This window comes from Cheilinus undulatus, linkage group 22, assembly GCF_018320785.1.
Source record: "Cheilinus undulatus linkage group 22, ASM1832078v1, whole genome shotgun sequence".
Classification (NCBI taxonomy): domain Eukaryota; kingdom Metazoa; phylum Chordata; class Actinopteri; order Labriformes; family Labridae; genus Cheilinus; species Cheilinus undulatus.
Window position 1 is genome coordinate 23,070,263 of NC_054886.1, and position 72,089 is coordinate 23,142,351.

The following is a 72,089-nucleotide window of genomic DNA, read 5'->3' on the forward strand; positions in this document are numbered from 1 at the left end:
AAAAATGATGTGGAAGCATTTGTGTGACTGCCAGACTCTTATCTCAATTTTTCGTTGTTTAAATGTTACTAATTTCCCAATTTTTAACCACATTTTATTTAATTACAATTGATTTGAGCAATAATTTCCTCCCCTTTATTCCCCTCTTTTTAAATTTCCTCATAAGTTGCAAACACTTATTCAGTGTGTTCATCAACTCTTTTTAAATTCATCATTTTTTTTTTACCAGAAGTCAAAGTGGAAAAGCCCCATACTGTCCTCTAACCTAACCTAACCCTAACCCTATGTACAACTTTACAACATGACTTGGAAGTATCACTTAACTCCAGATGGACTGAAACTCCTAAACATGCTCTGAAGACAAGATTTTAGTGACAAATATATATGTTTTTTTCACATTCCAAGGGTTCTTGAGTTGTCCCAATTTTAAATGAATGGGTCGGGGGAATTCCCCCGACCCATTCATTTAAAATTGGGACAACTCAAGAACCCTTGGTCATAGAGACTCGCAAGTTGGTGGCATCTGGCTGCAGCCCTCGGGCAAACCTCTACACTGGGGAGTTCGGTTGGAGACCTCTCTGCTGGGGCGGAACCTCTCTGCTGGGGCGTGACGTGTATTACCCGCGACGAAATTTCAGCTCTATCCGCTTGCCGACAGGCTGACCCTAAATCTAACCAGTTGGATTTTAATGGCTAAACCTAACCAGTCGGATAGCTCATGGCCTTCATCTGGTTCATCAAGAAACTGATTTCAAATATATTCTAATGATGTGGATTTAAAAATTTGATACAAGGTAAATATGGCTCTGTATTTATCATTTTCCTGTCTAGATGGACAGGTAACTGCTCATGGTGCAAATATAAAATAGAAGAGGCATCAATTTTAGAATCCTCTGTGTATGACGTGCTGCTTTTCTGAGCTGCTGCCCTAACACTGGCTGCCAGTCTGAAACAGGTTACTGCATAGGAACTGTGAGCAGAGCTGCAGAACTGTGATGTCACCGCGCCAGCGCCAACCATAACATGGCAGCCTCCTGGTGAGTTTATAAACTCAAGTTACTCAAAATGCAGATATCTAATGAGTTTTTAGTTCAATATACATACTAGAAATACAAAAACCTCTCCAACAAGATGAACTTGTCTGATCATGCAGGGTTTATTTCAAGACAGTACAGGAATTGTATTTATTTTTTTTATCACAAGCTTTGTATTATCTTTATTAACCTAAGACAGGACTCCTTGGTCATCCGTGGTCAATTTCCTTATACCTTAACCCTAACTGGCATTTATAGGGTTAAAACAGAGAAACCATAAGGTTTAGGCTTAAAAAATACAAACAAATACAGGGGACAAGACAAGCAGTACTAACTCTTGTTCTGGCTACTAAAAAGAGCAACACTTTATCCCTGAGAAAACCTTTTCAACAACAAGACTTGAAAGAAGACATCAATCAACCCCAAAGAGCCTGAACTGTGCTCCTAAACCCTCCTTAGGGGAACTTATTCACATCCACGCTGTCACTTTTTGCCACTCGTGTTTCCCATTTGTTTTAAAGGGGTGGACTTTTCAGCCTATAACTCTGAAATAGAATATCCTAGAAACTTGGGCCCCTGATCCATCATACATTATTGGACCCTTCTGATACTTGGTCCCATGTCTCTACAACCATCCATTCCCAAGATAAAAACAATTTAAAGCTTTTTTTTTTGCCGGTTTTGCCCACTTCCTGATGTCATAGAGGGAAGGGGCTTGGTCTAATTGAAAACCCAACCATAACAATGGTAGGGTAGGTTATTGTCCCATCACTCCAGTACTTACAGTTAAAAGGTTAAACCCAACCCTAAGGATTGCCAAGGTGATCATGGTCAGTTTCCTTATACCTAACCCTAACTCTAACCTCTGACCCTCTTCTCCAAACTGAATGAGAGGAAGATGGGCAAGGACTGGTTTTAATTAGCTCTTGATCTTAACTGATGACATGGTTTATTTTTCTTGGTTTTAAGACGATACAGGAATTTTATGTTTTTCATCACAAGCTTTGTATCATCTTTATTAACCTAAGACGGGACTTCAGATTTTATTTATTCTATTATTTAAAAACAGGATTAACTACACTTGTTTTTAGATTTCTGGTTGTTTTTATTAGTATGATTATCTTAGCAGTTTTAAGAAATCTTACACGGTAGTCTTTTTCATTGGGTCTTGGATTTTTAGATTTTTTTTAATTCTTTCAAACAAGAGGAACATTATTTATAGAAATAATATAAGCACCAAAAAAAATCTATAAAATAATGAAAATATTCAAAAAAGGGGAGAAAAAAAGGAAAAAGCATATAAAAAGTAGAAAATCAATAATGAATAAAAGGTGAAATTATTTGGTGATTGTGAACTTTAACTCGATTAGCCAGGCTACCTTCGTTGCCACTCCTTCTCCCTGAACCGCTGCTAGTCCTGAGTGGTCCCTACAGGAACCACGTCACTGCTGCCGCTGCTGGTCAAGGACGGTCATTGAAAGAAGGCTAGTAAAGCAATGGGGGAAAACCTGGTTAAATAATAGTAATAATAATAATAATAATAATATAAAAATTGTAATTTGGGTTACTTTTATGAAGGATGTGTTTGTACGTTTGTTTATGTAATTCCTTAGAGGAAAGCATGTTGCTGTCTTCTTGTAGTTCTTTAAAATGTCCTCAAGTTCTACATGTTGCAGATATCAAGTTTTAAACAGTCTTTGAATACATTTTAAATGTAATATAAACACTTTGTTTTCATAAATGCAGAGATTCTGTTAATAGACTGACTAATTGCTCCTTGTCATGTTTTCTGAGACAGAATCTTATAGTCAGTGCTTTCTGCCTACTCTCTGTTCATTTCATCTGTAATTCATTCATTCTCTCGAGTGATCAAACATTGCAATATCTTAATCAGAACTTCCACTGATCTTCCTGATGAAATTTTGCCGTATCTTGTATGAGTTATTAGAAATAACAGAGACGGACGACTACAACAGATCAGCTCAGCTGTAGACCAAAGAGCTGAGGTCCTTGTGAGACAGCGACATCTACTGGATTTATTTTTAATGTTTACATATTCAGAACAAGTGTGTGTAAGAATGCGGGCAGAGAATGAGTCATTGTCCTGTTTGTTTTTAAATTATGACTGAAATTGGAAAAAAAAAAAATGGGAAAATGAGCCGTCTTCCCGCTTTGTTTTCCATTCCGGTTACAAAAACGGAAAAAGAAAAAAACAGAATTATTAAAGGGGATCATTTTTAAAAAAATTCAATTTCTTCACATACTTGAGGAAAGGAAAATCATGTGACCCATTGGGAAAAGTAAACATTTCAAAATAAAAGTCCTAATATAAAAATTTAAGCCCATATAGCCATCCACTGTGTTCTTCAGTGTAATAATCGGTCTATTTTCTCTACAGCAGGAGTCAGATTTTCAATTTATGATCGTATTGTTTGCAGGAAATGTTTATTTATTAGTGTGTGAAATTGGACTCCTGTTATATACATGGATAAACACCTCAAGCAGCCAGTCTGATTTATTCATATTGATTTATTTTCCTCCTAATATTAATAGAGTCCAGTAAATCAACCGTACGTTTATTGTTTAGAGCAAAGGTTTCTCTGAAGAGGCCAAACCAAAACTTTGTAAGGCTGAGAAATGTGTCGTCTTTTAACAGATCGGTTCCACCAGCCAGGGCGGCACGGCGGCACAGCAAGAAGGTTGCTGGTTCGCTTCCCGAACAGGGCCTTTCTGTGCAGAGTTTGCATGTTCTCCCTGTGCACGCGTGGGTTCTCTCCGGGTACAGCAGCTTCCTCCCACCACCAAAAACATGCTCATTAGGTTAATTGATCACTCTAAATTGGCCGTAGGTGTGAATGTGAGCGTGCCTGGTTGTCTGTCTCTATATGTCAGCCCTGCGCTTGACTGGCGACCAGTCCAGGGTGTACCCCGCCTCACGCCCAATGACAGCTGGGATAGGCTCCAGCCCACCCCCAACCCGGAATGGAATAAGGGGTATAGAAAATGGATGGATGGTTCCACCAGCCAGATTAATGTGATATTCTCTGCAGTGATTCTGAGCCTGTGTCCAGTTCATCTGGTCATCGATCACAATGGGTCGCTTTGTTCCTGTGGTTGATGATAAGTACTCATTATTACAAGTTAAACAATACTTTGGGAAAAAGGCATTTTTCCAGCGCTGTTTAGGTTTTTACGAAAGTAAAGTGTTTGATTGCAGTCAGATACCAATCATATAGGAGTGAGACCTGCCAATGTAGATCAGATTTTTGTTTCAAAATAGAAGCTGGTTTAGAGGTTTGTTTGTCTATTCTAACCAGATAGACCGTTTCATAGATAAATGGCACGGATATATTTCACATTCATCTGGGAAACCTCCCATACAAAGCATTTGGGAAGGTCAGGAGTTTTTAAAAAACATTCTTGGAGGGTGGTTGGACAGTGTCGTCTGTCACATTTATTACGAGCCAACCAGAGTGACAAGACAAATGGAGTTAGTCGGTGTGTACAGCTCTAGTAAGTAATGTGCGCTCAGCAGCAAGGCTCTGTGGAGCTTAATGCTGGATAAAACTCATGTTGAGACACAGGACCTGTCGCCAAATCAGGGCAAAAAATCAACAATTTTTTAAGATGTCTCAAACTTTGGACCAAAAAGTAATGACTGTGGTGTTGCCAAATCTGAGAGAAAAATAAACCAAAAAAACTGTAATATCTGCCATTTTTCCCTTTTTGGTTTTTGAATTAAAACAGTAGAAGGAGGAAATGAACCTTGAAAAAACAACTGACTCTTGTTAAATTTTATTAAATATCTTTTCCTTTTTATATTTTATGATAAGGCAGTAAAGAAGTGAAAGGGGACAGCTGTGAGACCTGGAAGCAATCGTAAACTTTTTCAAATAAAAGTCTGAGTAAGAGGACAGACAGACTTTAATTTAAGTCATTTTAACATTAAGTTGTGATTAAAAAAATGCTTGAAAAACAGTTATAAAAATGTCTTATACATTCCATAAATCACACTTTTATGTTGACTTTATTTTTACTTTTCTGGATGTGGTTTAGAGAGGTGCTGATACAACTTTGCAGCCCTGTTAAAGAATGTAGATCGTAGATTTATTGATTTCAAGAAGAGTTACATTAATTATTTACAGTTTCAGAACTCACATCAGTTATCCACACTTACAGAACATTTTTAATTAATTGGTTTCAAAAGACGAAGTCCAGCCAATGGACGCTTTAAACCACCAGCAGATGCCACCATCCGTCTTTGTCAGAGTTATCATGTTTGCATAGTAGAGGACGGCTGAAAGAACAGAGATGATAATGGTCATACTTTTATATTTTAGATTGAAAGTAAATTGCCTCATCATACCACCATTTAATGTAAAATAAATTACATGGAATCTATCTATCTATCCTCTTTTTACTCAGGCTTTTATTTTGAAAAGTTATGAGTTAGTTTTTCTCAGTTGCTTTGCTACATTTCTTGAATCATCCTCGACATTTGCAAAACAGTAAGTGCAGTTTGCAAAACAATTCGGAAAAATAGCAAAACACCATGGATTACCTGCAGAAGTCAATCTCTTGCCCAAAATCCTTAGTTCATCTCTCAGAAGTAAATATCTGTGCCAATGAACATGTCAGAGCCATTACAATGACAAGTCCTTTGTCACTGTGTAGGGATAAGACAGTCAAACTGCTTAGTCATGTTGTCAATATAACAGTGTACACTGAAGGGATGTTCTGATGTAAACTATGGCTAAAGTTTTGATGACAGTTATTGTAAATTGTAAGTTACACCTTAGTGTGTGTAGGAGATTGATTGCAAGAGACTGAATAAGATTCACATTTATGCTTTTGTTGTTTGTAGTGTAATTTATTGACAGACCATGTCATTGTGAAACAGAAAGTAAAAGACAGCATTGCATAGCACAAAGAAAAATTAAAAAAGAAGAACAAAAGAAATGTGAACATAGGACAATCTCTTTAGAGGAAACTGTACATGCGGTGCTGTAGGAACTACAGAGCAGTCTTCCTACATCTCCTGACGTTTCTGTCTGTTGGGCCACAGATTCTCATCCACATCACAGCGAATATCTCTGCTTGCAATGCAGTGTGGAAAGAATCTTTTAGAGTGTCTTATCCAGCCTCTGCTTCACTCATTTCCCTTTGTTAGAGAAAGTCAAGATTCACTACAATTTACCAATTCAGGACAGATTTAGAAAAAAGTCTAATGGAAATGTATAGAAATATGCTTGACATATTATGGCAACTTGTCCAACCATTTTGCATGTAAAGACTCATGTGATGAACTAATGCCTAAATGTTGTGGGGGGTGAGACTATTCAGCAGAGACCCATTATAATACATTTTGAGCAACATGACATAAGCAATTGATGATGTAGGAAACAGCAGAGAATTGTACAGAATCATTTGCATGGATGTACCAAAGCATTTGCAACTCATTAAAAGAAATGAGAAACTGCTTTTTTGATGTGCACAAGTGACACAATGATGTGAAGATTGAACATCATATGGTCAAACACCCTTTCAAAATAAATCAAACTTTGCTACCCTGATCTATTCTCTCAGATTTTGGTGCTACTGTAATGGTGAGGGTTGTTTCAGAGGAATCAAATGTACCAACAGTTTACTCCCTGTACCTCATGAAGGGTTAAAATCTCAGGGTAGATTTGAGGCATAAGATATAAAGAAATTCAAATCTTGAAAATGAGCAAAATTAACAATTCAGTTGTCTACATTTTCACAATGTTACTGACAAGGTATTTGCCCACTGGCAACAGTAGCTGCTTGAACAAATTACTCTATACTGGTGATACTCAACCCGCAGCTCACGAGCCACATGTGGTTCTTTAATGACTCGTTGCAGCTCTTTTAAGTCCTACTGCCTCTTAAAAAATATATAATATTAAAATTAAAAAGGGGGAAAAAGTCAGCAGAAATGTTTTTCTGCAAGTTATGTCCATCCATTACATTCCCACACTCACCTGCATCAACCAACCAATCGCAATTCATTCTGGTTCTCGTACTGTATTCACTGTGCAGGGTCCGGCATGAACGGTTGCCCAAAACTTCAAAAAGCCGACCAAAAATTGTAAGGACTTGCCCAATCAGGCAGGCACGACTCTGAGCTTTTCTGTTCATTAATTTTATTATTTTTCCTCTTTTATTTCTGTTACTACGGAGCCCCTGAGTAGCCAGATGCAGTGTGCCGCTGCCTTCATTGGCTGAGCGTGTCTGTTGACAGACTTGAACTAAAAACCTTTATGAAGGTAAACACTGTAATCAGTAAAGATTCATGGTAGGTCACACCAATAAATCTGCTACCCACATAAAGAAGAAAGGCTTTAACTTCCAAATTTATTATTTTAAATGAGTATTTTATTACAGTCAGATGCGCTCGACGGAGGAGTGTATGTAAGAGAAGAGAGCAGAGGAAGTCCGCCGGTGCTGCGTCTCTTCAGTTTGCTCATTCATTGAGGTGTGCTGTCATGTTTAATCTGTAGCTTCCCATTTCCTCGTTTTAACTTTTTCTCCAGCCACTTCCTGCTGATGCTCTCTCACACCTATACCTTATGACAATTGTGCTGACGCGTCATCAATGAGAATAACACATGGATCACACATGGAGGTAACGTCATATCTTGTGAAAGCTGTTCAAAGGTTTGTGTTATAGTTGATCTTTAATGCACCAATGATCATAAATTCTGTCAAAAGAGCAGAAATATAAAACCAAAGCTCCAAAATGAGGATGTGCCTAGGCGAGCTGCAGGTGTGAGGCAGGGCTGGTTTTTGTCATTTGGAGGCCCAGGGCAAAGACCAATATGAGGCCCCTCCCCCTTTAACTAAAGAATTAATAAAGCATCTCTTTTATGTTAATAAAGCCACAGAACTCCAGTAAATGGCCCAATGCCTTCATAAATACTAGGGGTGCAACGATACACAAAATTCATGGTTCGGTTTGGTTCGATACGTTTTTGTTACGGTTCGATACTTTCTCGATACAAAACTAGAGAAATTTCCATGCCTTTTTTTACTTGTTTATTTAAAATGAAAGGTATCTGGTGCAGCTATACCTGACACATGTTCTGCTGTGCATACTTAGCATCATATAAAACAAAAACAGCACCATGTAAAAATAAGAATAATATCAAAAAAATAAATTTATCTGATGACAAATTACCAATCTTATGTGGTGCATTCTTAGCAGTGGAGTATATATCATAAATAAATTGCTCCCTAAATATTTTTTGAAACATTCTAACAACACAGTATAAACCAAATACAGTACTGTATCATTTGGGGTTCCCTGATGGTGTATTTTCTATTTTTGGCAGAATATAAAACAAACACACCCAATCCCTGACATGAAAACAATTTTAGAACCACTGTTCTATGGTGTACAGTTCTATAAGAATATTTAAAAAAACATCAAATGAAAAATTAAATGTATCTGGTGCAGCTATACCTGACACATGTTCTGCTGTGCAGAACATATCCACCGAGCTTTCAGCACAGAGCACCTCATCAGAAGTTGATAAAATAAATATAAAATTGCATATTGTTCGATTCAGTGGTCTCGGTTCGGTCCACCACTGTATTGAATGGTTAAATACAGATACATGTATTGTTGCATCCCTAATGAATACCCAAATAGCCAACCATCATTCATCATTTTCTTTGAAAAGCATCTCAGAGCTCAAACTCAGCACATTCTAATGTCTTAAAAAATCTGTAGGCCAGGTGGAACTTTGATAATGCTGGTGTTGGGCCAAAGATTAGTATCTCCAAAATGACCACTTTTCAGGGAATAAAAAGTTTATAATTTATAAAAATGATATAAATATGATTTATAAAAAATTAAAATCAAGAAAAATTGAGATACAAGGTTTTAGCCTGATGTCAGTGATAAATAAAATACATATATGCTCATTATCAGTGACTTACTGGTTACTTCTGACATTATCAAGACATTTTTATCCTATTTAACCTCATAATTATCCACCAATTCACTGTTTTTTTCACTTCTACTACAAATTATCTGATCTATTATCTACCTGACATTCCCGGTTTGTATTGTGGCTCTCGCTAAAGTATTTTTTTGACAATGTGGCTCTTTAGTAAAATAAGGTTGAGTACCACTGCTCTATAATGCAAATAAATCAGTACATCTGATGTAATATTTGTTTTATTTGGGTTATTCTACAGACTTTCATGATTAAGCTAAAATAAATTATCCACCACAAAAATTTTATATTTATATGAAAATGACATTTTGTTGTGGGGAACTGTCAGCAACGTCATGTGCATGGAGACTTTATTTTTGTTCTTAAGACTGTGTCCAAGGTGTCTGCTCACATGTTAATGGTAGAAAAAGCTAACCTGACACGCCAGATAGACTGTTTCATACGTTCATGCATGGATATATGAAAAAGTCATCTGGGAAAGCTCCCATAGAAAGTGTTTGGGAAGGGCAGGACTTCACAAACAATCCTTGGAAGGTGATTGGAGGAACGTTCTGTCTTTCACATTTATCATGAGCCAATCAGTGCGACAAGACAAAAATGTCATGCACATGTACCACTCTTAAGCTGTGTGTGTGTGTGTATGTGTGGGGGGGGTTCGAAAGAAAAAAAAAGTATTTTTCTACTGGCCTTTCATCTATAGCTGTGACACTGAGCCTTCAAGCCTATTCTCACCTGATGGTTTCTGAGTTTGTGGTGCGTAGTTTGTGAGGACACAACGGCCAAACTCAGCTTTATTAGCTACTCATGACGTGGATGAATTCCTCACTTAAAACACTCACAGAGCCACGAGAAGATCCTGAACATCAGGGCATTTTTCCTGTATAAACTCCTCTGAGCTGATCATCAGATGATCTATTAGGGGCAGAGAGAGAGAGCTACATGAGGAGAAACTCAAATCTCAAAGGGCAAAAGTCCAAAAACTTTTCAAAGTTTTATCAACTGATTTCCTTCATTAATCTCTTTCACAGTCACTGATGTTGCACCTGCTGAGACACAATTTCTCTACTTGGTTCATGTTTTCTTATGACATGACAAAAACAGACAAAACAAAGAAGGAAAGACAGTAGATAAAGCTGAATATTCCTGTCTGATCTGATTGTTTTTATGTCTTAAAGCAAAAATCAAACTGATCTAAAATCAGACTGATAGCAGAGCGCTGCTCTTGTCACACTGACTCTCCCTCTCTCTGTGATCAATGAACAAACAATAATTCATGCTTATCATCAAAAAGAGACAACTTTCCTACAATGACGTCAAAGATCAGTCTCCTGATAATTTATCTATGGGTCTTTGGATCATATTTTTGGATTGAGCAGTAAGAACTGTGTGCTTTACTAGCACCAATAAATGAATATAAAAAAGGCCCAGACAAAGTTGTAATCCTTGCGCTGTTCCTGGTCCGTCCTAATTTCACTCATCAGTGTGAGAACTGAGGGTGTGTGCGCGATAACAGGATCATAGTATGAAAACATCAATCTTTAATTTTGGTTGTGTGTCATCAGTGTTTCAATCACACAGTGAACGCTGAGATTAGACCAGAGAGTAGAGGAAATTCAGTCTGAGCAGAGGCAGGGAGACACTGTGATCACTGCCCATACACACAATTTAGTAGTCACATTCTGCCAAACTTGTGCTGATTTTGTAATATCTCTGGGTTTGGTTGGTGTCTGTAGAGTGACCTTTAACCCTTATAAAGTTCTTTTGTGCACCACAATCTATAAATCTTTATACACCGTACCTCAATGTTATGTTATCTGCCCCAGCTTGGCAACACAAAATAAGATATTGTTAATCATTAGCAAATCACCTGTTTTTTATTATTATAAAACTTTTAAAAGAGGTATTCAGAAAAAGTATGTAATTGTGGAGAACATTTAAATAGTTTAAAATATCATAATTCAAACATTTAAAACATGTCAAAGAGCAAACAATAAAACTCCTGGTTTTTAAGACTTTTCCAACAATCTTATGATTATTGATCAAGCTGATCTACAGTCTGCCTGTCTTTATTTCATGTTTCAGTAAGTGTCAGCAGTCTACCTTTAACACAGTGACTGATGATATCACCACATCTTCTGATTGGCTGATCTACTTTTTAGTGTTCAGGCCTCTCACTGGTTCAGATCCTCATACAGGCTCAGATCTATGAATGATCAGGTCTACAGCTGGTTTTGGTTGGTGACAATGGTTCTGGTTCTGGTAGTAATCCTGTCCTGTGTCTTGGCCATCTCAGCTAATGGTAAGTTTGTCTCATGATTCAGCTTCTGATCGAGAGTTTGTACGCTGAGGTATTTGACTAAACAAACTGTCATTGCTTCATCTTTGCTTTTTCTCTTTAGGTCTTCATCAGGAAATTCAGTTCAGTGGATGTACAGAGAATTATATGGAGGATATGATTGGTCTGGATGGTGAAGAAATAATGTTTGCTGATTTTGAAAAAGGAACAGTAGTCAATTGTCAGCCAGAGTTTGCGGGAAAGGTAGTGAGCGAAGGATTTTATGAACGTGCATTGAATCGTATGAGCAGTTGCAAACAGCTCGTGGAACTCTTTCCTGAAATCTTCAAAGACTACGAAGAACAGAGAGGTAAAGACATCTCACACTTCAGACTGAATTATTTGAATACATCATTTAACTCTACTTGACTCGGGATCTCTTTGTAAAATGTATATAATATTAAAGATAAATGATAATTTCTTGTCATTGGTCCCTGACACATCATAAATTGCTGCCATCTGCTTCAAAAAAATGTAGGACTGTTGTTTGATAATAATTTCACATTTAAAAAACATACTACCAATCTTCAAAAATACAATCTATTTTCATTTTCAAAGGCCCAGAAACACTTCTGCATGCTTTTATATCCTCACGCCTAGATTAGTGTAACAGTCTTTTTACCTTCCTGAGCCAAATCTAGAGCGGGGGTAAAGGGGTGGGGGGCTTGTTGTGGTACAGAGAACAACCAGTTTGCACTAGTTTGAGGCCTGACATAGTGATATGGTCTGCCAATCAGTGTATAGTTTATTTTATAGAGCTGGAAATACAATAGGAGGGATCTTTGGAAGACACTTATGAAAAGGAAAAAGCTTAGATATGCAGATGAAAAGTGAGGATGGAAAGTTGGGACTTGTCCAATAGAAGTGAGGTGTAGAGGGTTAACAAGGTCAGCTGTTTCATTAGAGAGCTGAGGGTGCAGGAACAGAATTTGCAAAAGACAGTTAAGGAGATGTCAGCAATGCTATCATTATTCATTATTTAACAGACACACCATTTATTCATTCACCATTCATTCAGACATTCACACATTATAGTTTATGTGGCTTAACTCTTCCGAAGGGTTTTATTGTTTTAATGCTATTTTTAAGATTTTCTAATAATTTTCATAAACAATTGTAACTTCATCTTGCTTTTTTTTACGTTTCCAGAAGAATTTCAAGCAAGCTGTATAAGTGTTCCTGCATGATATAAAGGCTTGTCTCCTGACATGACTTCCTCTATCACCAATAAAATACTGATTGTTAGGTTATTACTACTTTTGTTAGCATTAGAAGTGGATATCCCTGTGAGGTTCCAGTGAATGAGTGGAAAATCCATTAGAACATGGATGTTTAGAGGATGCTTTACCTTTTTACTAATAATATAAATCATCAGCATCAATCATGCTCAATTTAATTTAATTTAAAAAAATTATATATATAATTAGAATATCATGAAAAAGTTCAATATTTTTTGTCACTCAAATCAGCTAATTAAGTCCAAACACCTGCAAAGGTTTCCTGAGCCTTTAAATCAGGCAGGGTCCAACATTAACGGTTGCCCGAATGCCCGGGCAACTTCAAAAAGCCGACAGGCAAGCAAAACGTGTAAGGACTTGCCCGATTGGGCAAGCACGTCTCTGAGCTTTTCTATTTGTTAATTTTATTATTTTCCTCTCTCCTTTCTGTTACTACGGAGCAAGGTTATAATCGTAAATGAAAACGAACGAAATAACGGAAACTAAATCCTCTAAAATATTTTCGTTAACTAAAACTAAAATAAAAACGGCAATTTTTGAAAACACTATAACGAACTAAAACTGTGTTTCAAGTTTGCGAAACTAACTAAAACGAAATAAATTCATATGTGAAATAGCCTTCGTTTTTGTTTTTTTCATGTATTATAAACATATGCCAGGAGAAAATTGAATCATCATCCTGTTATTTCAACCTGTCAGCAGCGTGTGGCAACACGTGACACCACGCGCTAGGACGTAATTTGGGGGGGGGGGGGGCACGTCCCCTGCACTTTTTAAAAAGGCAGTTTTGATCCCCTGCAGTTTTTTACCATCCAAAAACAATGTTACGCTATATTAAATGGAGACAGGTTGAGCACTAGGACCAAGCGGAAAACGGCTGCTCAAGCTGAACCCTGTTTCCCTTTAGACCGCCCACTGGCCCACAAGCTCATCGATTGGCTCTGCCGTTTCTTGCTAACGTGTGATTGGCCGTCCCCGCTGTCACTCCATCTGGTTGTAAACAGCGCCTGGACTATAGCACATGAGCACACCGATGTTTAGCTAGTTGGCCATGAGTCCACGTTCATGTGTCACTGCTAGTTGTTAACATGTTGGGCATTTTTTCTGCCTGGGTCACGTCAGCTAGACGGATTTTAATATCAGAGGTTTCATTTACATTAACAATGAATGTGTGTCTGTGTGTGTGCATGCGTGCGTGTCTATGTGTTTGGTAATCAGGCGCAGCCAGAGCCATTGAGAGAGAGAGTTACAACACGCTCTGATCGCGCCGCCGCGCGGTCACGTGGTTCATGTAGCTCGAAATAGTTCCAAACATATCAGAGCTGTCAGTCTGTTTGAATAATTTCGAGCGGGAGAGACCGCAGCAACGAGAGATTTCAGTAAATATTAGCTTTCAATCCAAAGAGATTGTTGTTTTGATTATCATATACTCATATTTATTGTATAAAATTACAACTTTAAGTAATAGATGCCATTTTAGTGATCAAAATACAGGATTGTTGAGTTTGTCAGTGATAAATTTGGGGGTAAATAGGGATTACAATGACAGTAGCAACTATTTTTTTGCTGCTAATATATAAGGGGCAATTTTCAGTGACTATATATGCACAATTTGTACTTATTATGAATTTGACCACATGTATAATAGTATTTTTTATGTGATATAGAGACAAGATTAAACATTTTGTCTGTTAACTTTTTGAGGGAACAGCAAATACATTCGTTGTCATAACTATATTGTTGCTGCTAATACAGTATATAAGAAGAAATTTTCTGTTATATGAACAGTTTATAATGTGCATTAATCATAATTATGCCTTCGTGTATACTATTGGGGTTTGCTATAAGACAGGATTATTCATTTAGCTGCTTTTAAATTTTGGAGGTAAAATGGGATTCCTACTTCAATGTTGAAAATAATGAAAGCACACACAAAAAACATCAACCTTTAATGAAACTTGGATAACATTTATTGCCTATTTATCACCTATCTAAAGTTTAAACCTCACTAAAACCATAACTAAGCCACATACATGCACAGTCCCACCTGAGCATTGCCTCTGTGTCCACCTGTTTTTTTTTTGTTTTTTTTTTACCTTAGCTTCACCCTTTTCTTTCATCTTTTTGAAATCCAATGGTAGTAAGCATTTATTTACTTTAATTTTACAATTACTTTTTTATGTTATTATCACACTGTAAATATATGGCTGTTGAATTTACAGTACGTCCCTGGCAAAAAGCTGCCAATAATGTCCTGGTAAACTGCTGTTTGTTACTGTAAGGCAAGTTTATTTGTATAGCACATTTCAGCAACAAGGTAATTTAAAGTGCTTCACACAGGATACTAAAATACAATGACAAAGGGATAAAGAAACACAAAATAAATCACAGTAATTTACAGCAATTTATTTTACAGTTTAATACTGTATTTATATTACAATGGTTTACTGTAGTTTTTTTTACAGGCAAAACATTGAACTATAATTCAGTTTACAGTATGTTCTTGTATCAAATTTAAATTACAGAATTTACCTTTCAACTCAAGTTGCCTGGTAAGCACTGTTAAATGTTCCCTTGACAGAATGTTGTTGTAAGAAATTTTGCAATGAAGTTTTAATATTAGCTTTACAAAGTTTACCTGTACATAGAGAGAATAGTACAAAGACAACTTTAAATCCTACATGCATCAACACTGCATTCTAAAGTCACTTTACCAGTAAAATAAAAACAGAGTCAAAGCTGCAGTAAACACATTTATTAGTGCGTCATAGTTTTTCATTACATGTTAAATTTTTTCAAACATGAGCTGTAACAGCTATAAAAATAGGATCTATTTTTTAAAAACTTGTTTTGATATTAAAGATAACATCCACCTGCAGACTGGAGAAAAAAAAACTACTGGCTGTGTAGTCAGGTGATAGGAACCCAGGTGTAGGAAGGCAGGTAGCCTGCTGGAAACCCCAGAGAAGAAGTAGTACTGGTCATGTGACACCATCCCATCCAGTCCGCTAAAACTCGAACACTAGGGCGACTGTAAAAGAGAGAAGCAAAGTTAGTTTATACTTTTCATACAACAGTATTTATTTATTTTTTTTACCAAGAAATATAATTTGTTTGTTTTATACTTTTCTTGAATATTTTACCTCTTACAAAACATTTCCATTTCAGCGGATGTGTGTTTTGATTTTATTTGTTTCAATAAATAACCATATATTTTTTTATCTGTACACATTCTTCTCAATTATTTGTTCTAAAATTATCCAAATATTTACAGAACAAACAGAGTCAGAGGTTGGGCTGGAATGATCATTCATTAATTGTAACTGAGGTAAAAAGTTAAATTAATCATGATTTTGATTTTTGCCATAATAACCCGGCCCTTACATAGAACCTCTGCTACATCTCCAAAACCACTCATTGACCTAACAATGAACTTAGTAAGTGAATATACTTTAAAAACTGCCTGTATTACAGCCTTTCATTTATAGCAACAACACAGTAAAACACCCTTTCTGTCACTGGATCTGCCATTTTTCAGGACCAGAATGACTCTGCAGCAGAGAGGGGAGACACTAACAGATCATCAGCATTCAGTCAAAGAATCAGAGCAAACTGCAGGAAGCTGTCCAACTTTGTAGGAGTGCTGGTGATGAAGATAATTGAGCAATATGTTTTGTTAAGTGGACGATAAGGTGGAGCTGGTAGTTGAGCAAATAAGTGCCATTCAGGCTGCTTTTGCTGCTGTTGTCTTTTTATCTCAGTATTGGCTACAGTAAGTTTGTAATTATCAGCATATCCTACATCCCTAGTCAAAACTAAGAGCATAATTATAATATAGAGTATAATTATAATATAGATTAGGCTTCATGTTCTAATGTGAGCCTTATTTCATTTTATTTCATTATTTTACCATCAGGTAATTAAATCTGGACCACGGGCCACAGTTTGGACACCCCTGGTAAAATTTAATTATACCCAGGTTAAACGGGGAAATATTTCTAAAACTGTAAGATATCTGATATAATCTATAACAGAGAACATGTATTCAGTATAATAAAACTGGGTCTATACTGTCACAATTGTTCCTCAGTTAAACAAAAAATCTAATAACTAAAGATAAACTTTGTATGCTAAAGAGAACAGACGTCTGAAATTATTTTGAGGTTAATGTGGACAAACTGACATCTGGTTGTGCTAATTACGAACTAACTTATGTGCTGCTCATATTAGCTTACTGCATTTGGAAGTTAACTACGTATTATTTTTAGATTAACAGTAACTAAAGCTATCTATATATATAATATCTATAATGCCTAGGCAAACAAGATGTCAGCTCATGAGACAAAATGTAAAAATAAACCATAATTTTGTGTACTTAATCGGTGAGTTGGCCTGGGGTACGTTGAAAACACGGGCTCTCGGCTGGAACTATTCGCTGTTTGGAACTATCAAGGTCCCCATGAGCCACATGACTTCTGCATTCCTCAATTTCTATTGGAGTATATGGGAGTGTCATAACTCTCTCTCTCAATGGCTCTGGCCTCTGGCCTCCTCCATCTCTTCCAGTCTCTCCTCCTCTACCTCCTCTACCTCCTCCAGTCTATCCTCCTCTACCGCCCCCATCTCCTCCAGCCTCTCTTGCTCTACCTCCTCCTGTATCTTCTTCTGGATTTCTATTATCTGTCACCTGACAAAAATATATTGATGGATGACATGAACAGTGGGACAATTTGGGATGCAACAATCATTGATTTTGATGGTATAGTCTGAAGAAAAAACTCAGTTTCTCAGTTATTATGTCTAATTTATTCACAAACAATATGGATGTATAAAATCACATTTGTAATCCAAGGTTTTATTTATTTTTCCCACAAACTTTCATTGTAAGTGTTTTTAAACAGTTGCTGCCTTTCAAAACACAAATAATACATGAAAAAAAAATCAAAAAGTGTATCTCTTTTGCTTCAAATATACGCTTTTTAAAAACCTCTGTGTTGTTGAGGCTCTACAGTATTAATGATAATAATAATAATAATAATATCTTATTTGCCAGCTCTTTCAATAAAACTCAAAGACACTTTACAAGAATAAAACAATTACATAATATGAACATATAAATTGCGAAACATAAGTTTATCATAAAGTTAAATAATAGAATATAAAAAAAATAAAAGTAATACTATTACTACTACTACTACTACTAATAATAATGATAATAATAGGAGAGGAGAGAGTCTGAGTTTCTGATGGATGAGGGGAAGGAGTTTGTGGTGTAATGTGTTCCTCTGAGTAACTTACACTTTGACTTCTAAAGAAGTCTCTTATATCCAGTTTTCTTTTTTCAACATCTTGCCACCTGGCTGCGCCTAAGTGTCTATAACACATAGACACGCACGCACGCACGCACACACACAGACACACATTCATTGTTAATGTAAATGAAACCTCTGATATTAAAATCCGTCTAGCTGACGTGACCCAGGCAGAAAAAATGCCCAACATGTTAACAACTAACAGTGACACATGAACGTGGACTCATGGCCAACTAGCTAAACACCGGTGTGCTCATGTGCTATAGTCCAGGCGCTGTTTACAACCAGATGGAGTGACAGCGGGGACGGCCAATCACACGTTAGCAAGAAATGGCAGAGCCAATCGATGAGCTTGTGGGCCAGTGGGCGGTCTAAAGGGAAACAGGGTTCAGCTTGAGCAGCCGTTTTCCGCTTGGTCCTAGTGCTCAACCTGTCTCCATTTAATATAGCGTAACATTGTTTTTGGATGGTAAAAAACTGCAGGGGATCAAAACTGCCTTTTTAAAAAGTGCTGGGGCCGGGCCCCCCCCCCCCCCCCCCCAAAAAATTACGTCCTTTGACCAGACGCTGGAGGCCTAGGGTATAGGAGAAGACAAGGTACTGCTCGTTGTAATTGACAACGGTGCTAACATTGTCAAAGCCGTGCGGCTTCTGCAGGATAGACGGCAAGCAGAAGGTGGCCCCGTTTCTCAGGCCCAGCCAATAGGTGCGGGAGACGGACAGCATGATCTGTGGATAGAGTCAGAGGACTCAGACTCAGAGATGGAGGAGAGCGGTGGCCTCGGTAAATGTTATGATCAATGTGTTTTTTCAATAATAAATCATGTCTTTTGGTACTATGGAAGTTAACGCCATAGTATTAAAAACAACATTGCTTGCTGTAACTAAAAATTTCTTTATAGAATTAAAAAAATAACAACACAATAATAATAAGGTAACTGTGACTATGTGATTTAAATACTTCACATATGAAGGTTTAAGCATGTTAAGTTCGTAAAGGTATACTATAAGCATCCTGGAACGTGGAGAACCCCATAATGAAAAATATACCCCTTCCCTTTCTTTAAAAATACTACAGTCATATTTAGAAATCATACCTCAAACAGTGTTAGACCTTAAGCTGATAGCTGCATCTGTACTTAAATTAGCTTACATGAGTGGCCAATTGTGTTAAATATGAATATAAATATTTTTATCTGATCAATACAATTTTTCAACCTGATAGGATGCAGCTGTAAAAAAATTGAGTGTAGCCTAAATTTAAAGGTTTGAAGTAAACAGTCATTTTTTTCATCAAAGTTTTAGTATTACATGTAGAATAATAGCAGTTACATATTCAAAATAAAGATTTCATTTTCAACAATTTATCTGACTATGGAAAAACATTTACAGATCCTGAGTCCTAGATTCATTAATCTATTTGTATGACATTAATTAGCAGCTTAAAGGAAAATCATCAATTGCAAATGAAGAAATTATCAAAAAGTGTGGCAAAACTCTTGTCTGGGATTGTAGTACACGCTGGAACAGTTCTTTTGATATGATGAAAAGACTGTTGGAGACATGAGCTGAACTAAACCAAGTGCTAGAAGAGCTGGGTATGGACACACTTCTTACAAGTGATTGGACTAAGCTGGAGAACATCATCAAGCTGTTTGAGCCCTTTGCCATTCATACAGATCAACTTCAGAGTGACAGCCAGTCACTCTCACAGGTAGTGCCATGCCTTCTCAACCTCAAGGCACACTTGCTGACTAGTCCTGCTTGCATTCAGTTAGCTCAAGTGCTGCTCAAGTCCTTACAAGAACATTTTTCTGGCATCCTTAACCCTGATTCCACACAGTTTGATGCTACACCAGCAGGAGCCTGCCTTATGGATCCCTGTGTTTCACTGGTTCTTCAGTCACCAGACACAGTACTATTGAGGGGGGCAGCACAGAGCTTTGTGCAGAGACTGGCAGAGCAGTATAACCCAGCAACTGCTTCTCCAGATAATATTGCCAGTGCAAAGGCCACACAAACTCTGACTGGAGCCACCTCAACTGTCCTTCAGAAATACCGCTTCCTTGCATCCTGCATGGAGGTCAACACAAAACAGGCTGATGTGACTGATAGTTTGTCTACTGAAATGGAGAAGCACATCAGTGATGTCAAACAGGGTATGTTTGATGAAAAACCACTACACTTCTGGAGATCAAGAGAGTCTGTCTATCCAAAACTTGCCCTGTGGCATTGGATCTCTTCAGTGCCCCCACCTCACAAGCCTTTGTGGAGCGCATCTTCTCAGTGTGTGGACTGCTGTCATCTGGCTTGAGGAACAGAACAACCACATCTCTGGAGCAAAGAGTTTTCCTCAAGATCAACAAGAAGTTGTTGCTTGACTGAAGTACACTGACAAAAACATACACAAACAATCTCAATGAACTGTAATCGAAACAGCTAGTTGATCTACCAAGTTAAAATTTCAGTTTTGCTTTTATTTTATTACCTGGAAAACAAAGCTTTGTACATTTAACAAAGCAAGTCAAAGCTGGAAAGGAACAATATCTTATTAGCTATCTAGCTCCTTTTTTGAACCACCTGTACACCTGTCCTTTAAGCAATTTTCTTTAAGTGTTTCCCTCAAAGACTCACACTACTTTTTCAAGATTGATACTTCCTGCATGTCATCTTAGAAATATTGTGGCACACAGTATGTGCTCACGACAGAACCTGTTTCCACTGTTTAGTAATTGTGGTGCCCAGTTGATATTTGTCACATTCATGACAGAAGTCCACTTACTGATACATATGTTATTTCACAGATTTTCTTCTGTGGATGTTGTTACAGTTCAATATTGTGTTTCATTTGAATACATTTTTTAAATGATATGATGTTTTAAGTGTTCATTACAAAATGCTTTGGGTATACAGACAAGTATTACATGTTACATAAAAACTAAAACTAACACTAAAACTAATAAAAACTAAACTAAAACTAATAATTTTTCACAAAACTAAACTAAACTGAAAAACCATCATGAAAAACTAACTAAAACTAAACTGAAATTGAGAACAAAAAGTCAAAATGAAATAAAAATAAAAACTAATGAAAAGTTCAAAACTATTATAACCTTGCTACAGAGCCCCTGAGATGCAGCGTATCTGCTGACATGCGGACAGCTGCTGAGAGAAGGCAAGGTGTATATTATTACCGTCGGATGCGCTCGACGGAGGACCGTGCGTAAGCGAAGAGCGCAGAGGAAGTCCGCCAGCTGTCCGCAGGTGGAGTGGAGTGATATGGTCCACTCTCTTGGTCTTAGTGAGGACTCGAGCAGCAGTGTTCTGGATCAGCTGCAGCTGTCTGATAGACTTTTTAGGCAGACCAGTAAAGACACTGTTACAGTAGTCAACTCGACTAAAGATAAATGCGTGGACCAGTTTTTCAAGGTCCTGCTGTGACATTAGTCCTTTAATCCTAGAAATATTCTTGAGGTGATAATAAGCTGACTTTGTAATTGTTTTTATGTGGCTTTTGAAATTTAGGTCTGAATCCATGACAACACCCAGATTTCTGGCCTGGTCTGAGGTTTTTAACTGAAGTGACTGGAGCTGCATGCTGATTTTCAGAGAGTCCTCCTTGGGTCCAAAAACAGCTAGCTCAGTTTTTTCTCTGTTTAAATGGAGAAAATTATGGCACATCCTTTCAGTAATTTGTTCCATGCATTTGCCCAGTGCTTGTATGGGGCTATAGTCACCTGGGGACATTGAAATGTAGAGCTGTGTGTCATCTGCATAGTTATGGTAATTTATTTTGTTGTTTTCTATGATCTGAGCAAGTGGAAGCATGTAGATGTTAAACAGAAGAGGCCCCAGGATGGAGCCTTGAGGGACTCCACATGTAATTTCGGTCTGCTCAGATCTAAAATAATAATCCCTGCCCTTTAAGTAGGATGCAAACCAATCAAGAACTGTGCCAGACAGTCCCACCCAGTTTTCCAGTCATTCAAGTAATATATTGTGGTCGACTGTGTCGAAAGCAGCACTGAGGTCCAATAACACTAAGACTGAAGTTCTGCCATGATCTGTGTTTAAGCGAATGTCATTAAACACCTTGACCAGAGCGGTCTCAGTGCTGTGATGAGGTCTAAAACCTGACTGGAAGACATTAAAGCAGTTTTTCACTGTTAGAAAGTAATTAAGCTGTTGAAACACGGCCTTTTCAATAATTTTACTTAAAAAAGGAAGATTTGATATCGGCCTGTAGTTATTCATTAAGGTCTTCTCTAGATTTTTCTTTTTTTAAGAGCGGCTTAATAACAACTGTTTTCAGGGTCTGTGGGAAGACTCCTGAGATTAGAGACATGTTTACAATCTGTAACAGATCAGATGCCATGACATGTGAGACCTTTTTGAAAAAATCTGTGGGTAAAACATCCAGACAGCTGTAGGAGGAGTTCAGTTGGTGTAAAATGTCCTCCAGATTTTTGTCATTGATTGGATTAAACTGTGTCATGGTGTTTAAGTTGTTTTTAGACGGACATAGCACAGATCCTGAACCTGGTGTGGATTCATTGCAGGCCCTAGCGGAGTGAAGTTCAGGTGCTATTGATACAGGGGGGTTTGTTATTCTCTCAACAGTAGAAAACAACACTCGAGCATTATTTTTGTTTCTGGTGATCATGTCAGAGAAGAAAGACTGCCTTGCATTCCTCAGCTGTAGATTATAAGTGTGAAGTTTCTCTTTATAGATGTCAAAATGAATCTGGAGATTTGTTTTTCGCCACCTGCGTTCAGCTTTTCGACACTCTCTTTTTCCATTTTTCACCACCATGGCATTTCTCCATGGAGATCTTTTCTTGCTAGAGACAACCTACAACTTAATGGGAGCAATGGAGTCAGTAACATTTAACATTTTAGAATTAAAGTTATCTACCAGCTCACTGACGGAACTACAGGGCAGGGTGGCTGTGGAGGAAAAAAGGTTGTTATACATTTCACTGGTGTTTTCAGTAATGCATCGTTTCATGATTACTTGTATGCAAAGAGATAAAGCTCTCAAAGAAAACACAGCAGTGATCAGACAGGGCCACATCGCTCACAACAACCTTGTGTATGTTCAGACCCTTGGAGATAGGCACCAACGCTTTGCTGGGCCAGAGCATGGGCCAGAGTGAAGCACCAACTACATCAGGGGGCGGGGTTATCGTGACGATCGTGACGCGGTGGAAAACAGCCATTCTGAAGTCGACCACAGTACATGCTGGTGTACTCCGTCCTGCAGACCACCGTTACTGATCCTGGTAAGTTTTATTTCATCCTGTTGTTCGCCTACTATGAATACGCTTGCTACAATATTCCCTCATTAATATTATGAACGTTACACCAGCTAACGTGGTGCGTGCTATTGTTTGTTAGCCAGTTAGCCACTAGTAAGCTAACAAACAATAACAATGCCTGACCTGTATTCAGAACTTCCCTCGTTGTTACACAATGGCTCGTTTAATTATATTACTGAACTACTAGTATATGGTAATCAACAACGTTTCTTGCTCATTTTAGAGTTGTCAACTGTGGATTTGGAGGCTCTGTTACCACGACCAGCATCACCAGTCCCATTCTGCAGCTTGCCTGTTCCATCCTGCAGCTCATCTGCCTCGTCTTCCTCTTGGACCGAATCGTTTGGTCGTTTAAAGTTTATTTCTAATTATGTTAATGTGTACTTTGTGTAAATAAAAAGTTATTTGTGATAAGAGATGCGTGTTTCGTCTGTAATCTACAGCACTTATCATCAACTGATGATCAATCAGGCTCTGGTTTTAAGATTATCTTTTGGCTTCAAATGTCTGCAGCTGTTTGATCCATCCCAAAAACAATTACTATTTAAATAGTTTTAGAATGATCTAATTTTGATCTGTTTTTACAGAAATTTACTCATCAGCCATTATTATTAAATACCTTTTAAAAAATGGGTTAAGACCGGCTGAAATGTTGTAAAAATGCCCACAGTAAGGGATGTAAAGGGGTTAGAGAGTGGCAAAATGTGCTTTGGAGTGGCATGAAGGGGCAAAAATCTGCAAGAAAAGAGGTTAAAATGTGGCAAAAATGGGGGGGGGCACCGGTAGTCGAGTGGCAAAGGCGTGCACCATGCACACAGGCGACCCAGGTTCAAATCCGGCCCGTGGCACCATCCGCCGCATGTCTGTCCCCTGTCCCCGACCCCGTCCACCGTCCTCCCTCCAACAAAGGCACAAAAAAAGCTCCAAAATAAATCTTTAAAAAAAAAGGGGGCAGAAATAGGTAAAAGGGGGCAAAAGTTAAAAAATGGGTCATGGATGGCAAAATGGTGCAAAGATAGTCATGAAAAGAGGATAAAAATGGAAAATATGGATACAAGAGTGGAACAAAGGGGATAAAACTTGCAGGAAAAGTGGTTCAAAAGGAGTTAGAGAATGGAAAAAAATGTTTTAAAGAGGCCGAAAGTATCAAAAATGGGCTAAAAGTAGCAAAAAATATAGCAAAATAGCCTGACACAGTAGTGAAAAGGGGTTAAAAAGTGGCACACAGGGAGAACAATTGCAGGAAAGTTCAAAAATGGGTTTAAGAGTGGCAAAATAGGTGAAAATAGGTTAAAAGGGGCAGAAACTGTTGCATAAATGCCAACTGAAATAATGAAAAGGGGCTAAAAGTGTCAAACATGAGTTCATCCAAACATTCATAGTTTCAAGCATAACAGCAGCATGAGTTTTCTTTTTTCATACCAAGCTAGATAGGTAAACTGCCCTACTGCAGCACATATATTACTTGATTTGTATTGTTGATTTCGTTAAATTTATGAAAAATGTAAAAAGTTCATGCTATACTGACATAAGAGTTGGGGCATTTCAGTAAAGAATGCAATGGTGATTTCCTCATCTCAAACAATTTATTGAAACAAGTCAAACAACAGCACTGGGTACAAAACAAAAAACGTGAATGTAACAATAACTTGTCACGCTTCCTTGAGCATCAATTACAGTATCATCTACAGATGAACAGCATGGTGGAGAGGACTGTTTCAATAGAAACATCTGTACATCTCATGACAGTTTATATGAACAGAACAACATGCCTTCAGTCACACACAAAGAAAATAACCGATCTGCATGGTTAAATATTATGGAGTACACAGCAGGTCATCGACATTTTCTTGCTCAGCTCTAGCTTGCAGTCATTTCTTTTAGAAGGCACCTCCTCGTAGTCAGCCTTAAGACCCTCCCAACAATAAAAAAAGATATCGTCAATTTATTACGTTTGTTTAACTGCTATGTACTTGATGCAAGCGTAGTCAAAGCTAAGTAGCCTAGCAAAGGCTACCACTAACTCGTTCATTGTTATGAATCAAAACGTCTTTGATAATTACCTGTCTTCTCAAACGCAGTCACCGTTCCCTGTGACTCCGATGAAGACGGATAGCCTGTAGCAATTGTTTTATTTTTGGCTCTGAATTTTTATGCAGGCTTGCAAAGCCAGAATCATCACTTGCATGCATACGATGAGCTCCTCCATTGTTGCTTTGCTTACTCTGCATACAACCCTTTTCACCTGGGTTCTCCATCAGTCAAAGTTTTATGGGAGAGAGGAAAAGAGAAAGCCACTGTTGAAGAAAACTCATTAAATCTAGACTTTGGTTCATCAAAGGCATGTGTGAGACTCCTTGGTCAAGTGGAAGATAGTTCTTTGAAGTTTCTTGCTTTTTGGCCATCTGCACATCACCACAAACATCTCCACTGTGAAGCATGGTGGTGGCAGCATCATGCTGTGGAAGTGCTTCTTAGGGGCTGGCCCTGGAAAGCTCATAAAGGTAGTGGGTTAAATTAATGTGGCAAAATAAAGGAAAATCCTGGAGGACAATCTTTTTCAGTCTGCAAGAGAACTATGGCTTGGGAGAAGATTTACTTTACTGCAAGACAATGATCCAAAGCTTACAGCAAAAGCTGCACAGAAATGGTTTAAAGACATCAAGGTGAATGTTCTGGTGTGGCAGAGTCAAAGCCCAGACCTCAATCCAACAGAGAATACAGAACAGGGAATTTGTGATGGACTTGAAAAGGGCTGTTTGATACCTGTACAACCTGACAGAGTTTGAGCAGTTAAGCAGAGAAGAATGGAGCAAAATTCCAGTGTCCAGATGTGCAAGCCTGATTTAGACCTATCCACACAGACTCAGCGCCGTGATTGTAGCCAAGGGGATCTACTAAATGCCGACTAGAAGGGGTGAATATTTATGCAGTCACATATTTTAGTTCACGTTTTTATTTAATTTACATTGGTTTGTAGAAATCCAAAGAGAAAACTCTCAAATGTCAAAATGAAAAAAGGAGCCAAATCATATTGACCATGGTTGATCTATAAAATTAATAAGAGAGTAAAACATCCAAGGCGGTGAGTATTTTTGGTAGGAACTGTATATTGACCAGGTTTTAGCATATTAAACACAAACCGCTCCTCTATGACATGAATTCTTTGACGTCAAAACACTATTTCTAATAATAGCATCAAATCCTGAGAACTGACCTGGTTCCTGTTCTATCTTTGCACTTTCTCCTCCTACAGTTGAACCATCCACTCCCATGGTCTACCCCCGCGATGAGTTGGAGATGGGAAAGAACAACTCCCTTGTCTGTCATGTGACAGGGTTCTACCCCCCTCCTGTGACCATCTACTGGAAGAAGAACGGAGAGAATGTGACCGAAGGAATCACCTATAATGTTCCCCTCTTCAACCGAGACAGTACCTTCCACCAGTTCTCTAAACTGGAATTCATCCCTCAGCAGGGGGACGTCTACAGCTGCTCAGTGAGACACATGACCCTAGACCAACCAAAAACCAGGCAGTGGGGTAAAAAACTTTTTTTAAACCCATAAACTTAAAAAAATAGTGTGGTTAGGTTAGCCCAGCTGCACAGCAGCACAGGGGTTTCCTCTCAGCAAGAAGGATGCTGATTTGAGTCTCAGCCAGGGCCTTCCTTTGTGGAGCTTGCATGTTCTCCCTGTGCAGGTATGAGTTCTCTCAGGGTACTGTGGATTTCTCCCACAGACCAAAAAACATTCTTGCTAGGTGAATTGGTGAACCTAAATAGGCCGTAGGTGTGAGTGTGCCCAGTTGTACGTCTAGATGTCAGCCCTGTGATTGAATGACGACCATTCCAGGGTGTACCCCGCCATCAGCTCCAGCCCCCCGTGACTCCAAACAGGATAAGTGGTGTAGAAAATGTATAGATAGGTTAGGATTGGCAGTAATGTGTTAGATACACATTCTGTCTCAAACATTGGTGCTAAAGGATTTGGAGTTAATCCAGCTCCATATTGATAGTATCATGGTGCACAACTAGGTCTGCAAGACAAGCACAGAGCACAAAGAGGATGGATGAAGTTTCCTGGTTATACATAGATGTGTTTAGGGAGTAACATCACTAACACCAAAAAAGCATCATATCTCATTCTCTTGAAGAACCAAGATAGACTGCAGGCTGTTTTTCATGTGGTGGAAAACTTCCCCAAGGGGAACAAAAGAATAATTTTTTGTCACATGGACTATGACAACCAGTGGCAGGTGTTCTGTTGGTGTGTCATGTTTTGCCAAACTACGCAGGTCTTTACATTTAGCTCATGCAGGAGACAGCCAGAACCGCTCATACTAAGGGAAAAAGAGACACAGAGAGCCTGTGATGTAACTCTGTCACTGCAGACAGGAGCTGCCCTAAGAAATGGTTCAATTTCAGCAATACAATGACATTTTTTGGAAATCTGAAAAGTGTTCAAACTTTTGACAACCAAATGATTTTTTTCCCCTTTTCGGCCCCCAAGAGATGTGAAAATACGTTTGTGCAAACAAGTCTCAGTCATTGTTTTTGATGTGTACACATAAAAATTAAGTTTTTTTTTGTTTTTGTTTTTGTCTTTACACTCCCACTGTCTTTAAACTATTCCATTGACATGTCTGCAGCACACATGTTCTTAAAGCCCAGGTTATCAAGGGTTGATTAATTATTAACAGTTCAAGCACTTAGTTTAACCATTTTTGTCTATCCTAGATTTACTGACATTTTGACACACCAAAGGAATTAGACAGGATCTACATAAACTAATGTCATCTGAGGTCAACATTCAATAAAGACAAGCTGTAAACATTTGATCACTTCAGTTTTCTGCTGAATTGTCATTTTACTGCTCTGAATATGCTTCACTGTAAGATACACACATAGTTAGGTGACCACCAGTGTCAAGAAAATAGAAGTGCCTGATGTGTTTGAAGCTGTAGAACTTTATTCTGAACACACAGTCCAGGGCTTATAATGTGTTTGTGTCTATAGCTGAATGTCAAGAGCAGTGAGTAATAATATAGAAGAGAATATTCTAGACCTTTCCTCTTTCATTAGGTGTCTTCATATAATATTTCTTTAATCTAACATACAAAGAGTGATTGAGATTGATTTATCAACAGTGTCTTTTGTGTCTCCAGAGATGAAGCAGACTGATGCAAATGTGGGACCTGCAGTGCTCTGTGGAATCGGTGTGACTGTTGGTGTGCTCGGTGTGGCTGCTGGAATCTTCTTCATCATCAAAGAAAACTAGCCCAGCTGATTGGCCGGGGCTTTTATATTTGGGAGAAGCTGCTGTTCCTCAAGTTTGACGAAATGCAAGCACAGATCAAACACACAGGATTGTAAACACACACAATCAAATAATCTATGTATGATGTGATCATATCAGTAACATAGCATCATGAGACTGGTTGGTGGGGGAATTTTAATGCAAAAAACTGTTTAATGAAAAACAATGTTCACTATTAAATAAATAAATTCATCTGTGACGTGTTCTGGTGCTTCATATTTATCAAACTCAAATAACAACTGAAGAATGACACTTCTGAAGAAATCACATCATGAATTCTGTACAATGAAAAATCTGGAGCGTTATCACTAATTCTCCATCTGAAGAGGGTAGATATTTTAAATCATATATGAAATATGTTAAAGAAACTATGGAAGACCTTGTACTCAATCTTTTAAACTTAAGTATAGATGAAAATTCTATGTAATGTGTTTAGAACAGCTGATTCCTGACGATGAAAAATATTGAAGAGGGTGATGAAAATGGAGAATTTAACCAGAATTAAGAAGTTATGAGTGGTAAACAAACCATGAAAATGTGAAATTGCCAGTCCAGCATAAGTGCTTATCAGCTCCTTTAAATCAGGTGTGTCTGTCTGTGCTGTTAGGGAGGAAGTCTGGGTCACTGTTTATCTGCAGCTTTGGCACATTTTTACATTTACAAAGATATCTTCACTTTATCAATGTGTTTTCCACAGAGATAACTTTTAACCCAACCTTAACCTTCTCACTTAGGTTAAGGTTCACCCTTTTCTTCAGGCTGTTAGGACACTTTTTTTTCTTCTTCTTCTTGTAATTCCAGATAAAATATGAACCTATTCTTTTCCATTTTTTGACATGGTATAGATAATGGTAAAGTCTGGAATAAAAACAAAAACTGTTAGAGAATCGTCATTTTCCCTGTTTCTACTGTATTGATTCCAGTAAAGTTTTATATCTGTTTGAATGATTCATAATTGTAGTCTCCAACATTGCATAGTTATCTGTATATAGAGTTTTTAGATTTCTTGTTAGATGGTTCCAAAATATTAAATTTTCTTTGAATCCCATTTCATTTTATATTTATTTTCAAATTCTGGATTCAAATTTACTTTCATTTAATGTGAGCTTTTTTTCCTCCCCAAATAAAGGCATTTAATATTTTGTCCAATTTATTAAATTTATTTTCAGGAATGTATGCTGGGAACTTGAAATAAAAACATTACTCTTAGTGAAATGTTATTCTTAATTCTATTAATCAGTTGTAGATAGCTATAGATAAGGGTATTATTGACCAACTCTTTAGGTCTTTTTTTTTTTTAGATTATTTTCAAGTATTGCATCATTTTATTCAAATAATTTACTGATGTCTCCTGGGTTGAGTGCCCCTAGATATTTTATTTAGCTCTTTTCCCATTTAAACCTAGGCTATATCTTAGATGGTTGACCATCACCAGTGCCTCTGACTTGCCTGAATAAAATTGGTGTATTCAGCTCTTTATTTTGTTCTTCTTTTACTTGAAGTAAATGTATACTTTCTTGGTAGCTTTGGATTTTTTCCAAGTTTATTTTTCTCTAGATTTAAGGGAATGATGCTGCTGGTAATATTTAACAAATCAATTTACTATTTCTCTCATTTTAAATAGAGTTTTGGAGTAACTGTCCTTTATCTTGGGTACCCCTGCTTCATGTTTTTTTTTTAAACCTGAATGCCAATCACTTTTGTGCTTTTGGTCCACTATCACAGTATTTCTTTTTGGTATAGGTTAACACTTTTTCATTATTTTTCCAGCTCCTGTTCATCCAACCTTTTTCTAATTTCTAATTTCATGCAAGTTTTGTGTATTTGTTTTCCTTATGTGTTCATTTTAAAGTCTATTACAGTAAGCCAACATTTCGTTCTTTTCTTCTTTTTCCTTTACCCTAAAAGCAACCCTGCATGATCAGACAAGTTCATCTTGTTGGATAGGTTTTTGTATCTCTAGTATGTATATTGAACTGAAAAACTCACTAGATATCTGCATTTTGAGTCATTCGAGTTCATAAACTCACCAGGAGGCCACCATTTTTTGGTCTGTGCTGGTGCTGTGACGTCACAGTTCCACAGCACTCCTTGCTGTTTTTATGCAGTGACAGCTGTTTCAGACTGGCAGCCAGTTTTAGGGCTACATCTCAGAAATGCAGGAGAATTATAAAATTTGAGACCTCCTCTAGTTATTATTTGCACCATGAGCAGTTATCTGTCAATCTAGAGTCAATACAAAGCCATATTTACCTTCTTGTAGCAAATATTAATCCACATCTGCAGAATGTTTAATCTGTTTCTTGATGGACCAGATGAAGGCCACGAGCTAAAATGTATCTGTTTTGTAAAGTTGTTCCCCAAACGTCTACTCTTTATGAAGCTTTCTGTTTCCACATGGTTCAGGTAAAGGTAAACACAGTACGAAAGCACTTCCGGTTTGCACTTTACAAAGTAAAAGTCCCCTTTAGCATTTCTTTGGAGAAACTCCCGTACATATTGCTTTTATTTTTGAAAAGCTCCTGGCACGTTTCATCTATACACTGAATCCAGTCACTTGTAGGGAGTTTTACTGAGATAAAACTTAGGAGGAATGACAAAGCTTTGACAGCAGGGAGACAAAACCAACACACAGCAAACTTGTGTCTGGTATGAAAACTGTCATGGCAGCAACAGCTGCAAGCAGCAAAACCGCTTGAAAAACAGTTACTGCATAGGAACAGAGAGGAGCCCTCATAGAGCACTGCAGAACTGTGATGTCACACTATTAGTACGGACAAAAACATGGCGGCCTCCTAGTGAGTTTTTAAGCTCAAATTTATTCAAAATGCAGATATCTAGTGAGTTTTTTAGTTCATATGAGAGATAAAAATATCTATCCAACAAGATGAACTTGTCTGATCATGCAGGGTTCCTTTTAAGTAATGCCAGCATTATCAGCTCTATTCTTATTACTGCTCTAGCTCCTTCCCACACCATGCTGTGGGAGACTTTTCCATTTTCATTAATCTCTTGGTAATCTTTTATAGTTTTTCTTTCTGTTTTTAATGTAAACATCATTCAAAAGTGAGTTATAAAGTCTCAGAATGGTTGATCTTTTTTTTCTCTAAGTTTGATTTAATGGATCTCATTGCTTGGTCTTATACTTTTATTGCACTGATGTGGCTTTCTAATGCCTTTTCTAAATCAGTTTCAAACATAAAGAAATAGTTTAGTCTTGAGTGTTTATTGTGAGCTGCAGAGTATAAAATAAGCTATAAACGCTTTTATTAGGATTAAACTTTCTCCATATGTTTACAAGACCAATTTATATTTCTGTCCTCTAAGATTTGTGAAGATTTGTGCTTTATGTTTTTGATTGTATTGGCAGTCTAGTTGAGGATTCATGATCAGGTTCAGCCTCCTCCCCCACATGTCATTTTATGTCATAATGGTTACATGAAAAAAATGACTTTCATTTGTAAATATGTTGATGTTTGTATATTTTCTTTAGTTTATGGGATCTTATTTTATTTTTCTGATCCCAGAATTGATCATGGTCTCTTATCTCCAGTTCTCCCTCTGCTTAATCTTTGTGAAAGGTGGACAGATCCAGGTAAGGACAGGATAGTGCACAGCAGTAATCCCTAACCCTTTCCTGCCTTTGGGGCTGGGCTATCTATGGTTGTGTAAATATTTTCTATACGAGATCAAGAAGGAGAGGCACATTTATGATAGTAAAGGCACAAATGCTGGAAAAAAGTAAGAAACATACAGTTCCTTTGGCAATTAGATTTCATCATGTCTTCATGAATCCAATAGGGTGGTGAGGCCAACAGCAAAAAAGGAGACCCCTTATGGAGCTAAGAATCTGGCAATGGTGGTGAAGGAAAGATGAAGGATGTGTTCTGGGTTGTCCATTTGAGGTGATGGACCTGGTCTCTGTTGAGCTAATTTTTAACATTTAATCACCTGTATTTTTGTTATCATGTGATCATCACATAACATGGGGTAAGGTTTAGAACCACCCTTACTATAAAGTCTGCAGATAACTTTGGGTTATAAACTGAAGCCATAAAAATAAAGATTTATTGAATGATTAAAACTGATTTATGTTCTCTGGTTTTAAGAGCACACTCAGTCGGAGTGTGTTCTTGGTGGAGTCTAAGGAGGAAAATGGCTTCACTTTTTCTCAGTTTCTCCCTCCTCTTCATCAGCCTCTGCACTGCAGGTAAGATCTAAACATACACTTATTATAAATACACTGCTTACTGATCAATACACACATCGCTGGTCAACACAGTGTTGTAAGACAGGTGAATATTTTCACTGATTAAGCTGTGTGGGTGTGTGTGTGTGTGTGGTGTTTCACTTTTATGTCTTTTTCAGATGGATCAATGGTCACATCTGCAATGGACTGCATGTTTAATTCGTCCAATGCAAATGACATTGAGTACACTTGGTCCACCTACTACAACAGGATGGAAGTCGTGAGGTTCAGCAGCAGTGTGGGATGGTTTGTTTCATTGCATGAGTATATGGATTCTGTGGCAGAGGGCTTAAACAATGACACCCAACTGATACTCAATCAAAGATTGATGAAGTACACAGTCTGCCAACCTAACTCCATGGTTTGGTACGACACCACTCTCTCTAAATCAGGTGAGTTTTTGTATTTGTGACATCTAACAGCATCACTCTATCATGATGGTATCAACATTTTAATTATTAACTAATCTGACTTTGAATGGCTAAACTGTTTTAAAATTCTATTCCTTAATACATTTTTAAAGCTCAGCTGAGATTCAGCATCCTGTGTCATTTATAGAGCTGAAACATGAAGTCTGTCTTTGAGTAAAACTTTTCCCTGTCATTAATATGCAGTGACCATAGCATTTCATCGTTTCATATCAGTGATATGACCAAAGAAACTCTTTATTTTAGAGCTAAACTGTGTTAGTCCTAACACACAGCTCTCTGTAACAGCCTGTTGGTCACTCTGTGTAATGAAAAAGACATTTACCACAAACTTTCACTTGGTGAATTATCAAAAATTTACCACTAGTAGGGCATCACAATACATCAAATGATATACAAATGATAAAACAAATTATTTAACAGCTACTGTGTTGTTCATTTTCGATTTGTTCATTTGTAATTAATTAAGATTAATATTAAGATCAGTGTTTTATGCAAAACCTCCGCAGGCATCAAATACCCAAATGATGTCATAGCTTTACTCAAATCTGAAGCAGTGAATCCCTAACTCTGGTTTTACCAGTGGTAAACACTTCCAGAGTGTTCACCCTCCCTGCTTCACATCAGCAGCAGTGGCTTTCACTTTAAACCTGGACCAGAACCAGCTGTGAGACTGTTAGCTCTCTGACAACATAAGAATATTCCAAAACAACAGCAGCTTAAATTAAGAGTTGATGTGTAGCTCAAGACCCTTGAATAAATCACAACCAGTTTTAGAAATTAAAACAGTAGTTTCTTTTAAGAGTAACTTTACAACTTTTATGGTCTCCTTGTTACCAAATTCTGTCAGAGTTTAGGGTTTACCATGTTTGTAATATCCATAGAAAGTGGAGAATCTTTGTTAGTGTTTCTCAACTAAGAGAAAGACCTGAGGGAGAATTCACTGGCTTCAGTACAAGACTGTAAACATTCACTGTTTAATTTCCTCTGTGATCAGAGGTGGTACCCTAATTTTTTCATTATGAGGAAATAATGGTGAATTTCTAATTATACAGAATTATAACTATTATGAACTTAATACTTCACAGACTTTATCATGTTCTCTCTAAATCAGCACGAGTCAAACCAAGGACACTTGATTCACCTAAAACTTGATACTGTTTATAAATATTCAAACTGTGTGCTGCAGTGAAGCCGTATGCCAGTCTGCAATCTGAGACGCCCCCTGCTGGTAAACACCCGGCCATGTTGGTGTGCAGTGCCTACAAATTCTACCCCAAAGAGATCAAAGTGTCCTGGCTCATAGATGGACAAGAAGTCACATCTGATGTCTCTATCACTGATGCGTGGTCGGACGGTGACTGGTATTACCAGATCCACTCGTATCTGGAGTACACGCCCAAGTGAGTCTACATCCTTTTATAGATGGTAACTTTACCTACATGGCCACAGCCTTGTGTCTGGTGATAAATATAAATTATATACGTATATATATATTCTGTTTCTTTTTCTTTGAGCAGGTCTGCACAGAACATCACCTGTGTGGTGGAACATATCAGCCTTGACAGCCCGCTGTATACTCACTGGGGTAAATACTTTTTTCACAAGTTACTTAACCAATGATGAATGACAGTCATTTGAAAAATCTAAGAATTTCAGATGATTTTTTCTTTAATCAAAGAGAATAACAATCCCAGACACCTTTTCAGCACTGTAGCCAGGCTGACTGACAGTCACAGCTCCACTGAGCCCTGCATTTCTTTATCTCTCAGCTGTGATGACTTCATGATTTTTTAATGATAAAATTATAAACGTCTGAGACAAAATTAGCATCTTAACCCAGATGTTGATTCATCCTTGCTCTGTAGTACAGCAAACTCAGCTTTAGAACCAGATACTAACCTAGATGGTCCCTTCCTCTAAACCATTGACCTGTCTTTTAGACCCTATCTCAACCAAACTGATCAAGTCTTTTTTTCCTCTGGGTAGCACGTCTATTCTGGACATGAGAAATATGTCATTACTGACAGGATATATGCAACAGTCTTTCAAAGTAGCTGTAATTAAACCTCTTCTTAAAAAGCCAATGCTTGATTCAGGCACCTTAGGTAATTATTGACCCATGCAAAGATCCTTGAGAAAGTAGTGGCCAATCAGCTAAATGACTTTCATCCAAAAAAATGTCTATTTGAAGAATTTCGATCAGGATTTAGAGCCCACCATAGCACTGAAACTGCATTAGTTAAAATGAAGAGCACTGATTCTTCATCCTGCATCCTTTACATGCCTGTTTTCATAGCAGCTGACCTCTCTGTTTATCTGCTCATCTGCATGTGTCTCTCTCTCTGTCCTCAGACCCCTTCTTGTCAAATTCTGATAGAATTAAGACTGCCATCGGAGCGACTGGACTGGCCCTGGGTCTGTTCGTTTTGCTGGTTGGATTCATCTACTACAAGACCAAACCTCATGGTAGACCAGTCAAAACCAGTTGATACCAGTCTGAATCAGATCAACCAATCAAAAAAAGCTGACAGTCTTATTTGAAATAGTGTGATTCTTTTTCATATTTGTGTTTTAAATCATAAAATCACAAGTTATGAATATCAGTTGTTTCTTAAATACCTTGCACTTGAAAAAAAAAATCTCCAGTCATGTTTTAACCAACTACAGACATTCAGAGTGAGGGAAAGAGAGAAATGTCTAATTTGTACAACACCACTCACAATAGAAAACTGGTGAAACTGACAAGGAGTGAAAGTAACCCTGGCTCCATGTGAGATCCACCATTTTGCCAAAATATTGCCAATATTTTTGTTGACTTTTGACGGTGTTTACATCAAGCATGCTATTGTGTTAGCAGTCTCCTTGGAGCTCCAGCAGAACTAGACATCACTGGTGTTTTTGCAAATTTTTCATAAGTCTTTTCTCATCTCATGTGTAAGAATTTACAATCTACAATAATATCTCAGACAGTCCAGAAGACTAAAGACATGACATTTCTTATTGTTGTAGAAATATATCCTTTAGTTATTTCAGTTATTTTAAGATACTTTTGAGTATTGTTCAGTGAGAATGTTTGGCTGATGGTGGGGAGCCTTATATCAGAGTCTGTTTAGGGCCTTTGGCCAGGGGTGGTCCTGGATCAAATTGTCCATCAGTGAGTAGAGTATCTCTGAATCACTGTATCATGATACCATCAGTATCATGGACAAAACTGTATTGTAGTGGGGAGTCCTATTTGTTGCGATTGTTCTTGTGTCACTAAGTGTTGCAAAGTGTTCTCCTTTTTGTTGCTGTGTAAATGGCCACCCCAGTTCTTACATTGAAGTAATTTATTTGAGCCACATTTTTTTATTTAACCCATTTTAACCATTTTTCCCATGTTTGCCACTATTATTTGGCACTTTTCATCAGTTTTCACCAACTTCTTATTTTTACCCATTTTTGCCATTTTAAGATAATTTTGCCGCATTTTAACCCGTTTACATTACTATTAACCTCTCATTTTTGCAACTATAAATGTATTTTGAAGACATTATTACTAGATAACTATCAAGTAAAGGCCTGGCCTATGTGAGGTTTCGCATGCGAGTGTTGGCCACGCCAATGTCTCTCATTCAGAAGGAAGAGAAAGACGACCGACAAATGAGTGCGAGTTTCAATGACCCTTTTCGATTTATTGCAGGATGAAATGAGCTCATATAAAGTCATATAAAGTTTTTACAAACAAAAGCAAGTTTTACACGTAACATGTACTCTGTCCAAGAGTTACATAAACTAGACAATAAACGATATGACATGATGCATGATATAATAAATGTGAATAAACCTTTGTGAATTACACAAAAACTTTCTGAATTATATAACTAATCACAGAGTAATCAAAAATAATGTCTGCCTTATACCAAAATGAAGTAAAGTTAAAGGTCAAAAGCAAACAGGTATAAATGTTGTTTACCAAAATACCATCAGTGTTTAAATTCTGCTTCAGTTACAATCCTAATGCATGCAGTCTAGAACTGGTCTGAACTGGTTCAGCCAGATTAAGACTGGTTGTAGAGCTTTGGTTTCTGTTTTTGTTGTTAACCTGATTTCTTTTTCTCTTTACAACAGGAAGGATTCGGGTTCCCTGCCGAATAGCCGATGCTTGATCCTGGACTGCTCCAGGATCAGGTTAAGTCGGCACTCCGCTTGTGGACCGTGTTTCTGTTTAGTAATGCCTTATGTCATGAATCAAAATTTTCCAGGATCAGTAACTGATGTTTAATTAGATACAATCAGATGGCGGAAGGGGACGAGGTGATATGTTATTGTATGATTTTTAAATGAGGACCACAGTGAAACTTTTCAAACCACAATAAACCTTTGAACAATAATAAAGTTGTGTCTGGTCAATAAATGCTTAAAGTCTGTATTTTTTTGACCCCTTGGCAGACGTATAACATCTAGATTTTCTCTCTAACTCTTGACTTGTCCCATTATTTCAATGAGAGCCCTGTGTGGGATGCTTTTCTTAACCAAACTCCTGCTGGATTTATCACTTATTTTTGCATAAAAATGAGTTACTCTGTTATGAATCCTTAACATTTTAATACAGATTAAATACTTTGGTTAAAACCAACAAACAAAAGCTTTTACAAGTTTTCATATGAGTTCCCAAGTTCACTTTGTTCGTCCATTATGTTTGAGAGCAGCAACTGCAATGCATGATGGTAAATATTGCTGGGTTAGTGACAATGCACTGTGGGATAGAATGAGTGCACTATAGTGAATAACAATGTTCATGCAGAATCCGGACACCACTACAAAATGGCATATTCACTATATCGTGAATGAGACCAGCTGGTATCTGTGTTGTACCCTTAAAAAGGGAATATTAGCAGTGAGTAAAGAACCAGGAAAAATGTGTGTGACTGCCTCCTTCACTCGTCTGTACTGAGTTTCAAACATGTGCATCTCAAACATGGCATCACAGTAACATGACATTCAACATCTGTGCTGAGCTACAACAATATAAGTTTCATAATACAACAGAAAAGAACTATTTACCTTAAAGGGGGAATTTTAGTAGTGAGTACAGAATCAGGAAAAACACGTGTGACTGCCTTCTTCACTCGTCTGTGACAGAGCACGAACTCTCCTCAGTGCAGCCCCCAGGCTGAAGCAATCTACCTCGAAAAGTCAGCGCATATCAACAGAGATCTAAATGAATTTTTACCGTTCTTTTCTCATTAACACTAACAAAACAACCTCAAAACAAATACTAGTGCACATAAACAACTGAAAAGTAAACCATTTCCACTGAAAAAAGGTAAAACTATGATAAATGCAGTAGCTACAGGGAAAAGAGATGAATGATCAGTTATAATAATAATAATAATAATAATAATAATAATAATAATTTTTTTATAAAGTGCTTTCAGTCAACATGCTGTACATAGAGATAAAATTAACTTGACAATAAAAACATCAGAGAATCCACATATACAAACATACTGAAACAATAAAAAGGACATCAGTAAAACAAACAGTTTAAGACTCATTTGTTACAGTAAACAAGTGGGTCTTCAGCTTTGCTTTAAATACATCAGTGGAAGATGCCTGCCTGATATCTACAGGTAGACTGTTCCATAATGTCGGTGCACGGAAAGAAAAAGCCTGTTCCCCAACCGTCTTTTTACGGGCCTTTGGGACCCTAAGAAGCCCAGTACCCTGAGAACGCAAGGCACGAGCAGGGACATATGGATTTACCAAATTTGATAGGTACGATGGGGCAATGCCATTTACAATTACGTTAGCAGCAGCACCTTAAAGTCTGCTCTAACTTGAACAGGTAGCCAGTGAAAAGAGGCCAGCACTGGAGTAATATGCTCATATCTACTCGCTCTGGTCAGAACATGAGCTGCTGCGTTCTGGACCATCTGCAGATCGTGAAGGCTCTTCTTTGGCAAATCTGACAGCAGGACATTACAATAATCTAAATGGGACAAAACAAAAGCATGAATAGGGCCTCAGCATCCTGGATCGGTAGAACCGGTCTTATCTTGGCAATATTTCTGAGGTGGAAAAAGGCCACTCTGGTCACCTCTTTAACATGGAACTCGAACAAAAGAGTTTGATCAAAGACCACACCTAGATTCTTAACTCTGTCTTTACACTGAATAACACAGTTACCCAAAGACAAAGTGAAATGATCAAACAGAGGATTAAGTTTTGCTGGCCCAATAACCATCATTTCTGTCTTAGCAGAGTTCAGAAGCAGGAAATTTGTTGATAGCCAGCTCCTAACAGCTGAAAGACAGGCCTGAAGTTTATTAGTGTCAGATCCACTTTGAAGGACGAACGGCATGTATAACTGTAAATCATCTGCATAACACTGAAAAGAGATCCCAAAAGAACGCAAAATTTGACCCAAAGGTGTCATATAGAGAGAAAACAACAGTGGACCCAGTACAGACCCCTGTGGTACCCCATGCCTAACAGCACAGGACTCAGAACAAGTTGTTAAAGAGGTTTCTCTGACAGGTAAGACCTAAACCACTGGAGCACCTGGCCTGAGATGCCGAAATCATTTTCAAGTCTGTCTAGTAAAGTACAGTGATCCACCGTATCAAAAGCAGAACTTAAATCTGGCAACAACAGAACAGATGACGCCTCTGAGTCAACAGTTAGTAACAAATCATTCACCACTTTTGTCAGCGCTGTTTCTGTGGAGTGAATCGCCTTAAAAGCTGACTGAAGAGGCTCAAAAAGATTATTACATGACAAATAATTCAAAAGCTGATTTGATGCCACTTTCTCAAAGACTTTTGACAAAAAGGACAAGTTTGAGACGGGCCTATAATTAGTTAGGGAGTCAGCATCCAAACCAGGTTTCTTCAACAAGGGTTTAACAATGGCAGATTTAAAACAGGTTGGGAAAACTCCAGTGAAAAGCGATACATTCAAAATATAAAACACATGAGGGCTTTATGTGGACTACAGCTCCTTAATAACCCATGCTGGCAGAGGATCAAGAGAGCAAGTCATACACCGAGCCGCCATGACAACCTTGGTGAGACTGTCTAAAGAAATAGGCTCAAATTCAAAGAAGTCTACACCACCATAGATGGGAAAAGTAACTAAACTCTCTGCTTTGTCAGAAAAAGACTGAGGAATTTTAGTTCTGATATCCTCTACCTTGTCATTAAAACACAATAAAAGGTCATGTGCAGACAGATCAGTGCTGCTACTAGCTTGGTGATGTTGGGTGAGTTTGGAAACTGTGTCAAATAACAGTCTAAAATTATGCTTGTTATCCATAATTACTCTAGAATAATATGCGGCCTTTGCAGCTGACAGCCCAGACTGATATTTTGTAAGACTGTACGTCCATGCCTGATAAAAAAACTCAAGCCTGGAGTGACACCACTGATGTTCAAGTTTTCTGCAACTCTTTCTCAAGTCAGTAAATCTTCATTTAACCAGGGAGTATGGCTCTTATTTGGGTGCTTGCAAGTCTTTTCTGGGGCTACTGAATCCAGTAGACCCTGAAATGCTCTGTTAAAGTTTTCAGTGAGACAACCCTCCGAGGAAGCCTGCATAAAGACTGGATCAACCACATCAGGCAGTTTTAAGTTAAAATCATGTAAGGCACTGGGGCCATTATACTGAGATGACCTTGTTGTTTTTGTCTCTGTACCCACAGCAGATAAACTGGGAATTAAAATACTGAATACGATCAGAGAATGATCTAAAACTGCTGCACATCTGCGCTGGTCTCTGCCTCAGCAGCCTCTCTTCCCTAGGTCTCCTCCAAAGGTCTTTCCCATTTCATATTTTGGTATCCTTCCTTCCACCGTTCGCATCATTTCCTCATTTAGCTCCACCCAGCGAGGAATTGAAAGAGAGATGCGAGGAAGAGAGAGGAGGAGAGAAGAGGCACAACTTGTTTCCCCACTAAAATTAGCAGGTAAAAAAATGTTTTTAAAGGCGGGTAAACCCACTAACAATCGGCAAGTGACTCCATTTCCCGTTGCCAGCAGACCTGCTTCTGATCGCCAGCAGACAAGCTGCGTAGCTGTTATTTTTTCCTCTGGTGTGTCATCACGTTGATGACATCATCATCAGCACGCTGAAACACAGCTAAGCTTGTTTATTAATGCCTCGGCGTGCAAACAAAGCCTCGCTCACTCAACATTTTAGCTATGTTGTTGTATATATTAGTTGTGTCTCCCACAGTCCTTGTGACCTGGCACCAAATCTCCTCCTTTCCACGGATCAATAGAAGCTCTCTAATCTTGTTGTCTTGCCAGTGCTGCGCCATCTTTCAAATATAAATCTAACACGCTGAGTCCAAAAAACAACAATGCTCGTCCCTCAGCCTTTCGGTGTCCTTTTGTTGCCCCAAGTTACGGGCGCGATATTATGACGTAGGCACGTTGCGACAAAGTCAAGTGTGATGTGGCTGCCAGACTGCCCGGTCAATGATCACTGCTTTATGCTACCATACATTCTGATATTTTAAAAAGACTTTAGTCCAGGTGGAACTTACATTACAGACATTTTCATGTATTTTTTGAGAGACATTTTTATGTAGCCTATTTCATCCCATTTAACAACACAATAATCCACCAATTCACTGTTTCATTTCAACTATGGATAGATTGATCATTGCACACCCAGTTTTGGATTGTGGCTCTCATTATAGTATTTTTAAGACACTGTGGCTCCTGGGTAGAATAAGTTTGAGTACCGCTGCTGTAAGCTGTTTTCACATTAATTTGCTGAAAGTGGAAAGTTTCTCTGTGCTCATTGAAAATCAACATTTGAAGAGTGGGCCTCACAAATTGTCTGGAAGCCAGATTTGTCCAGTATTTGGCTTACAAAAATGTAATGTGGAAACGTGAAGTCTCCAGAGCACATACACTGTCAGAGGACTAAAGAAACCAGAACATTTCACATTTGAGAAGCTGGAATCAGAAAATGGGGACATTTTTGTCTTAAAAAAGTAGTGAAAATGATTAGTCAATTAATTGATTTGTTGCCAGCTATTCTGATTATCTTATTATTGCAGCCTTATATCAATTTGTATAATCATTTTTGTATTTTGAAATGACAAAAAAAATGTAGTTTAATTAACTACATTTCTCACCCTATATTTTATTATTTGTATTTTGTTACATTTGTAGCAAGTTTTTGTAACAAGATACTTTTTGATGTATTTGTGGCCATCTCTGTGTGTTCATTATTCATAGATTTTTCTCAGTAATGTTAAACTTTTTCTGAGATGAGTTTTTTCTTACATAACCTCTAACTGGCTATATTAGTTTACTGTAAGAAACATGAGAAATCCTGCCTGAATAAACTCAGTCCACTGCATTAAATGTAATGTTGTATTTATTAATTACTTTTAAACACAGTAGTTAAATACAAACACAACTTGACAAGATTTTAAAGCAGCACTATGAAGTTTTTCCACCTTAATATAATATTTCTAGAGTCATTGTGATGGTACATTACCTTACAACAGGTTGAATAAAACCTCTGTCATGGTGGGTGGGGGGGGGGGGGGGGGGGTGTACTGTATTGCCTTCACTGGCACAATGTAACTTCGAGGTGGATGGTAGGAACCCTTCCACACTAAAAAACAACAAATTTCTACTGCTTTGACTGCTTTACGGTACACATCACTTCCCCCTCCTTCCCAATTAGTTGAAAAGACTGAAGTCGAGGCGAAAGCTTAACGTAGAGTTGTTATCATGGCGGGAGCAGCGTAAAACCCAAAGAAAAGAAAAGTTTTATCAGAGGAGACAAAAAAAAGAAAGTGGGAGAGTAACAAGATAAATGCCCGGACAAGAAAAAACATTGGCATTGACGTTCACTCGCTGGCGTGAGCTTAAAGACGAGGAGGGATGTCCGACCGATGCTGATTTGGCCCTGTTATTGTTGGACTTGTAAGTATAAGTTGATTGCTTACTATCTATATACAGTACTCTTGAGTTTGTAATGTGTCTTTTCATATCACTAAGGGCCATCTCATCATCAGTTTATTCACTATCTCACTGAAACAGGATGGGGAGCGGGGGCGATTTCACAGTAATAAAACCAAGTTGAACTTAGTGATTTTCAAGATCGTCACTTAGCCAAAAATAAATACATTACCTCCTCACTATCCATCCTGCAAACAGCCGCTAAAGACAGAAGAGTAGTTGTGAAAGTAAGTCCCGTCTTCTTTCATTCGCTTCTAAAACAAATGCACGCGACCAGGAGATCAGGATCTTTACAGCAGTACGTGCTGGTGCTCATGGGTAATTGAGTGTTCCTTCTGGTAAAGCACTACCGCTTTTGTCCACCGGCGCTGCAAAACTACAAAAAAAATGAAAGTTCCGTAGTGCTGCTTTAATATATTTAATATGCCAGTGTAGAAATGAATGGGATTTTGTTATAATTTTAACATCTGATTATTAAAAATGCCACAGTGAAATAACATGGAAAATCAGAGGGATACCTAGAGACCCCCAGTACAAGAATATGCTGGGGTTTTCCGATAACAACTACTGCTAACATTTGATTTGGTTATTTCATGGAATTTTGAAAACTGGAATATATGGTTTTGCTTTGCTATGTCTGTCATTATTTTAAAAATGCTCCAGTAATAAAAGAACAATAAGGTATGGCAAATGTCTGCATTTCTACAAAGGAAAATAATTTTAAAAAAAATTAACTGTTCCGTTTTAAACAACCTGCCTATCATTCAAGTGTAAGTTAGATTTCTGACTCGCATTTGAAGGCACCATGACGTCTCACAGGCAAACCGTTTTTATGAGGTCCACCCGAGATACGTGACTGACTGCGATTGGTGTAGGTGGTGGTGGTGGTGGGGGGGGGTTAACAAGGTGTATCCCCCCTCTTAAAAAAAAAAAAAAAAAATCGTCTACTGGCTGTGACACTATAGGATTGTGGTTAATGTAGTGCTGTGGACTGAAATCACAAATAAACCATGTTTTTCTAAGACATGGCCAAAAATCTCCATTTCCTTGTTTAAACTGTATGTTGAACAAGACTAGGTTAAAACCTAGTATATGGCTGACAGCAACTATCTGGGGTGCCTGTTGAAATGCCTGAAGGAATTGTGTGCCCTGGCAGAGTCAGGGCATGCGAGTGTTGGCCACGCCAATGTCTCTCATTCAGAGGGAAGAGAAAAATGACTGATGAACCAGTGCGTGTTTCAATGATCCTCTTCAATTTATTGAGGGAGGCATGAGTTCATATAAAGTGTGACAAACAAAAGCAATTTTTACACGTGGCAGTGTACTCTGTCTGAGAGTTACATAAACTAGACAATAAATTATATTACATGATGCATGATATAATAAATGTGAATAAACCTTTGTGCATTACACAAGAACTTTCTGAATTATATAACTAATTACAAATTGCAGTCATGAGTAATCAAAAATAATGTCTGCCTTATCCCAAAATGAAGTAAAGTTCAAAAGCAAACAGGTATAAATATTGTTTACCAAAATACCACCAGTGTTTAAATTCTGCTTCAGTTACAATCCTAATGCATGCAGTCTAGAACTGGTCTGAACTGGTTCAACCAGATTAAGACTGGTTGTAGAGCTTTGGTTTCTGTTTTTGTTGTTAACCTGATTTCTTTATCTCTTTATAACAGGGAGGATTCAGGTTCCAAACTGTACCTGTGCCTGATTCAGTCAAAACAGGAAAATGCCATCCTTGTGTTTGAGTGCTGCCCCCTGCTGAATGGCCGATAAGTCAGCACTCTGCTTGTGAACTGTGTTTCTGCTTAGAGTGATGCCTTACGTCATGAATCAAAACTTTACAGGATCAGTAACTGATGTTTAATTAGATACAATCAGAGGGTGGGAGGGGACGAGGTGATATGTTAGTGTGTGATTTTTAAATGAGGACCACAGTGAAACTTTTCAAACCACAATAAACCTTTGAATGAACATCACTAATAAGGTTGTGTCTGGTCAATAAATGCTGAATGTCTGTATTTTTTAACCCCTTGGCTGACGTATAACATATAGATGTGCTCTCTAACTCTTGTCCCATTATCTCATTGAGAGCCCTGTGTTGGACGCTTTTCTTAACCCAACTCGTGGATTTCTGACTATCAGGCTCCTGCAGCACATGCCATCCACTCCAGCCCACAGTGGGTCTGTCTAATCTCACCTGTATCACAAATGTGTTCTGACAATAAATGTTCAATATTCAAAAAACAGCCATTGTGTTAATTAATGGTAATCGTGTGTTCACTTAAGCACCAACTTGACAAAGTTTCCTCCCTGAATGAAGAAAAGTCTTGAAAACAACCACACACACAAAAAAAAATTCTCAGCAGATATGTTCATTATGACATGGGCATTTTTGGGTTTATATGCGCCGTTAAACTGCGCTGCCATGCTGCGAAACTTCTGCCTTTAAGCTCCTGCCTCCTCCAGCACATCAGGCTTACATGCGCAGCAGACATAATAAAGTTTCTGTGCAACAACAAGAACCAAAAGGATCTATGAGATCACAACAGGCAAGTAACCTAAACGTATTACTTGTATTAATATAAACGTAGGCACGTTACGCCAAAGTCATCCCGCGTTCACCCGGGTGTGACGTTCCCACTGAGGCCAATCGGAGGCGATAAAAACCTGTGTCCATTGCAGGGTCAGTCGACGCGGGTCTGAATGCCGATTAGAGCATTTCCCACTGCTGACAGGAGCCGATTGTTAGCGTGTTTAAACGGGTATTTTGGCCAGTGGGAAAGGGGTAGTAGAGATGTTCTTGTAATCTGCTGCAGTTTTTTTCCTAATAAACAGCCAATTAACAATATTTTAATATTAGCATAAACTTAATATGCATTGAAGAAAATAAAAATCTAAGAGTCTTAACTCTTAGATGACTGTCTCTAACAGTGAAGTATGACATATCTCTGTAGTGTGCTGTGTACAGGGAGAAGTGCTGATGAGGGAAAGTAGAAAACATGTGTCATATCATACCCTTTGTACTAAATTTGGCATATAGCTTATAGTTTCCAAACACCAAAATTGTGGCTAGTGGAAATACCGAGTGGCTAGTAAGTTTGCTAAACCACTAGCCACTGTGGCTGGTGAGCAATAATTTGATATCAAGCCCTGCCTACAACACTAAATTAGTTTCTGTTAGGTTATGCTGTGCAGGGTTATGTGATGTGTTTTATCTCTTTCTTCACCTGCTGTCTCATCTTCATGAGTTTTGTCTCTTATTTAAATGTGATTATCAGTCAAAAAAATACTCGCTTTTTTCTTATACCAAATACTCATTTTCTCTTTAACTGCACACCTTTTAGCAGTGATACAAATACCTCATTTGATGATCTAACCTTTATTGATATGATACTGCAACCCTAGGATATGAAGATATGGAGGGAATTTTTGAAGAAGAAAATTTTCAGTTATTTCATTCTCTATTTTGATGCCATAATTTCACACACTGTAGAGGCCTTATTTACATCCAATTACATTAAAATCAGGCACAATTGATTCAAACCTGCTGTTATTTGACATTCAGGCAAATGATCTGAATTGGAGAAAAAAGGGGATTCACATCACGACACTAACACCTAGTCCTTCTACAAAATGCTTCCTCTATTCTCTTGTTTTCACAGTTTGAACATCAATAGTGTGGATGCATACACCGTTTACCTCTCATCTTCTCTTCCTCTGTCTCCCTCCATCATCTGGAGCCGTTTTTCTGTCTGAATCGATGAAAGAAGGTAATCATGTAACTGCACATTTAATAACAGTGCCAATGATCGTGATAATGTCACAATGTCACTATCAACTTTCTTCAAGTTTTTCTGCTGTTTTCTTGACTTACATGCTGTTTTTTTAAAGAATTACCTTGTTGATCATTTTCAGCTGGACTCTGAAATCTTCGTGTCGTGTCGTGCCACAGGGTGCCGTGGGATTTTGCATGAGCGAGAGAGGGATGGGGGCTGCACAGAGTCACTGGGAGAGACGGAGAGAAGTGCACGGAGTATAGCAGGGAGGGAGATCAACTCTGAAGTTTAGAATGCATTTGTTGTTCAACATTTGGAGTTTCATTCAAAGTGTTCAGGACTCACGTTCGTGAGTGGGCATGTGGCGCTCCTTGCATTCACCTGTACTCCTTTTCACTGCACTGTACGGCCGCACACTGCCATCTTTGACTCCATTGCTTTTGAAACCACATTTTTACAACAATGAAAATTAAACTGACTTTGTATGAACATAGTAATAAATGACAGCAAGATAAACATACCTGAACAAGTTCAGAGAGAGCAAGACGCTGTCAACATAGGTATCTTCACAACACGCCTAACATGAGAAAAAGAAAGGCTCAAAATGTGCCTCACAGAACATGTAGTGGCGGCAATAGCCCACACACACACACACACACCCACCCACACACACACACACACGCACACACATTCATAGCAAACACATGTTTAGCTAGCTCTCTCTAACTCTGATTTACAGGCTACATAAACAAGAAAAAGTACTCATTTCATCTCCTGTACAGATATTTATAACAAACTATTTCTAACAGTTAACTCAAGCTGAGAACTTTTTTATTTATACTTTATGAATGAGCAACAGTAGATACACACTTCTCGCAGTCAAGCTCTAAGCAGACTGACGAGAGGCCAAGTGATGCAATATACCCCTTACTGCCAGCAGAGTGCGCCGTAATGCCACTAATACAGAATCTCAAAATAAAGACTTGAAAATACATGAATAAAACAGAAGATTTTGGTGAAATTAACTCTCGATACACCAACAAAAAATACAAAATTCCCCCCAAAATAAAAAGACAATATTTTTATCCCGTGTAATTTTCCCTATCTGTTACATAGGCTGTGTCCAAAACCACTCACTCATTCCCTACTCCCTATCCTTTATATAGTGAGCAGCATATAGTGGCCTATATCCTTGACTCAACTGCAAAACACAAAAATGACTTTGGACACTGCTCCGGCTGTTTAACAACAACGGCTCATAGATTTCCATGACAACAGCTGAGGATCAAAATTAATAGTAGAATTTCACTGAAACCTGATACTGAAGGAAACGTATTTTCACAAAACAATAAAAATACTAATAGATCATAAAAAAGCTTGTGTCTTTAGTGGTAAAATAGTGTGCATTATTTTTGTGTAATGTAACTTATTTTTGCATAAAGATGATGGTCTCATGTCTTGTAATCCTCAGAGTTACTCTGTTTTAAATCCTTAATGTTTTCTTACAGATCTGGTTAAAACCAACAAATAAAGAGAATAATGTAAAGTTTTAATATGTGTTCCTGTGCTCCTCTCAGTTGTCTGTCATGTTTGAGAACAGCAACCGTGATGCATGATGGTAAATAATGCTGGGTTAGTGACCATCGGTTGTTCACTTCTTTTCAAAATGCATTGTGGGATAGAATGAGTGCACTATATAGTAAATAACAATGCTCACTCGGAATTCGGACACCTCTAAAAAACGGCTTATTCACTATATAGTGCACTATATAATGAATAGGGAGTGATTTCAAACACAGATCCACTCTCTCCCTGAGTAGACAGGTGTGATCAATCAATAATTAGAGGAAGGAGAGAAGAAGCAGTCATTCAGAGAAAAAACCCAGTCACACACACCCTGTGACACTAAAACTGCATTGTTCTGTTTTCTAACTAATTTTTCACATATTGCTCCTATTATCAATAAATTTATATCAATTTACTACAAACTGGGAGATAAGTTCACGGTCACAACTGCCATTAATTTGTCTTTCATTTGGTGTTTGTTGTTTCCTTGTCCCCTATCTCTTATCCATCAATTCCCATCCCATCAGTTTATTTTCAGACAACTACGGTTTTATCTCTGTGATTCATGAGGAGAATGATTGACTGACTTTTTGATCTGACTGAAGGAGGTTTGTTTGACGCCAACTGCCTACAAACGCCGACAGCTCCTGAAGCCCTGCAGTTGCAGACGAACGGGAGTAAGCTAGACTGTTCTTAAAGCTTCTCTTGAATGTTCGTAATGGCTGTGTGTTTGGACTAAAATCTCACCAACTCTCAGTTAAAAGACAATTTCTAACGTCTCACATCAGCTCAGCATATCTCCTTCATGCAGGCTAGTGGACAACAAGCTTCACCACCAGCCCGAGACCAGCTGGTGTCTGTGTTGTATCCTTAAAAGGGGAACATTAGCAGTGAGTAAAGAACCAGGAAAAACACATGACTGCCTTCTTCACTCGTCTGTATTGAGTTTTAAACGTGCATTTTTTAAACATTTGATTGCTTAATTCAATCACTCACTGTTTCTCCGGAGCCACCGTCCCGTCATCCTTGACAACAGTCATCCTGCACCCCAAAGATCATAATTCACATTGACACAGATGACACTACCTGCCAGGAATCTGAACGCACAAAAAGGATTTTTACCTTCTTTTTAATGTTTTAAAGGATACCGAAAAATCTGTTTTTATCTCTGGCCCCATCGCCACACTTGGCCGTGGAGTGGAGCGCTTCAACCGCCTCTTGGCTCTTCACACCTGGCTCCTACACCTGCACCACCCATAATTTTATACTTAGAGACAGTTTTAATATTTTTGGGATAATGAGTCACTATATAGACATGATGGGGTTCATCCTAACTGCCATAGCCTAATGCTGTCTGCAAACACTTTACATGCCTTCCACTCCTCACAATGTGTCTGACAGTTTACAACCATCAGTACACGCTCCCCAGGTAAGGCCACTTCATCTCTCCCTTGCTGTAATCCCTGGTCTCCCATTCGTACTGCTTCCTCAACACCCACCCACATTCCTCAACTACATTTGTACAAGGGCCAGCTTTTTCTTGTAAGGCACTGAAGGGGCTGGACTTCCCAAAAACTGAATTTAACTAAATATTCTTGCTCAATTAAAATAAAATTGTTCAATTCTTGTTTTTCCTTAAAAAATGTAAATAATTTCTGCTTTTGGAAGGGAGATCAGCCCCAATTGTCTGAACTGCCACTAGGGGGCGATTGCAACATTTTGGCTGTATATTTCTGGGGCTGTCATGTTGTCTATGGGAAAACAGACAGAAAACCAATCTATTGTTGTGGTTCTATGGCAGGAAAAACTGAATTCTCAAAGTGCCCGAATTAGAAGAACAGACTAATGAGTGTTATTACATCATATTCACTTATAATGACTGATGGATGGATTTCTGTAAAATGGAACAAACATCAAGCCAATGTTTCAAAGCCTGTACAGAGTTTTTTTTTATAAAACATATTTTAACTTTGCACATTTTCTAATTTCAAAAATCTTCTGGTGGCCAGATGGGAAGCTGTGGTGGGTCTGATGTGGCCATGAGTCCTCCTGGTCGATGATCACTGCTTTAGGCTACCATACTTTAAAAACAATGAAATCAGCGTGGGTCAAATTCAACTCACCAGGATGACAAACACTTACTCCAAATGAAGAAAACCCAAGAGTGAAAGGAATGAGCAATGACAGAGAGCCTTCAAAAATAATAAAATGTCTATTTTATTCACTTCAAACCTTTTAAAATTATGGCAATGTTACAGATTATAAAAACAATCTTCATTATGAGGGAGAGAAAGAAGGCAAACTGCCATCTCTTGCACACACCGTCAGCCATCACACCTCGAATAAACACTCAGCCACTGCAGCCAATCGCATCGAGAATTAAGTGGTGGCATGAAGTGCCAGGTTGTGGCAAGTCTCCGTACTTCTGACACCCACTTGTGTGGGTTTGTTCATAATGGGAGCTATCGTTTAGACTGGGTCGGATGGGGCCGGTGTGTTCTGGGCGTTAAAAGAGAACAGAGAGGGCAGGATGAGAAGCCTGTTTAGAACAGAGCCCATCCCTGCTGGTCTAAGATGTCTAAAAGATCATTTACTGCCAAAGCAGTGTAAAAAATAAAAACAAAAACATTAAATATTAACATATAATATTAAACAGTTCCACAGTGAATGGATGTATATAATGTATAATGAAAAAGTCTGATTAATTAGATAAAACAACAAGACTATATGCGTTCTTTGTATGTGTGTGGGGTTATATACAGTGATAACATTAATAGTCAATGAAAAGTTTGTTGTTAAGAAGGAACTGAATGGTTGTCCCTCAGGCTGTGGCAGGATCAAATGTTTTTATCAGCTTTACAGACGATCCTGTGTTTCCTAACATGTATGTCAGTTTAACTTCATCCTGTAGAGAATCAAAGTGAGGAACTGTTTGTTTGATTTGATTAATTAATTCTTTTCTGATGTGTTCATATTTACTGTGGTGCAGCAGGACGTTTGTTTCTGTTTCTACCTGGTTCTGTGTACAGAGCTGACACAGTCTGACCTCTCTAGGTATCCAGGTGTGTGTGTCTACCTGTCTCTATGTTCAGACAGTGATCACTGAATCTGTTCATGGTCAGTTTCTCATCACTCACTGTGCTTAAATAATCTGCTACAGTGTACTGTCTGTTATCTTTACTGTACTATTTAATATGCTTTAATGTTTGCTTTGATATCTTAATTTTTATCTTGTCGTTGTAATTTCATGTCCCATGTGAAGCAATTTGGATTGCCTTTTTACTGAAATCGTTATAAAATAAACTTGCCTTGCCTTGTGTTACACCAGGATTGTCGGTAACGTAGTGAAATCATAAAAACACCAAATCTTTCTTAAAATGAGGCCAATAAAACACAAATTTGTGTCTTCTACATGATGATACATCATTGTTTCCCCATTTAAAACTTCTTTTGTTTTGTTAAATTAACTAGTAGCAGCAGAATGTGGAAGCCAGATCGACCAATCAGCTGTGACACTATAGGACTGTGGTTAATGTAGTGCTGTAGACTGAAATCACAAATATATCATGTTTTTCTAAAACATGACCATATCTCCAGTTCCCTGTTTAAACCATATGTTGAACAAGACTAGGTGAAAACTTAGCATATAGCTGACAGCAACTATCTGGGATGCCTGTTGAAATGCCTGAAGGAACTGTATGCCCTGGCAGAGTCATTAGTTTTTGGGGTGTATAATTATTCTGTCCCTAACAACTGTGGGTTGAGAATTGAAGGACCCTAAAAGTTAAAAACATAAAGCCCTGTTGGCAGGAAACAGCTAACCTGACACACCAGATTGACTAATATCCATTGCATGAATCTATTTTACATTCATCTGGGAATGGTACCATAGAAAGCATTTGGGAAGGACACGACTTCAGAGGGTGATTGGAGAAACGTTCTGTCTGTCAGATTCATGATGGGCCAATCAGAGCAACAAATGGCGCGTGCATGTGCTACTCTTGTGCAGGCTACTGCTGCCTTAGATTGTTAATGGCAGAGCTTCATCTAAAACTGATGCCAAGGACAGACAGGAGACGTGCAAAAACATCTTCTCAACAAAAGCTTTGGTGTGGCTCTGTGCCCTGGTTTTAAAAAGAAATGTATTCCAGTTAAACTGCCGCTTCCCTACAGCTACATCAGAGCTAATGGCTATCGCAGCAGCTGTAGCGGCCCCTGAATACACTGGAAAACCCCACTGTAACAATCGCAAGCCCATGCCAAAACAGGTCAGCAGAAGGGTGAAGACATGTTTTCTGTCATGGAAAGCTTTTCATGTTGCTCTCTGCAACAGGAGGTCATGGGCTGAAAAGTTTGAGAACCACTGCTCTAAAGCAGGGGTGTAAAACTCAATCACAGCAGGGGCTAGATCCTGAAAGTAGGTCTAACCTGAAAGCCTAGAAAGTCAACATTTAACCATAAACTATCTCATTTCACCAGTAATGAATTATGGGGGAAAAAATTGCCCTGATGATGCGTTGTTTTTTTGTGCTGTTTTGTTTTGTTTTGTTTTTAAAAAGGTCTTAATGATGAGTTAAAAGGCTGAAAATTTCAGATAAAAAGTCAAACTTATTAATTCAAAAGGTCTGAGATTAAATGGTCAAAATATGAGATAAATTTCAATTATTAGTTCTATTGGTTGAAATGTGAGCTTATATTCAAAATCTAGAGTTAAAAAGTCAAAATATGAGATAACATTTGTAATTTATACTTTAATGGGCAAAATATGAGAGTAAATTTAAAAAAAAATACAGGTTTTAAAGGTCAAAACTTGAGAGAAAATCAAAATAATTAGTTTAGAAGATGGAAACATGACAGTATATAAGAAATCTTACGTTTAAAATCTCAAAACATGAGATAAAATTCAGAATTGTGAGTTTAAAAGGTAAATATAAGATAAAAATATGAAATCATGAGTTTTAAAGGTCAAAACATGAAATAAAATTTAATATTGTGATTCTAAATGTCAAAATATGAAATTAAATGTAAAATTACTTATTGAAGAGGAATTAAATAAAAACTGAAAATCATAAGTTTACATCATAATCATAAGATGCAAAATTGAAAATATGAATAGAAAACACAAATTTATTTTTTCCCCACATTCCTGACTTTTTATCTCATTATTTTAACTTTTTATTTTTTGTTTTCTGGAGAAAATCTTCAGACTTCATACCAGTGGGCCAGCTATGATAAAAATGTGATATGATCTTATGGTTTAACTCCACCATGGGCTGAATTTGGACCCTGGGACTTGAGTTTGACACCCCGGATTTAAAAGTGTCATTTCTAAATTCTGGGGTGGATGCAGCTCAGCTGAAACTCTCTGGGGTTTAGTTCATCTTTAACCCTTTAAAGACTGATACCTAGTAGACGTTTTTTTTTTTTTTTTTTACCTTCTACTGAAATCCAGAAAAAGAAAAATGTCCATAAAATTTACATGATATTATTTGTATCATATTTGCTGCATTACACATATCTTTCAGTTGAAAATTCACTGGAGGACATTTTTAAAATAATTTATCAGATTGTAAAAGCTTTTTAATGAAATTACTGATCATGTTGTTTGGACAGAAGTCTCACAAAATCATGAATCAGATATGATACAATCAGCTTTAAAGGGTTAAACTTCTAAATATAAGGTGGCCAGGTTGGGTTCTGAGCTGGCTTCAAAGAACAGATGAAATTAAATTCGACCATATCAGCCATTTTGACCCACTCCCCACTTCTTTCCATCGCTGCAGCATAGTAACATTGGTTTTTCTTTTCAGTTGAGGGTTTCCACTTCTCATAGCAGACCACATTGTCACTGACCCAGAACCACAGATCCAGCACGCAGGTGTAGCGCAGTCCCAGCCACACGTGGGTAGTCAAGGCACTCTTGGCTCTGGCTGCGACCCATCTCTGCTGGTGAGGGTTCGTGATGGAGACCAGATCAAGATGGTACTGTCTGCAGTGATTTAAGGCGTCCTCCCAGGCCAAGCTTTTATTGATCAAGACCACTTTGTCTAATGTGGAAGAAAATACACAGAGAGCACAAACTTAACCCTAACATATTGGTATGCAACTCTTTATATGTGAATAAAGCAGATATCAAATACTACACAAGAGAAAAACAGCTTGCTGCCTTTAGGTTTGTTGTTCTCAGCTCTCTATTCACACTGACAAAAATGTTCACACTTCCTTCTCCCTGTTGACATTTCAGTGAACTTACCATCATAGCAGAAGAAAGGTTTCTTTCTGGTACAGTTATCTGAGCCCCATTTCCCAGATTTGTTCAACACAGTTGCACACTCTTTTTTCCCAACACCATCCTTCATCAAGCCCAGGTCCCAGTGTCTGAAAGTGGAGTTGCTCTTATCTGACCAAGTCCAGGTATCTCTGAAAAGGCCAATCCAAAAGTGCCCACGCTGTGAAAGACTGCGGAATTCCTGGTCTTTCAACAGATCGAGTCCACCAGCCAGATCATTGGGAAATGTGTCGTCTTCTAACAGATCGAGTCCACCAGCTAGATCAATGTAATGTTCCCTGCAGTGATTCTGAGCCTGTGTCCAGTTCATCTGCTCATGGATTACAATGGGATGCTTTGTTCCTGTGGATGATGATAAGAAGTACTCATTATTACAAAATAAAAATATTATGAGATTTTTTAAAAAAGCATTTACAGGTGCTTTTTAGGTATTTAATCAAAGAAAGTGTTTGATTGCAGTCATATATGATTGCAGATACCACTCATATAGAAGTGAAACCTGCCAGTACCGGTCAGATTTCTGCTTTAAAATAGCAGCTGGTTTAAAGGTTTGTTTGTCTATTCTAACCTGACGCACCAGATAGACTGTTTTATAAACGCATTACATTAATACATTTCACATTCATCTAGGAAACCTCCCATACAAAGCATTTGGGAAGGTCAGGAGTTTTTAAAAACATTCTAAGAAGGTGATTGGAGAACGTCTGTCACATGCATCACGGGCCAATCAGAGTGACAAGACAGACTGAGCAAGAAGGTGTTCACAGCTCAGGAAAGTAATGTGCCCTCAGCAGTAAGCGCTGTTGTAGTTTAGAAACTGTGGAGCTTGTTGTTAGATAAAACTCGTGTCACAGACCTGTCGCCAAACCTGTGCAAGAAATAGACAATTTTTGGAAAACTCAAAATTTGACCAAAAGGTCAAAACTGCAGTGCTGCCATATCTGAGGGAAAAAAACTGACCATTTTTGAAACTACTCAGATGTGGCCTAAAATTTAATGACTGCGCACCTGTCATGGCATCTGAGTGGAAAAATCCACCATTTTTGAAACAACTCAAAATTTGACCAAAAAGCCACAACCACGATGCTGTCAAATCTGTGGGAAAATTGACCGTTTTCTAAATGAGTAAAAATTTGACCATGACGTCATGACTGCACTGTTGCCAAATCTGAGCAAAAAAATTGAAAAAAATTTGTAACAACAAAAAAAAATTGTCTCAAAAGTCATGACCTTGGACCTCTCTGACATGTCTAAGCGAAAAATCAACAATTTTCCCACAATTTTTTTGGTCAAAATTTGACCAAAAAGTCACCACCGCAGTGTTGCCAAATCTGATTGAAAAAATCAAACATTTTTTAAATGATTGAAAAATGTCACGACCACGGACCTGTCGCCAAATCTGGGTAAAGTGGGCTATTTTTGTAGCGACAAAGGTGTGACCAAAAAGTCACGGCTGTGGTGTTACCAAATCTGAGAGAAAAACTGATTATAAAGTAAAAATTTGACCTAAGAATTATGACCTCTGACGTGTCACTTAATTTGAGTGAAAAATTGAACAAAATGACCGTGGTGGTGCCAAATCTGAGTGAAAAAAAAAACAACATTTTTGAAGCTACTCAAAATTTGACCAAAAAAGTCATGACTGTGGACCTTTGTTCTTCTTTACAATAAAGAAATGCTGTCCAGATCTTACATCAACAGTCACTAAAGCTACATCTGAGCTTATTGCTTCACTGGCGGCACTCATTACTACTGGCAACCTGCCCACAAATATCGCAAATTCATGCCGAAGCAGGTCTGGAGTAAAGCCGAAAAATCTTTACTGCAATAACAGTAAAGATTGTAAAGATTATTTGGACTTAAAGAAATGAATAAATGTGGTCCAGTTTTAATAAAAATGCCTCTGTGACTCCATCTGAGCAAATTGCTCTACGCATGTACCGACTCATGGTACAACTAACTTTGTAGCTAATTTTTTTGAATATAAAAGTAATCCATAATTAGTCGAACCTTGCAAAGCAGATGGATTCGCCCGTTTCCGTGATTCTCACTGGCGAATCCATCTTGCAAAGCTCCTGTCTGAACAGACTGAGCTCTGTGAGAAAGTGACAGGACCAGTCAGTAGTAAGAGGCAGTCCCCCCGGGCATGGTGGAGTTGTGACGTAAGCAAGCAGCGAGAAGAGGCCGGGGCAGTTATGGTGGAGGAGATTAGCGTGGATGCTGCTATAGCGTCAGAACTAGATGACATTTCTTTGTTAAAAGTAGAACAAAAAACAGAATTGAATTCTTTTCTTTGTGGAAACAATGTTTTTGCCCGTCTCCAGACCGGGTTCTGCAAGAGTCTGATTGTCACATGTTTAGTTGCTCTGATTGGCCTGTAGAGATGCGACAGACAGAGTGTTCATTCAATCACCCTCCAAGTTTTTTTTCAGAGGCTCTGCCCTTTCCAAGACACTGTCTATGAGAGGTTTCCCAGATGGATGTCATTAGTTACCTTTATCATAAAAGTAATCTGTAACTGAAAGAAAAATGCCCAAATTCATTGCTTTTGTGACCGATATGTGAAAAATGTAGATTCCAAAAGACTGAAAATGTAAAATGTTCTTACCACTGAGGCAAATAGATTTAAAGGTCCTGTCGCATCTGTGATCATTTAATTTATTGCCTTTAATCTCCACACAGTTCTCAGAACCTGTCCAATCATTTGGCTCCTTATCATGAAAATAAGGCTTGATATCACTGAAATTCACTTCTGCCAGCCCTGGCAAAGACCAGTGCCACTTCTTGTTGCCTGGTCCCAGGTTGCTGGAAAGTCCGATCCAGGCTTCTGTTTGATTCACCAACTCACTGAGTCTGGTAGCATCTGCCATGTCAGACACTGTGGCCAGGTCTGTGTAATGGTCCCTGCAGTATCTCTGGGCTTCAGCCCAGGTCTTCTCCTCATCAATAAGGTGGTACTCGTAGGGGTGACAACAGATTATCAAACACTGACCTGAAAGCAGAGAAATACAGAGTTTATAATTTGCATTGAATGCAAAGCTGTCACAAGTGTTTTCATTCAAAGGTCATCTTTAAACACAGCGACCTGATTGGAAGCCCAGGAAATTTAAAGTAGACACGGTCAGAGGCTCAGTTAACTTCATTTAATGTGTGAAAATAAATACAGGCATATTCTTCCCTGCTATTCAACAAACATTCAGTGCCTGTCTGATTTCCACCCAGATGTTCAATTTTACAAACTCCAATTCCAAAAAGGTTGGAACGTTATGTAAACTATAAAAACAAACAAACTGAAAACAGTGATTTAAAAGGTCTTTTCACCTATATTCACTTGAATACAGCACACAGATGGGATATTTTTGTTTAAACTGATAACATGCCTGCAATATGTTCAAAAAAAGTTGAGACTGGAGAGGGAATGAGTGGGAACGTTTTGGAATGTGCAGGAAACAGCACCTAGAATGTTTGACAGGTGAGTAGGATGTTTTAATAACAGCTGATAGCAAGGCCGCCTATAAGGGGGAGTAAAGGGGTGAGCTTTTTGGGGCCCAGCCAAACTGGGGGCCCATGGAGGTCAGCAAAACCATGGTGCATTATAAAGTTAATCTGTGATAATATTCTTTTAACCTTAATGATAACCACTCTTATCAAAGCAACAAACATTTTTTTTAATTTATACTGTAGCAAAATATAGCCGTTTTCAAAATGTAAACCCCTTTTCATAAAAGGCATTAACTTTTATTTTGTGATGTTAACAGTGTGGATGGGCACAATGAACTAAACAATTAGGAACATAATGTTAGACTTCACAAATGTCAGAATGCCAGAAATTTAAGGACAAGAAAGTGAGACAAGTTTTTTGAAAAGAATATAATTAATGTTAAAAAAACATGGATTAGAATTGGCAAGAATGGATTAAAAAAAGTAAAAAAGGGGCATAAATGAGTTAAAGTGGTAAAAAAAAGGGCAATTAGTGTAGTGGCATGAGTAACTGTTAGCCCGGATGTTAGCACCAATGCTACTGATCCAACACACATGCAATGACATCATCAATCAATCACAACCGGATGAAGGCCAGCCAACTCTGAGGGTGGGCCTGGGTGACAGTACTTAGCAAAAAGCAGCAAAAAAATCAACATCAAAGGCCAACAATGGGTATAAAGTGGCAGAAAATTGACCAAATGTGGCAAAAATGAACAGTAAATGGAAAAATGGGCAAAAAGGGAGAAAAAGTGGCATAAAAGAAATTGTAGAAAAGGGCAAAAAGTGGCAAAAACAAATGCAGAAATAGGTTAAGTGGCAAAAACAGGTAAAAGCTGCAAATAAGTTACAACAATGGGCAAAAATGGGTAAAAAAAAAAAAAAGGGTGTCGCAGAAATGGGCAAAAAAACAGAAGAAAATTGCAAAAAAAAAAAAAAAAGAGTCAACATTGAAATGTGGGCATAAGTGATAAAAAGAAGTTGTAAAAATTGGCAAAGGGGCAAAGAGATGTTAGAAATGGGCAGGAATGTATATAATCATATTATATATTGCCACTTTTATCCCATTTTTGTTGCTCTCTGCCCATTTTTGCCTCTTATCTATCAACTGATTTTGCAACTTTTTTTTTCTGACACTTTTTCAACAGTTTTTTTGCCCATATGTTCAAGTTTTTTGCCCTTTTATTGCCACTTGTGGCCCATTTCTGCAACATCTTTTTTGCAACTTTTTTCCTTCTTCAGCAGCCTTTAGCCATTTCTGTGCTGGTCTTTGACACTTCTTTTCTATTTTTGCCACTTTTGCTGCTTTTCACCAATTTCAGTCCTTTTTTTATTTGACCTTTTTGTCACTCTAATCGTGTTTATCAATTTTAACCGGTTCTGTTACTATATTTTATAACCACGTTCAGCCCCCTTTTTTAACCCCTTTCTGCAACATCTTTTTACATTTTTTTAACCTATTTTAGCTGCTTTTTCCAGCAGAAATTCATTTAAAACAGGGACAAAATAGGATGAAACGGGATGATCAAATTCCAAAGAACTTGTGCAAAATGGGTGAAAAGCAGCAAAAAAGTGGCTTGACAACTGCCTGGATGATACTCTGCGCTGTAGCCATGTTTAGTTCGTATCTGTAAGCAGGGATGAGAAATAAGTGACCACTGAGTCGTGTTTGGCCTTAACTGATGCTACCTTGTCTCTCATATTGTGAAGAAGCTGCCATATTTAAGTCACTGTGAGCAGGAAAGAGCTGACTATGATTCAGTATAATGTAAGATTCAGTGTGTTAAGCCGCTTTTAGCAGAGATTATTTATTTGATACATGCTACTTTAGCTACATGCAGCAGTCAGATAGCAGGTATGACTATCACTCACCCATCACAGCGAGCAGAAGGAAACTCTTCATCTTCTCTCTGTTAGATGAGCTGATCTTTCCGTGTGCTGTAAAACAGGAATAAAAAAATAAACACTTAAACTTTCAACTGGGTTAGAAAAAAACTGTACTAACAAGAACTGAGACATGGAGGGCATGTATAAGAAATATAAACCAAAAAAGCAATAAAAAGTCACAAAGAAAATTTAGGATCCTGAGGGACGAAAGTAATTAAACAATATTAAAAAGCTTAAAAAACTGGCAAAAGAAAACAGACACTGAAATATAAGATGATAAAGTGAGTCATAAAGAGGGGATTAAAGTGACAGACTCTCCTCAGACAGGCTGTTTCAAGTTTCAGTATTTTCTTTAGAAACAGGACTTCCAGGAGATTCGTGCTCATCATTTTTGGTCAAAACTAATTCATGTTCAAAGATGAAGCTGAGCTTTTTAACTGATCAGGTCCTACTGATCCCAAATATGAGGGAGAAAATAAAAAAGTGAAAGCTTTAGGACAGATCAAATATATTAAATACAACAGTTCTATCTCACCTAACGCAACATGAGAATTTAAATCACACCACAGTTTAAACTTACATCTGATGATTTTGTCCTCTCTTCTCTCCTCGATGTCTCCACACAGACTGCTGTCAACAGAAAAAAACTGCCTTCCTAACTCACCAAAATACCTGCATGCAAACATTTTACTGCCATAATTTCAGCCACATCAGTCCACATCAGTTATGAAAGAGGTGATTTGAATAATGCAGTGGAAAACAAGCAGATAGTTGATGGACTGCTGGTTGTCCAACACACATCTTTTCAAAAAGCCACAGTTTATTTGAGGAAATGAATGCAGCTCAGATTTGCTAGTCAAATTTAGAGATACAGTATGTTTTGATGATTCGTGTCACAGTGACAGCCTGTGTCCACTCACGGGGATTTTGCACTGGGAGCCCCGGGAACCCCAGCCCTTCTGATGGGTGCATATCTTGTTGTCAGATTTCTAAAGTTCACCTTGGTCACCACTGTGCAGCATCACTATCAGATCATCTTTGCTAAAGTCACTCATCCCTTTGCAATTAACATACCATATGACTCAAAACATCAAAAACAGCACCTACTGCAAATGCTCTGCACCCATAGGGGAATCTTTGGAATCAAGTCAACAATTAAATTCATTTCTTTATAGATGAAGATAGGCTGGGCAGGGGGCAGATGAAATCCATCCTGCAATTCTTCCTGATGAATCGCTCTGACTGCCACGACTGATTTTAACTGAACAATATTCATATGACCATCTGAGGCCTGCTGTTTAATAGCTGCCCTGATAAGACGTGTGCCCGGTTTGTACCGACAAGAATACAGGACAGGACTAGCTAAACAGCTCATTCGGCTCCAGGCTTGCCGTCAACCACCCATTGCCATCATAATTCGCCGCTCAAAGCATTTGTCAGCTTTGGTCTTCCTCTAGCTAAATTAAGCTGAGATTAAGTTAAGCTGACCTCCCTTTTTTTGGCAAACGAGCGCCTTGAAAAAAAACCCTCGAAGCAGGTCTGTAACTGAATCAGTGGTTGCTGTCACCTGCCCATGGGCCAATCACCTTCGCTTATTTGAATGGCTACACCCCAGACCATAGACATGATATATGATATATATTATGTCTATGGTCTAGCCTACATAATGCAACAACCTCCACTTGACCTGAGGGCGTTCCATCAATAACACATCAACATTTGATTGGCTGATAACACTGTCACTCAATGTTTTAACCCCAATAGTAATGTACAGCTTAAGTTCAAGGCTTCCCGCTGGCCCTGGCAGAGTAAAGAAGCTGTGATGCGTTTAGGACTTAAGAATTTTCTGTTCAGCACCACAAAATATAAAAATTCATTTTCTGGATAGAAAATGAACAAGTAACTGATTCCACACACATTACAGAGTAACTTTTTGAATTGAAATAAACATATACAGTACTGTGCAGAGATATTAGGCATGCTTGAGCTGAAATTTGAGGCTGAAGTAAGGTGTGTAATGGCGAATACGCCCACCTGAGGGCCCTATGGGGTGGGAAGGAGGATTGCCAAAACTCAGGTCATGCTCTGGATGTCTTTGTACATTACCAAGGGCATGGGAAAATAATCTGATGAAAACAAAACAAAAACCACAGCTTTAGAGCGGAGTTATGGGTAGATGTGGCACTTAAACATAGCCAAGGGTACTGTTAGGGTGGGTAGGAGGGTCGCCACAACCCCCTGGTTGTCGTGTGTATGTTCTAAGCACCTGAAAACTGTTGGTGGTTGCTGGGCGTATTACCAGGGGTGCAAAGGCCCGGACAAAAGAAGTGCTGTTAAACTCGACTGCTGAGCAACACACATACATGTCAAATGTGTCGACACTGACTCTGGCCCCCCCCGTCCTCTCTTCAGCCCGGGGTTGTAGAACATCAGGACCTGTGAAGAACCAATAGCGCTCTACAAGCCTAAAACTTCTGCACAGTATTGTATTTAATTTCCATTTTTAACAGGGTTAGCTGTGCTAGTCTTGCTGCCCCTGACTGCACACCTCTGCGTTCTCTCCCCTGGCCTTAATTCTCTGACTGGGATGCATCCATATTTGCTGACCCAATAACAAATATCCAAAGGTTCACCATTTAACACACTAACCTTGTTTTAGCAGATACGTATGTCCACATCAGCAGAATGTGCCACAGACAGGATAAATAGCACACATTTGTACTTGCCAAAATAAAAGCCTGGTTTGGCTGCTTTGGGGGTGGAATTAGAGAATTTAGAAGAAAGACATCCAATGAGAAAAAGGGACAACTTGGCACAGACCTTTATGCCAGAAGTACAGAACAAAATAAAGGAAGATTCAATCAATAAATCAATTTTTATTTATATACAAGAAATCTTTCAGAGGGCAACCCTCTTTACAATGATAATGAGTCAGTTATTGAAGAAATCCAGGGATGATACAAAGCAATTCAAAACAAAAGAGAAATGGATTAAATAATATTAATCAACCATAATTACAATAATCAAATAACCAACAATAATCAAACCTGATTACATACTGAACACGAAGACTTAATAATTAATTAAAGCAAGTGTAATCAATTTTAACATGTTCAAAAAAGTGGCAAAAATTCAGACCCCATAGAAATGTAAGAGCAACATGACTCCACAGCACCCCTAAAACACCCATGAGTGGGTTTGGGATACATCCATAAAAACCAGACAAAGTAAAAATTCTCTTATCTTTGAGGTGAGAAATGTCCTGGAAGTGAGTCATATAAAGGCCAAATGCTAGCCTCTTTGGCTAGTTCATGGGTTTCTACAAACTGGTCAAAGGGGTTTAATCTGATTGACTCCGGTTTTTTTTTTTTTTTTTTTTTTTTTTTTTTTGCTCACTCTAGACATGTTCAAGATTAAATGCTGTTAAAAATAAGAGTTTTCTCCAAAAGGTTTGGTCATAATCTGGGGTCAAAGCTGGAAGAGATTTTTGGCACAGTGCCAGAATGAATGAATGATTTTTTTATGAGCTGTTTATTGACCATAAGAGGATTTAAATCTATCCTGTTCTTCAGCATTGAAAAAATAAAATATCCATTTAAAAAAAAAACTCCAAAAATGTCATCATTAACAAAGTACTTTCAAATATTTCCTAAGAATCAATTCATCTTAACCAAAAAGTAAAACATTTCTTACTGTAATAAATGAAACAGCTTAGATTTTCTATTTTATTTCTAAACTAAAAGACAGAAATATATAAAAATACAAGAAGTAAAACTTATCATTATTATAACATGTAAACGTATAATTCAGTCTGTGCTAAATGTGACTAATTTTAAAATTAGTGCAATAAACTTAGACTAGTTAAACTGTGACGTCTGCTTCTGCATTGAACCTACACTGCAGCTACGTCATAGTGACCTGTGTTGTTGTTGGTGTAACATACTTGCACACTGGTCTACCCATGTCTCTCTGTGATACTGATCCTACTCAGCAGTGGGAATTTGATGCCAGTTCCTGGTCCTGCTACTGCATTTCCTGCTTGTTTGTGTAGAGGAAACCATGGCGATTCTGAGCGGTTTATGGTGGAGTTGATACGTTGGACATTGGAGGGAATGGAAAGTAAAGCGGCTGAATCAGGTAAGGCTGAGGATTTGGGAATAGAACCCACAGAACTGGCCGGGGCCCTGAAAAACCCAGAGATTGGGACCTCCCCAGTTGTGATTTATTAATGATATCAGTGCATGCCTGTGACTCAGTAGCATTGACCCATTTTTTATCTCTATAACCAACTGTTGCCACTTTTTTCCCATTTTTGACACATTTAACCCTTTTTGCCAATTTTATTCACTTTTCACCATTTTTCCTTTAATTTTGGGCCATTTTTACCTATCTGCCCCGTTTTTCTCATTTTTATCCTATTGTTGCTTCTTTGATACCATTTCTTCCACATTTGACCAATTTTTCGCCACTGTTCTTGCACCTTTCAACCCTTTTTTTCCTCACATTTTTGCCCATTTTTGACACTTTTAGCCCATTTTTGTCATTTCTCAAAGCTTTACACCATGTTCCCACCTTTTATTCCCTTTAAACCCTTTTTTTATTTTAAACCTTCCTTGCAAACTGTATCTGCTTTTTACCATTTTCTGCCTATTTTGGACCATTTTTGCCTATCTTACCTATTTTTCCCAGTTTGATCCCATTGTTGCTTCTTTGAATCATTTCTTTCCATATTTGACCCATTTTTGCCACAGTACTCCACTTTTTTCTTCACATTGTTGCATTGTTTCACCCACTTTTTTCTCACATTTTGCTGATATTTGATAAATTTAGCCCATTTTTGTCATTTCTCAACGCTTTTAACAATGTCGACTACTTTTTTTCCCTTTTGACTTTAACCCTTTCTTGCCAATTTCATCTGCTTTTCAACATTGTTTTGCCCATTTTGGACCATTTTTGCCTAGCTTACCTATTTTTACCACTTTTGCATTTTTGATGAAATTTTTCCACTTTTGACCCATTTTTTGCCACCATATTCCACTTTTTTCCCATTTTTGACTCATTTAGCCCATTTTTGTCATTTCCCAATGCTTTTCACTTTGTTCCCATTTTTTAAATTTTTTTTTAATCCCTTTTGATTTTAACACTCTCTTGCCAATGTTATCTGCTTTTCACCATTTTTCTACCCATTTTGGATCATTTTGGCCCCTCTATTCCTCCCACTGTCATCTCTCGAACCCATTTTTTCCACATACTACCCATTTTTGCCACTGTTTTGCCACTTGTCGCAGATTTTTGCAACTTTTTGCCTATTTTTGCCACTTCATGCCCATTTTTGGCACATTTGGCCTATTACTGCCTAATCTAAATGCTTTTCTCCATTTCCCACCCATTTTTTTACCCTTTTGCCTCACTCAACCCATATTTTTGCCATTTTATCACTTTCCTGCTTTTTTGAACCCATTTTTGCCACTTCTACAAATTTTTTGCCACACTAACCCCTTTTCACCATTTCTTCTTTCCAAATTTTGCTACTGTATAATCCTTTCTTGCTAACTTTTACTTTTTCTGCCTCTTTTCTCACTTATGTAAGAAGTTATGCCAATCCCCTCTTTTCTTCTCAGGCATCCTGATGTTTGTGCACATCATGGCTTAGCTGTGAAGTCTGACATTACTTTTCAAGGGGTTAAGCCAATGTGCCCAGGCATATTTTAAATCTAACTATTAAAAGGTTATTCTGATTTAAGAAAAGATCCCACCTTAAGGGCAGCCTTGGACAGAGACATGGATTAGTACTCACATCAGATTATTTCAGGTACTGGTGAGAAGGTTTGGCTGGTTGTTTCATCATCTTCACCTCTAGAGTACACATGACATGCTTGAAGACATTACTTAGAGATTGGCAGTCACATTGCGCTACCCAGTGGACCAATCACAGGACTTGTTATCTGAGTCTTAGCATTATGGCATGTCAGGCTAAGTGCATAGGCCTCCACTTTGGTTTAGAGCTACACAGACCTACAGCGTGTGCTATGGTGTAGATTTGATGCAGAAGTATAAATCAGAAATAAGCTATAAAAGAAACTCACCATTGTAACTATGGGCAAACATCTCAATTATGTGTCCTATAATTAAGCAAGCATTTGCTGTGCTATGTTCTGAAGTTAAAAGAATGAACACTGGTGCATAATATCTGTTTGTGAATGTAATCACAGACAGTGGAAACAGAAAGGGCAAATAGATGCTATTTATTTGTATATGCATGTACATTACACACTGGAGGCTACTGCTGCATTATTCAATTCCCCAGTTGGGCAACCCTACTCAAAAATGTCTGGCTCTCTGGCATCAACCTCTAAAAACAAACTGACTGAAGTGGAAGTGTGGAGAGTTGTCTCTAAGCCTTGGAGCAGATAAAGTTAAACTTTTCATCATCTTGCTTTTTGAACCACTTATCTCCTCCTTTTTCCATGGCTCCAGACATGTCGCAGTCATCCATCTTTTGACCTAGGGCCCAGTTCTCATAGCTGACCACCTCGTCACTGACCCAGAACCAGAAATCCAGAGTGCAGGTGTAGCGCAGTCCCAGCCAAACATGGGAGGTGGAGGCTTTCTTAGCTCTGGCTTGGACCCATCTCTGCTGGTGAAGGTTTGTGATGGAGGCCAGGTCATTGAAGTGGTCTCTGCAGTAGTATAAGGCCTCCTCCCAGGTCTTATTTTGTTTGACCAGGACCACTTCATCTGTAAGGGAAGATTGAGAGAACACTTATGATATCTGTAGCTTTGGCTGGGTTGACATTATGAAGTCTGAGAGAAAGGGTGTGTTTGTACCACTTTCTATGTAAAAAATTCTAATTATACTGAGAACTAGGAAGTCACTCCTTTTGTATTCACTGTAATCAGCATGGTTATTTGGTGAGATTTATGCTGAAATCAAAGAAATGTTCAAAAAATCAGTGAAAAAGAAGTCTGCCCACAGAACTGGCTGGGCCCCTGACAAACCCAGAGAATGGCCCCAGTTATGATTTACTGATGGTATGAATGTAATCATGTTGGAACAGTAGCATTGGTGCATCCTGGCTAACGGTTACCTCATTTTGGAGCTGAAACACGTGTCAAACTATTATTGGGTTCTAATGTTGAATTTGTGCCTATTTTCATTTCTCTTTACCCATTTTTGCCACTTTACACCAATTCAGCTGCATTTAATACAATACAATCCAAATTTATTTATAAAGCACGTTTAAAACAACAAAAAGCTGACCAAAGTGCTTTACAGTAAAAATTAAAAACAATAAAACAAACAATAAAAAAAACAATAAGACACAGATGCAGGACCAAAGTAAAAACAGGAGGAAATAAATGGATCAATAAAAACAGAAAGGATTAAAACCAAATCCTTGAGCAAAGCCGAAAGCCAGGGAGTAAAAATGCGTTTTTAAGTTTGATAAAGACAGGCAGCGAGGGGGACAGTCCACCATGAAGAGGAAGAGCATTCCAGAGTTTTGGCGCCACTACTGAGAAGGCTCGGTCACCCCTGAACTTCAACCTTGACCTCAGGACGGTCAGAAGACACTGGTCAAAGGGCCTGAGAGTCTGAGATAAAATATGGGGTTTTAAAAGGTCAGAAAGATAGGGAGGACCCAGCCCGTTTAGAGACTTATAAGTTAGCAACAAAATTTTAAAATCAATTCTAAAACACACAGGAAGACAGTGAAGAGAGGCTAAAATGGGGGAAATGTGGTCATATTTACATCGACCAGTTAAAAGACACGCTGCTGCGTTTGAAGCAGCTGTAAATGATTCAGAGAGGTTTGGCTGGCACCAAAATAAAGTGCATTACAATAATCGAGACGAGATCTTATAAAAGCATGCCAAACCCTCTCAAAAGATAAAAAGGACTCGACCTTGGTTAAAAGACGAAGATGATAAAAAAAAAACTGGATTTAAACCTGCTATCATCACTTTCCCACCAATTTTGAGAATTCTAACACATTTTTGCCCTTTTAATCCCATTACTCCCACTTTGTAATCCAATTTCCCCACCTTTTCTGCTCATTGCCTTCACATTTAAGACAATTTTGTCACTTTGAAACCTTTTTCACCACTTTTCCTACCTATCGTTGCCTCTGTTGACTCATTGTTGCCACTAATAACACCATTTCACCACTTTTTATGCCCATTCTGGACCATTTTAACCACATTTCACTATTTGTTTTATCTATTCAAGCCAGAGCAACCCATTTCTGCCACTTTTCTGCCTCAGTAAACCAATTTTTGCCACTTTAAACTCATTAAAACTTTTAAATTGCATTTCCCCACCTTTTTCAACCATTTCTGCCACTTTAGAACCAGTATTGCCACTGATAACCCCTTATACCACTTTTTATGCCTATTTTGCCACTTTAACCCATTTTTGCCGCTTCCCCTTATTCTTATCTCATTTTTTTGCCCCTTTTAACTTATCTCTGCTACTGTAAAAATCCAATTTCACCACCTTTACAACCAATTTTTGCCATTTTTTACCCGTTACCCGTTGTCTTCTCTGACTATTCTTGGATGTGCAAGGCTGTGTTCAACCACCTTCAGGTACAGTAGGGGTCCTCGGCCTCTGGCAACTTTTTTGGGAGTCATAGGGTAAAAAGTTTGAGGACCCCCTGGCTTAGGGTACTGTCAGGACAAGTATTAGGGTTGCCACATGTCCCTGGTCAACTGTGAATGTCCAAAGGGCCTGAAAATGACCGGTTGTCCTCAGGTGTATTACCATGGCTGAAAAGGCCAAAAAAATGATACCATTGAGCTTGACCACAGCAAGCAAGGTGTACCTAGTAAAGTGGTCAGTGTGTGTATTATACTTTGGTTCTTGCGTGTTCTAAAACCTTGTGAGCTGGAGCCTCCACAATCTCAAAAACTTATTCTGAATATTTATTCATAGGCTACACTGACTGGCCCCGGTCTTTTCTAAAAATACAGGGTCCTGCTGCTTTTTTGGTACATCATCGATATCTGATGGTTTCTTTTTCGATAAGAAAGGATCAGAGCTGTAAACACATATACTCATGAAGAAATTTAACCTGCACCACTAAAAGAAAACCTGAATTCTTGAAGTATTGTAGTGCTTACCATCATAGCAGAAGAAAGGTTTTTCTTTAACGCAGTCATCGGCTTTCCAGGGAGTATCTTTGTTCAACATTACTGCACACTCTTTTCTGTAAGCTCCATGTTCCCAGCATACCTCCACAGGTTTTGGTTGTTTAAAATCAAACTTGCTCCCATCGGACCAACTCCAAGGGTCTTTGGACAGGCCGGTCCAGTGGAATGTGCTTAAAACTTTGTCCGACCTCTTGAGTTTGTCTAACTGATCAAGTCCACTGATCAGGTCCTTGTGATTTTTTCTGCAGTAGCCTTGAGCCTGTGTCCAGTTCATCTTGTCTGTAATCAAATGGAATTTTTCATCAGACGACGCTGTTTCTGTGAAGTAGGCAGACACAATGCATTAAAAGAAAAATAAAGTTTCATCATGTTATGAGGACACGTAGGAACAAGTTTTTCTTACTTAAAATACTGGCGTAATAAGGAGCAGGCTTGCCCAAGGTGTTGGCTGGACCCCTAAAAACCCAGAGACTGGGCCTTCCCCACTAGTGATTTATAGATGATTAACATTTAACCTGGGTTTTTTGCCCCTTTTTAACATTAGTGGCAACTTTTTGCCCATTTTGACCCTTGTTTGCTATTCTAAACAATTTTTTGTCCTTATTTGCCACTTTGCACCCATTTTGCCACAAATAATGTGTTTTTGCCAATCCTTTATGTCACAGTTAACCCATTTATTGCTGCTTTAGGACATTTTTGCCTCTTTTAACCCATTTTCCACCCTTTTGCCCATTTTGTCAATATTTGCTTTTTTACCACTTTTCAACTTTTGTTGTCAATTTTTTTTCAATGTTTTTGCCACTTTTCAACATTTTTGCTGCTTTTTGGCCCGTTTTGCTCATTTTTAACAATTTTGCCACTTTTCACCCATTTTTGACACTTACTTTGTCAAAAGTAACACCAGTTATACCACTTGTTTTGCCACAGTTAACCCATTTTCACCAATTTCTTGCAATTTCCCTGCCCCTTTTTGACATTTCTAATTTTTCTACTTTTTGCCCATTTCGCTACTTGCTTTTGAGGCGGTTGCCATTTTTCCAAATTTAACCCATTTCTGTCCCTTTTTGCACTTGTGACCATCTTTGTCACTCCTTATTTGCCACTTTTTACCCATTTTGCCATATTCAACCCATTTTTTGCCCTCTTTTTTCTACTTGAGGTCCATTTTTGCCACTTTCCACCATTGCTGTGATTTTTTTTGCCAAGCGTCACCTAATTTTGCCACGTCAAAATTCCTTTTCTTGCAGATTTAACCCATTCTATTGCTTTGAATTGCCGCTTTTCAACATTTGTTGCCCCTTATTTGACTATTTGCCAGATGCATTCAATTTTTGCCACTTCTTTTTGCCACATTTAACAATTTTTCTGCCACTTGCGGCAATCTTTGTCACTCCTTTTTGTCTCACTTTTCTCTCCTATCATTTTTGCTGCTTTTTGCCATTTATTCCTTCATTCAATTATCTTGCCTTTTATTTGCACATTAAACTAATTTCTTGCTCCTTTTTGCCCCTTTTATTCATTTGTCTCATTTTGCCAGTTTTGTCATATTTAACCTCTATTTTGCCCTTTTTTGCCACTTGTGACCCATCTTTGTCACCTCTTTTTGCATTTTTGCCTCTTTTTTATGGCCAATTTTTCCACTTTTTGTATGCCCCATTGCCTATTGTTTTTATACCAGTTTTTTCACATTTAAATCATTTTGGCCATATTTTGCCACTTGTAATTTAGCCTTTTTTTTTGCTACTTTTTGATCTTTTTGCCTACTTTCAACTATCTTGCCAGTTTTTTTTTTTTTCCAAATTAAATCAATTTCTTGCCACTTTTTGCCCAATTTTGCCACTTTTGTTGCCACATCTAACCCCTTTTTTGTGCCACTTGTGGCCCATCTTTGTTACTTCTTTTCTGCCATTTGCTGCCACATAATCACCCATTTTGCCACTCCTTTTTGCGGTTAACCCATTTTTGACTTTTCAGTTGTCTTTTTTTGCTTATTTTAGCCTATTTTGACAGTTTTCTTTACCCCTTTCACATTTTTTGCCCTTATCCATCCAAATCTTCTTTCTCAGTCTTTTTTCTCAGTTACTCAATTCTTCTTCCTTCTACCTTATTTTCTGGCATCTTGTTTTAGGAAAGTGGTTTACATTCTGAAAAGGCTATATTCTACTCCAGCATAAATAAATAGAATAATTTTTTGTTGCTCTGGTAATGGTGATTATTATTCAGGTTGAAAATTAAATATCGTTGCCCCAGGTTAACATTATAACGGACCATGACTTTGCAGACTTCCATGGGCACCCAGTTTGGCTGGGCTCTCCCCTTTTGTCCCCCCTTATGGGCGGCCTTGATAATGGGAGAATACATTAAATATATCATTTATATTTGTCATTCTTGCTACTTTTTGCCCTTTTATGCCCATTTTTAACCAATTTTCTTGCAATTATATATGGATAAGATTGTTTTCTGGACAATAGCGGTTATGAAATCATTTGAACAATATAGCTGGGTTTTTACTGAGTAACACATAAAATATGAGGTGCAAATCCACGTTAGATAGCTGAGATGTAGATGTGAATGATAGAATGAAAGAGCATGATCAGACATTTGTTCTTACCATTAACACAGATAAATGGATGCTCTGTTTGGCAATAGTCATCACCCAATATATGATCCTGTTGAGCCTCTTTAATCCACACACAGTTTCCAGAATCATTTGGTTCATCACTGTTCCACATGGATGTGTTAA

General features: G+C 38.1%; 3 protein-coding genes across 3 annotated transcripts in view; 2 read left to right on the plus strand and 1 right to left on the minus strand.

Moving 5' to 3' along the window:
* Positions 1–11,188: 11,188 nt before the first annotated feature.
* LOC121504580 (RLA class II histocompatibility antigen, DP alpha-1 chain-like) lies at positions 11,189–28,727 on the plus strand. Its single transcript, XM_041779483.1, has 4 exons — positions 11,189–11,315; positions 11,416–11,661; positions 26,476–26,760; positions 28,384–28,727. The coding sequence occupies exons 1-4, from the start codon at positions 11,222–11,224 to the stop codon at positions 28,494–28,496; spliced, it is 738 nt and encodes a 245-aa protein (XP_041635417.1). The 5' UTR covers positions 11,189–11,221; the 3' UTR covers positions 28,497–28,727.
* A 3,896-nt stretch (positions 28,728–32,623) lies between these two features.
* Positions 32,624–37,607, plus strand: LOC121504223 (rano class II histocompatibility antigen, A beta chain-like). The gene is made up of 6 exons (XM_041778906.1): positions 32,624–32,745; positions 32,904–33,176; positions 34,402–34,615; positions 34,733–34,800; positions 35,568–35,681; positions 37,326–37,607. The coding sequence occupies exons 1-6, from the start codon at positions 32,691–32,693 to the stop codon at positions 37,361–37,363; spliced, it is 762 nt and encodes a 253-aa protein (XP_041634840.1). The 5' UTR covers positions 32,624–32,690; the 3' UTR covers positions 37,364–37,607.
* A 28,983-nt stretch (positions 37,608–66,590) lies between these two features.
* Positions 66,591–72,089, minus strand: part of LOC121504289 (putative C-type lectin domain family 20 member A) — a 7,957-nt gene continuing 2,458 nt past the window's right edge. The window contains exons 2-3 of the mRNA XM_041779002.1: positions 71,958–72,089; positions 66,591–66,934 (exon numbers count right to left, since the gene is read on the minus strand). The exon at positions 71,958–72,089 is cut by the window's right edge and continues 228 nt beyond it. Coding sequence (XP_041634936.1) covers positions 66,591–66,934; positions 71,958–72,089 — 476 coding nt within the window. The remainder of the gene's footprint in view (positions 66,935–71,957) is intronic.

Coding starts and splice junctions, on each gene's coding strand:
- LOC121504580 (XM_041779483.1), top strand. CDS start 11,222: ATGAATGATCAGGTCTACAGCTGGTTTTGGTTGGTGACAATGGTTCTG. Junction 11,662..26,475: donor AGACTACGAAGAACAGAGAG/GTAAAGACATCT, acceptor CTCCTCCTACAG/TTGAACCATCCACTCCCATG. Junction 26,761..28,383: donor ACCAAAAACCAGGCAGTGGG/GTAAAAAACTTT, acceptor TTGTGTCTCCAG/AGATGAAGCAGACTGATGCA.
- LOC121504223 (XM_041778906.1), top strand. CDS start 32,691: ATGGCTTCACTTTTTCTCAGTTTCTCCCTCCTCTTCATCAGCCTCTGC. Junction 32,746..32,903: donor CATCAGCCTCTGCACTGCAG/GTAAGATCTAAA, acceptor TGTCTTTTTCAG/ATGGATCAATGGTCACATCT. Junction 35,682..37,325: donor CTACAAGACCAAACCTCATG/GTAGACCAGTCA, acceptor TCTTTACAACAG/GAAGGATTCGGGTTCCCTGC.